The 72,089-nt window shown below is 35.3% G+C and overlaps 4 protein-coding genes across 7 annotated transcripts; 1 reads left to right on the top strand and 3 right to left on the bottom strand.

Annotated features, from left to right (window-relative positions):
- Positions 1 to 427: 427 nt before the first annotated feature.
- Positions 428 to 3,730, bottom strand: LOC143555721 (ras-related protein RAB1BV). Its single transcript, XM_077045226.1, has 7 exons — positions 3,672 to 3,730; positions 3,443 to 3,583; positions 1,096 to 1,168; positions 917 to 1,017; positions 759 to 824; positions 589 to 686; positions 428 to 493 (listed from the first exon to the last, which is right to left on the bottom strand). Exons 2-7 carry the CDS (start codon positions 3,513 to 3,515, stop codon positions 428 to 430), a joined length of 477 nt encoding a protein of 158 aa, XP_076901341.1. The 5' UTR covers positions 3,516 to 3,583; positions 3,672 to 3,730.
- Positions 3,731 to 32,259: 28,529 nt separating this feature from the next.
- Positions 32,260 to 34,469, top strand: LOC143555735 (putative protein kinase At2g41970). 3 transcript variants are annotated; one of them, XM_077045244.1, is made up of 8 exons: positions 32,260 to 32,425; positions 32,547 to 32,729; positions 32,808 to 33,058; positions 33,146 to 33,272; positions 33,355 to 33,613; positions 33,718 to 33,850; positions 33,943 to 34,029; positions 34,101 to 34,469. In XM_077045244.1, the coding sequence occupies exons 2-8, from the start codon at positions 32,624 to 32,626 to the stop codon at positions 34,224 to 34,226; spliced, it is 1,089 nt and encodes a 362-aa protein (XP_076901359.1). In that variant the 5' UTR covers positions 32,260 to 32,425; positions 32,547 to 32,623; the 3' UTR covers positions 34,227 to 34,469. The 3 variants fall into 3 exon arrangements, with proteins under 3 accessions (XP_076901359.1, XP_076901357.1, XP_076901358.1); XM_077045242.1 differs by having other exon boundaries at positions 32,547 to 33,058; XM_077045243.1 differs by lacking the exon at positions 32,260 to 32,425 and having other exon boundaries at positions 32,445 to 33,058.
- Positions 34,470 to 34,620: 151 nt separating this feature from the next.
- LOC143555734 (carbon catabolite repressor protein 4 homolog 1-like) lies at positions 34,621 to 37,959 on the bottom strand. Of its 2 annotated transcripts, none has more exons than XM_077045239.1 (10): positions 37,418 to 37,959; positions 36,487 to 37,291; positions 36,165 to 36,419; positions 35,986 to 36,072; positions 35,842 to 35,895; positions 35,648 to 35,739; positions 35,443 to 35,557; positions 35,223 to 35,358; positions 34,985 to 35,140; positions 34,621 to 34,918 (listed from the first exon to the last, which is right to left on the bottom strand). In XM_077045239.1, the coding sequence occupies exons 1-9, from the start codon at positions 37,573 to 37,575 to the stop codon at positions 34,995 to 34,997; spliced, it is 1,848 nt and encodes a 615-aa protein (XP_076901354.1). In that variant the 5' UTR covers positions 37,576 to 37,959; the 3' UTR covers positions 34,621 to 34,918; positions 34,985 to 34,994. The 2 variants fall into 2 exon arrangements, with proteins under 2 accessions (XP_076901354.1, XP_076901356.1); XM_077045241.1 differs by having other exon boundaries at positions 34,621 to 34,913.
- A 10,991-nt stretch (positions 37,960 to 48,950) lies between these two features.
- On the bottom strand, positions 48,951 to 55,272 carry LOC143555733 (putative UDP-N-acetylglucosamine--peptide N-acetylglucosaminyltransferase SPINDLY). Its single transcript, XM_077045238.1, has 18 exons — positions 55,054 to 55,272; positions 53,984 to 54,429; positions 53,751 to 53,912; positions 53,498 to 53,673; positions 53,331 to 53,406; positions 53,109 to 53,237; positions 52,833 to 52,952; positions 52,673 to 52,741; positions 52,512 to 52,593; positions 52,115 to 52,209; positions 51,250 to 51,314; positions 50,950 to 51,148; positions 50,671 to 50,865; positions 50,496 to 50,590; positions 50,273 to 50,408; positions 49,976 to 50,193; positions 49,759 to 49,886; positions 48,951 to 49,693 (listed from the first exon to the last, which is right to left on the bottom strand). The coding sequence occupies exons 2-18, from the start codon at positions 54,392 to 54,394 to the stop codon at positions 49,302 to 49,304; spliced, it is 2,748 nt and encodes a 915-aa protein (XP_076901353.1). The 5' UTR covers positions 54,395 to 54,429; positions 55,054 to 55,272; the 3' UTR covers positions 48,951 to 49,301.
- Positions 55,273 to 72,089: the final 16,817 nt, after the last annotated feature.

Genomic DNA, 72,089 nt, shown 5'->3' with positions numbered 1-72,089 from the left:
AACAAAGCCCACTCAACAACATCGCTGCCAAAGACCTCGACACTATCAACCTGACAGAGGTGGCACCGGGCGGAGAGGGCGAGTGGCAAGTTCTGGAGGCAATTTAGGCTTCCGGCGAACTCGGATATGGAGAAGGTAATGGCGCACCTTGAAGATGGCGTGTTGAAGATCAAGGTGCCTAAGTTGGCTCAGGTCAAGAAACAGCCCAAGGTTATTGATATTATGGAGCAAGGTACCACCTCAGGTGGTGAGGATATTAAACCAACCAAGGCTGCTGCTTGAGTTTAACTATAACATGTTTGTTGATCATGAATAATTTGTGGTTGTTTGTTTTTATGTTGCATTATAGAACGTGAATAATGATATGTGATTACTATCGTAATCCCAAATAAAAGTAACTAGAACATTAATATGTATGTGGATTTACTTACAGTTTCAAAAAACTTAATGCATATTCATCAGCAAGTGCTTGCCCCTTTGCGGTTGGTACAGCCTACAGTAAAATATGATAAAAAGTTTTTATCTTTTTAGTTTTCTTGGCAAATAAAAATCTTATTCGCATCATAAAAAAGAACAAATATGAAATACCCTTTTGCTTTCATCCATATCAGCCTTGTTCCCGACCAGGATCTTGTTAACATTATCAGAAGCATGTTGTTCAATGTTGCGAATCCAGTTTCTTATGTCTTATCAGGAAGCAAGATGAAATACATAAGTGGCGGTTTCGTAATATTAGGGTTGAGGGGAGGAAACCTTACTGTTGAAAGATGATTCATCTGTAACATCATACACCAGCAAAATGCCCATAGCTCCCCTGTAGTAAGCTGGAGTTTGGAGGGTAAAAGTGTAAATTACATGGCATTACGACAAGAAATAAGAAAAAATAACAACTAAAAAGAACATTTAGAAACTTTACCGGTTGTGATTGTTCGGAACCGTTCCTGACCAGCTGTATCCCAGATTTGGAGTTTGATACGCTTGCCATCAAGTTCAATGGTTCTTATCTTAAAATCAATACTGTATCACAAGCTTAGTATATAAAATGTTACAAAAAATAAAACAACTGTTCGTGTAGTAGTTATGAAGTTAACTCACCCAATGGTAGTGATAAAACTAGTAGTGAAAGAACCATCAGAAAAACGCAAAAGAAGGCAACTCTTCCCGACACCTGCCAATGAAGGAAAGAATTGGAAATATTCACATGTGATGCAAATAATGATACCTAAGCTCAGGTGTTTATATTATCATGCAGTGTCACATCAAAGCTACAAAAATTTGTTCCAAAAAATGAAGAATAAGAGTGACTATAACAATTTTCCCAATGTTCTCAGAAGTCAGATGGTAGAATACAGTCCATATGAAGCATATTATAGAATTTATGTATAACATAGGCATGGAAAACGATATCAGGGAATTATGGCAAAATTAACGAAACTCTAGTACAAATTGCTATAATAAAAAAATGGACTTCATTTATTAAAGGTTGAAATTATTCTTACTTTCCACATGTAGTTAGGATTGTTTGTAATTTTGTATCAAGTACATGTGATGGTTGGTAACTTGGTATTTATAGTGATAATATAAATGGTGTGGTCCACATACTTTATAGATAATGTTGGGGTAAAAAAAAAGATAAGAGTCAACAAAAACAATCTTTATTATAGTGGGGTCTTTGATCTACATTTTATAAGAAAATAATGAAAAAAATAGAAAGAAAATAAATCCTTCATCAGGATACATAATTGCAAGAAAAGGAAAGGATAAGTGAGAAAAGGACAGACATTAAAAAAATTCTAAAAAATAACATTCAGAAATTATGAAATATACCAATTATAGATCTCAACTGTTATCACCATCAAGTCATCAACAATCATTAACAGTTGAAAGTTACCACCTTGATGAACAGAATGTTAACATCTCAATCGTTATTGTTTGTTGATGGTAAACGATTTGAACAAAATTGAAAGACAAAAAATGTGCCATTAATATGATTTTAAGATGATCAATCTGTAACTATGTATTTCCAAGTGTGTAACATAAAGAAATGTAAAGATACGTTGCCATTATATTTACTTTGCTTCCTATGATATGCCAAGGGGTATCAGAGTCAAAAAGAATCTTCAAACATCATGCTTACATTAACTGACAGCTCCATAAGGACCATAACCCACTGGCTTTCATGACAAACCCTAACGACCTTGCACTCTATATGCATTACTTCTTCATAACACTTATTTCTCCCAAGGTATTCTAACCAGTTTTATAAAAAGAGAAGAATAACATTTTCACTATGCGAACCCAAGCAATATTGAAAAATATCCCTTGCGATAAGTTATGAGAGTAAAGAAACTAGCTTTCTCCCTTGTAGTTATTGAGATGGCCAAATTACTAAGAGAAAAAAATACAATTTATAAAGCAAGTATTATACTTTCGGGTAAAATTATATTCGTTTGTTTGGTAGGACTAACATGGACAACTCAGGTAACTATCATCAATGCAATTATTTCCAGCAATTATTTGGTTATTATTTAGAATAACATTATTGTTTTCTTAATCTAGTATGTCCAAGATTCCACAACGTATAAAGTCTTACAATATATTAATGTTATCTATCAAACCTATCGTCATAATTAGAAAACTTCATGACTATTTTGTGTGATTTTCATGGCCAACAACGTAATGCCCCGTCCTCTATTGTAGTTCTTGCTAAACCCCTCAATTACATCTCTCGAACACATTACGCATCCGTGGGCTCTAAATTATTACTTCACACAACATCATATTAGGAGTGTTCCAACTAATTCAAAAGTTCAATGAAAGTATCTATAGACTTAATCTGAACTTTAAATTCACGTAAAGTGCATTTTTAACATGGAAACTGTTCCCCATATATTGCCTTTCATATATACTACTGTACGTGTTCGTGACAACTGCGTCAAACCAAACCAACAATGTTATATTTATTATAATACATCCTACGGCCTGTGTCTCTACATCTCTTGCAAAACCAGCAGCATTAGCAAGAAACTGTCTACAACGCACTCTCTCACAGACGCACATCATGCATAACAACATACCAATTGGAAAACTAAGTTTACAGTAGATTTCCCGCCACAAACGCGACATCAACAATCATCAAGCAACTGCTTTTGACCCAACAAGCTGATTTTACAGCTAATAAAAACACTAGTGAACTCAACATTAGCATATTACACAAACAACAATTCAATGATCAAGACAACAAACAATCCAAAGAACGCGCCATCTTATAAAAAAAACGCACCAAATCGACCTAGATCCGTACAAATACCACATTCAAAATACCTAAAATCATTAAATCCACCACAATCACAAGCTACCAATTTCATTAGCATACAAATTGCAACCACATAAACTATTCACATATGAAACTAAACCGGTTAATAAATTAACGTAAACTTACCGCTATCGCCGATCAAAAGAAGCTTAATAAGGTAATCATAATCTGCTCGTGCCCTGACAGGTGGAGCGGCCATCGTATAATAATCAAATTAAAGTCAAACAAAAATAGCCCTAAAAATCGAGTGTGCGCACACTTATATATCTGTTGACCCAACAAATTCACAAATTAGTAACGAAATTTGAATCAATTAATTAAATGAAAAGCATATACGTTATTAACGGATACATACCGAATCAGAAATCGATCCGCCTAAATAAAGTTTGAGCTAAGGAGTGATACGAGTAGTATTTACAAGTGGCTCTGTTTTCCGGTCGATGAAGGAAAAATGAGGATGGATGAATCGATCCAAAGAAGAGAAGGTGTTGTTTGCTGGGTTGACGTTAACAAGATTAGATTAGTAAGTGGACACCTGTCGGTTTTTGTTTTTTAACGGAAACAAACCAAGTGACTGTCACCAAAGCTGGCAACTTCCGGCCCCACCCGAATATAATATGTATTTTTTTATAACAATGATTGTATTTAGGATGTTGTATTGTTTAAATCTACAGAGCTTTAGTGTCCCACTCTTGCTAAACTATGTTGTCGCTAACTTCAAAGTTTGGTTTTGGCGTTTCCCCGGGTGATGTGGGCTCAAGTATTGAAGACCGGGCTATTATTTATTTGGAGGCTCAAGATCGCGCAGCAAAAGGTGGCCCACGAAAACGGGCATAACTTGGCCTACGAAGCTCCGTTTCAGGCCTATTACCAGTCAAATCGAAGCTTGAGACGAGGAGCACATTGTGGCAAACAGCCCACGGCGGTTTGGCCCTTGTCTGAAGCCCTGAAACGACTCCTAAATAAAGTTATGGGTCATTTTATGTTTTTTTTGTCAGCTTTTATGTTTTTGTTTTTGGGTTTGTGTTTGGCCCATGGCCCATTTCATATTTGAAACTCTATTTATATTATGTTGATGTAATCTGAATGGTCAGAATTGAATTTGATAATAATTTCTTTTTTTCTCTTCATTTTCTCCTAGACCTTTGGGTGAGATTTGGAAGTTTTGTGAAGTTCTTCACGGTTATTCTTAGAATCAACGTGAATCGATCTTCGTTATCGTTTCACCGCTGCATCACCGGGAAACCATACCATCAACTGTCATCACGAGAGCAGAAATCTCTAACGTAACACACGGTGTGACGAAAACTCGGGTGGACGCAGAGTTTGAACTGACAACCTTTACACAATGCCTAGTTTAAATCTTTCATTGTCAATATCCACTAAAAGTTATATAAGTGGGATTCATGGACTTATGTTAATAAACGGGGAAAATTCCTTAGGGCAAGGTCGTTATGCGAAGGTTCGCATAGTGAAAATGGTATTCTTCTCTTTTCTAAAACTTGAAATTCGTTTTTGTAAATGTTTATTTTTGGAATTTTATCTAATAAAAGAGTTTAAAAATATGAATAATCAATCATTGTAAAAGCATGTTTGCATGCCTATAAAAGCACAAATATATAAACATTATGCTTATAAAAGGGAGGATACATGCATGCTTATAAAAGGAAAGATTCTGCTCAAACTGAATATCCCCACCAGGCTGTTATGTGAATGTGATCACTTTTATTTATTTTCCCTTTCTGATGAGAATAAAAGTGTTGGTTGTACATCTTTTTTTGGTATTTGATAGTTTTAGTTTAATAAAAGAAAAAAGAAAAAAGAAAAAAAATTGACCTTTTTATTAGGTTTGATCGGGTTTTTTGAAAACCGGGCGGCATAATTTAATCTACGCAAACAACATGGAGGCCGGTCCAACTCGATTTTAAAGGCGTTGGTTATAGTTCTTAGGATAATTTTATATGAATCGTGCAAACACTTGTATATTAAAATATTTTGATGGGATATATGCAATCTCGATCAGATGATTTAGAAAATGAAATGTGAGTATGCAAATTCTTATTTTTTTTTTGTTAAGTGACCCAAAATAGAATAGACCAAAGAAAGTTTTTATATATATTGATCCATTGCATCCTTATTAAGGAGCGACACAACTCTTTACGAAACAATGTTTACATTTGGATAGTAACACGATTAGCAGGAACCAATGCTTGGGGCACTGACCAAGTAAACAATTTTTGGTTGATATAGGGATCAAATGGTACGATTTTTATAAAAAAACAGAGACCATTTTATTGAAGCAAGTATTCATCTCCGGTAGATTAAAGAAGGGAAGTATTAAGGTCACGACACTTGTAACTGTTTCACGCCCCATGATCAAATGGCATGAACTCAACCAATTACTTTGTCACACGGTTGCAAATAAATACGACCTCCAATGTTGGCAGTTATTTTTGCTATTGGACCGTATAGTTTGGTGTTTTCCACAATTGCGTGCATATACACCGTCTCTTTAGTACTCTCTCTGCAACCTAAATCTCCCACCTTTGTACTCTCTCTGCAACATCATCCGCCTTCTCTATCACCAACCCTTGTAGGACAGAATTAGGTTCTCTCCGCACCTCAAACCCTATATGTCCTAACTATGATATTGAATTTGCAACTGTCGCATTGTTATTTACGACTTCGTAAGATAAGTAGTTATTGCATTTTATAGTAATTATGTGTCGCTAAATTGCTTATTTTGTTACTCTTTAGTATATTATGATCAGTTGGTCTTAACTTAAGCACTATTAAGACAGATTTGTTTCGACATTCATAGCTAATTACGTGGCGTTTGTTTACCTTTTTAGGAAAAGAGAAACATAGATAATTAGGTTGGCATAAAACTTTTAGAAGATTGGTCTTTTCTAAAACTAAGTACAGTACGCTTATTACAATATGAATGTTAAGCACAATTATATAAACATTTTAAGGATTTTGGATGTGAACTTTGATAAGAAAGTATTGGTATCGGTAGAGTAGTAATGTTTGTGAACAATGTTAGCATTAATGATAGTTTTTGGTATGCGCAGAGTAATATTGTTTTTAAACTATGATGAGAAATTGATGGATGGGTTTTATGATGTATATGGGATTGCTTCTAACATAAAATCATTTATGATAATGTTGATTACAAAGTAGTTTAGTGGACAAAAGAATTCATACGGAACTACAACATCTTGAGGAAAGAGTTTCAAATATTTCACTGGAATGTCAGGCTTCAAAGATGAGCGAGATTATTAGTAGGTTGATTCATGATGATATTGTTGTTGCCCAAATGGTTGGTCCTGTTAGTCATGCAGATGAAATGTTGAAGTGGACTATTTGAATTTATGAACACTCTAAAAGTCATTGCAGTTCATCTTGATTCTATTGATTGTGGACTATCCTATTATAGGGCATTGCACTGCTCTTTAAGGTTTAAGATTAATGCATTATATATTTAAGATTTAGGTTTCTTTTGTATTATAAGTTATTTTACTGGTGTGTCTATGTTTCCTTCTGTTCAAAATTGGTCCGCCCCCGCCGCGAAGCGCGGGTGTAAAATCCTAGTTAATCTTAATTTAACAATAAACACTAATATAGTTTATATAATTTAGTATGAGTTTCTGTTGGGTCGCGTTTAACTCGTTTGGTGGCTCTTGTTTGATGTTGTAACTTCAGATGTTTGGGCCTCTTCAGTGTCTAGCTAGAGGGTTTTATCTTTGTGTCTTAATATATGTTATCTTTATGTTGTTTAAAAAAAACGATCAATTATGCCCGATATTTGTATGTCTTAACTTTTAAGCCCATCTTTAAAAAAATTAGGCCCAATTTTGAAATGTCTAATGATTTATGATTTATTTAAGCGCATATTTTTAATTTTGAACCTTATAATAATAATAATAATAATAATAATAATAATAATAATAATAATGGGCCAGAGTAATGGAATTAGTGAATTACGATTTACGTACAACGGGTAGCACAACTGCACAAGCCATGAACAGCCCATGCAAACTCTTATGATTTCTGACTGTCGACGATCATCATCACTCCGGCAACGTCGTCTGATTTTTGATCGCTTGCGGCTTGACACAGTGACAGGGCCGGCTTCGAAAAGATAAAAAAAATTTTGGGCCAAAGGCGAACTTTTTTTTTAGCCTTAAGTAAAAGAAATATTTTGTTGGGTTTAAACAATTTAATTATAAATGGGCTTATTTGATTATAATTTAAGTTGTGTAAAAAAACTTCTGTATAAAAGTAAGCTTAAAATTGTCTCAAATAAGATTAGAACCCACAACCTTTTGGTTAGATGCATACCCCTTTACCATTAGACCAAGCTAGTGGTTATGTAATTGTGTTGAAACATTGATTATACACATGTTTTTGATAAAAATATATATAATTTTTTTTTGAAAAAAAAAATTCAGGCCTAGCGGAGTGTCGGGCCTGTGGCCGTCGACCACCCTGCCATGCCTCAAAGACGGCCCTGCACAGTGACTCCTCGCCCCCGAAACCACAGCCAAGGGAACGGGCTTGGCAGAATCAGCGGGAAAGAAGACCCTGTTGAGCTTGACTCTAGTCCGACTTTGTGAAATGACTTGAGAGGTGGACCGGGCTCGCTCGACATCAACGTTCCAGGTTTCTTTACAGAATGGGTCGACGTTAACGGGCTTTGAGCACTCTAATTTCTTCAAAGTAACAACGCCGGAGGCACGACCAGGCCAACTAAGGCTAGGAGCGCATCGCCGACAGAATGGACGAGTAAACCGGTGCACACCTGAAGGCGGACCGGCTCTCGCGACGTCGCCGGTAGCGAACTGTCCACGTCGCCACGATGCTAACACATTTTATATGATTAAAACTCCTAGAAAACAACATTAGTTATATTTATATTGTATTTTCATTTTGGATTTATAATGATATTTCATGTACTTTTTTCAATTATGTGAAGTTAGTTTAATTATCCTCTTTTAAATAAGAGCCAATCAAATCAAATCTGAACTTAATAAAAAAGAAAAAAAGTTAAATATAGTCAACCAACCTCAAAAGTATAAAAGTAGCTCGATGAATTATGAGTCCGCATTTAGAAATAAGATGTGCTTGCTGTTTGCAATTTATCATTCAAAATTTTCAACAGTCCATGCATTTCAAATTTGTTCACATGTTTCACGTAGTAATATTTGGCATAAGGGAAAAATCTATGAATTGAGAAAGTTTGTGTTATTCTTATGATATGACGTGGTGTACCTTGGAAGCTTCCAGATCGCGTAACTCACCGTATAAAAAAAAAGGAATAGTCCAGAAATCCCCAACACTATCTCTATCTATGTATCCATATAACCCCAACAATCCTTTTATCAACCAACAAGCTGAAATCCATAGATCACACAGTCGCAGTAATATTACTCACATACATACATTCATTCAAACAACCAAAAATAGACGAGCATTCTCTTCGTTTTAACAGCATTCAAAAACAGACGCTCTAGTCCCAGACCACCTCTATGGGACATTATTCCATCCGAGCCATTAGCTGACCCATTCAAGATCCTCGAACAAAGCCCACTCAACAACATCGCTGCCAAAGACCTCGACACTATCAACCTGACAGAGGTGGCACCGGGCGGAGAGGGCGAGTGGCAAGTTCTGGAGGCAATTTAGGCTTCCGGCGAACTCGGATATGGAGAAGGTAATGGCGCACCTTGAAGATGGCGTGTTGAAGATCAAGGTGCCTAAGTTGGCTCAGGTCAAGAAACAGCCCAAGGTTATTGATATTATGGAGCAAGGTACCACCTCAGGTGGTGAGGATATTAAACCAACCAAGGCTCCTGCTTGAGTTTAACCGAAACAATATATATAACATCGGTGTCATGTTGGTTGATGAATTTGTGGTTGTTCTTATTTGCATTATAGAACGTGAATAATAATATGTGTTTATCGTAATCCAAAGTAAATGTACTAGTTATTATTGAAATAAACTAAAAGACTTTGCAATAAACATTTAGTGTTTTGCGTACCTTATTTGTTATTGTTACTAACATATGTGCCTACACGTTATCACGGGTTTATCCAAATTATCCTCATGTATTGGTTTGTAGTACTGTCTGATATGGTGTGTAATGGTTTATCAGTTCGAACATGAGCAACTAAATATTAGGGATGAATGTAATGAGAAAAAATTAAGGCGATATTGTGGTGAATGTAAGTTGGAACGGACTTGTTTGGTATATGGATAGATATTCCGTATTTTATAAAGATGAATAAGTAGTACAGCGGCCCTTTCTTTTTTGCATTTTTCATTTAATTAATTGTTGAATTGTCGTGTTTAGAACCATTACCCCGATGTGATGCAGTGTAACATTGTATGACAATATGTTCGGATCATAATGTTATGAAAGGTTGGTGATATAAATTTTCCTTTCGATATCATATTTTTCATTTTGTTAACTATCGAATGTAATAGTAAATGTACAAGTTATTATTGAAATAAACTGAAAGATTTTGTAATAAACATTTAGTCTTTTGCTTACCTTATTTGTTATTGTTATTATTATGAATTTTGGGTCAAAACGTGTAAAACACGGTGATACATGCACATGTTTGAATCTTCAATTTTATTTCATTTTCATTTAAGATTTATTGATCAGAACAAGATTCATAGTGATACATGAGCGTTCTAGTCGTTAAATTTTTAAAAAAATTTTATGTTGAATGTTTATGAAGGACTTATATATACAAGTAATTATCTAGTCATTTTATTAATATTGATTCCTCACTACGAATTCTCATTTATATAATTTTATTTTTCGTCATGATTATTCTCTTATATTTTAATTTCATATTGTAAATTTATTACACAAATTTGCTCATCTTGTTTTCCCACAACAATTTTTGTTACATAATTTCGTCTATTAGGATTTCTTAAATTTCATTTTATTTTTTTACATTTTGAATACTCATGACAACTTTCATTATACAATTTTGGTGCATTATTGTTTATCACAACAACAATATTAATCATACAATTTCAATCATTTTAAATTTTCTCATACCAATTTTATGTAGATTTCTCAAGTAATTCTCATTGTATAATTTTTAATCGCCTTTGATTTTCTCAAACAAATTTTCATAAAAAAAATCAATTTTGATGACAATCTTGTTTATCTTGATTCCTCGTTTCACTAAATCGTCTATTTTAAATTCTCATGGTCGTTTTCAATACACAATATTATATAATCCTTACGGTAAAATTCTCGTTACGAAATTTTGTTCTCATTACAGTTTTTATTATTTATCTCGATAAATCATAACAAATTTCACTACACCATATACTTAATTTTGATCCCTCATAGTAAACTTTATTCCCATAGAGATTTTATGTTGATTTTCTCATAACAATTTCGTTTTTATTTCTCATAGTAAACTTCAATATACAATTTTGTTCATATTCTTTAGTTCTTACGATAATTTCTCCTACTTAATTTTATTCAATTCAAGGACTATTTACATTAAAAGGATTCGTTTAATCCAAAATCTCTTATAAAAATGTTTAAGATAAGGCAAGCACGACCCGACATTTTCATAGAAATAGTTATTCTAGTGGGATTCGATGAAGCAAGGAAATTGTGGTGGTTTAGTAACTTTTTTCTCATTGTTCCTATAAAACCCCGTGCTTTAAAATGTTATTGATACCTCATATATATATATATATATATATTCCGTTCGCTATTACCTTTATGTCAAAATCTTCACGTTGTGATTGAAACGCAAACAATCTAGTGTGATTCACAAAAAGTTTACTGTTTCGCATGAAAATTTCAGTTTGTAATTTGGTTCATGAAATTTCATAAATGTTTTAACCTTTTCAATTTCAATTTAGTGGTTTATAAATTATGATACATTCCATTTCAAACTTAAAGTTAGTCAAAATCCCTTTAAAAACGCAACCGCAAGTCCCCGACATCCTCACTCAAACTATCACCACAATCAACCCATCGTTACCACAATTACCAGCGCTACAACTCCCTCCTTCCACTATCATATCTTCACACGTAATCGATTTTTCCCCAACCTCGAAGAGAAACGAAAATTAACTAACCAAAGTTATGCCCTCACAACTCAAACTTCATGCAAATCCAAGATGTACAAAACCAACCCAACAAAGAGCCCGAAACCCGACACTTTTACCCTATGTGACACCTACCAATTTCACTATCCTACCACTATGAAACGCCGACAAGCACATAAACTCATTTCTGGAAGACACACCAACCAAAATTTACCAACCTATGACTTCACCCTTTGACCCATATTATGTCGAATCACAAACCATGTTATCGTACCATTTCCACCCAACCTTCAATTTTAATACCACAGTAGTCATCCGAACCATATTCTCAAAATGCATATACGAACCGTATCCAAGCCAAGCTAGTCAATCTCAAATTACCCAATCTATCAAGCTCAAACAAACCCCACAATTACCAAACCCAAGTAAACCTAGTTACATAAGACACACGAGAACCCACTCATTCCTCAAAAGGTATGTAAGGCCCCGGTCCCGATGCCCTACATTAGCGTTGGATTTACTCATAAACACAGTTCTAAATATCAGAGTTAATTAAAACTTTCGCGGAATAAACAAAAATTCAACATTCATTACAAAACATTCATAACTTGTCTTTAAAACATAACTTAAAACATGTCTTTAAGTTCAAACATTAACAGCTGAGTCTTCATATGCCAGTTTCTTTATTCATCCGTCATGTGTCCCCCTTCAAGTCAGTTGTCTCATCCTACTCACCTGCGTGGATACTAAAAGTCAGCTACGCTGAGTGAGTTCTAGATAATCAGGAAACATATAATACATTCACATATTTATATATACGTATCCGTGGGTATATATTGCATACTTATCCTGTTATCTTTCTTTCATTCGTACATGCATACTTTCTTTCTGACTTTCATACTTTCATACATTCATGATGCATGCATAACTATCTTTACCATCTCAGATATTTTTAGGGCCTGGTCTCTTCCTTCTCTATCTCATATATTATTAGGGTATGGTCCATTCCTTCTCTATCTCAGATATTATTAGGGTCTGGTCCCTTCTATCTAATCAACCACTCCTACACTTCTTCATATATACATTCTATTATATACATTCATATATATTCTTACTCATTCATACATCAATCGTGCATCTTATATAAGACACACCTTTCATGGCGATACGTGCGATATCTGAAGATCGTTCACGTACTGACAGGCATACATTCATAACATTCATACATACTATCACATCAATCATCATAGCATACACTTACCATTTAAGGTAAGTGTATTAACACTCACATTGAGTATGCACACAGCCCTGAAAACATAATAAGGAAATGGGCTAGAAACTCACATGAGTCCTTTTACGTTCACCGTTAATGGTTATTCCTTTCTTTAGCTGTGCGCGACTAAGTGTATAACAATTACACGAATCAATTAACTATCACTATTCATATCGCATTTCTAGTTTAATTATAACCCTCAACGAACGGCGTCCGGGGGAAGCACCCCTGGCAGCAGGGTTCTAGGGGCGGCAGCCCCTAGCAGGGTCCAAGGGACAGAGCCCCTAGCTGGGGTCGAGCTGTCTTAAAACATTTTTCATTAGAAATTCTAATATATTATTTTATTTTCTAATTCATAAAGTTCGAGGGCTTCTTTGTAATTAAGTCATTTTATTCTAAGTCTAGGGACCTTTCTGCCATTCCTTCAAAGTCTAATTCGTTATTCTACCCTTTAACGAATGAGGTTCATTCGTTACTTCTTAACAAATGGATCTTTATAACAAAAATTGGTCTTTATAACGAACTGGACTTTATAATGAACTGGCATTTTTAACGAACTGGCCTTTATAACTAACTGGCCTTTATAACAAACTAGCCTTAACGAATGATCATAATGAACTGCTGCTAATTTGTTATTTCTCCTTAACGAATGGGCATAACGAATTGCTGTTAATTCGTTATTATTCCTTAACGAATGAGCATAACGAATTGTTATTATTCGTTATTCTTCCGTTAACGAATTAGGGTTAGGTCAAAGACATTTGATATAATGCTAAATATATATGTTTCCCTTGTTTATTTTATTTAATATTTTAATTGTTTTTGTTCGTTTTTAGTCGAGATTTGTATACTACTCACGTTTTTGTGTGTCATAGGTTCCGGGAGTTGATCGTGATTAAAAAGGGCGAAAAACGAGCTAAAACGAGCCGAAACGGAGATCCGGAATGCATCAGGAAGGAACCGGACAGAGAACCGGTCAGACCTGGCCGGTCTGACCGGCCCCCATGGAAGAGCACGCCGCGCCGCGTGAAGGCAGAAGGCCAAATGCCCTTAGCGCGGAGCCTAGGGGCTGTTGTTGGGTTTTTAATTTGTTTTTGCTTATTTTCGGGCCTTATTTTGGTTATTTAAACACATTTAACTTAAACCTGACATAACCTGAAAGCCACCATACGATTTTGGGAGTTCTTGGAGCTATCTTATGAGTCTTGTGGTGATTTTGAAGGCAAGAGAACATCCGGTGAAGAGCTAAACGTTTAAGATCGAAGAATACGGGTTTTATCGCCTTTAATCTTTCTTTCTTCATTATTTCACCATGTTTTCATTATTATTTGTTTTGTTTGATTTAGACTTTAAGATGCTAGGCTAGACTTCATGTCTGCCTAGGTTTGATGAACATGTTTGAGACTTGATTCTTGCTTTGGATAATGTTTTGATTATGATTTTGTTGATTTAATAGTAAAAGACTTGATCTTGTTTTCATGATGCATATGAGTATTTGTTATCTTGATTGATTATTAACTATTGCTTCACATAGATCTTTTATCTCTTGATTGTGTTCTTTAGATTTAGGGTTTATGTTTAATCAATTACTTGGTGTTTTGATTATTATGGTTGAATGGGCCCATTAGATCATAAAAGCTTGTTGATTGTTGGTTAGGGTTTTAAATGTTTTGCTAAATTCCAATAGCTGTAAGGTGAGGAGTTGTTCATGTGTCTTGGTCAATTGCATGCTAGGATAGTTAATGACAATATTCTTGCTTATTGTGTTGATCCATGTTCATGATGTCATGTTAGCTTATCAAGTTATCTAGAGTTTAGTGTTTCGTAAGATTGCTTGCTTTAGATTACTATTAATTAACTCTATTTGATAAATTTACGGAAATCAATAATACTGATTGCTTAATAATCTAATAATTGTTCTTTGGGATTTTATTTGATTCAGTCAAAGGTCCTTAGGGTTTTGTTAGATGAATATGCTTAGAAATCAGTTTCCATAATCATGTTATTTGTCCATTGCTTGATGATTGTTGATGCATGGGATTCTTACCTAGGTAGATTCCTTCTCTTGTTGGTTTCGATCTTGTGTTTGATTGCTTGTTTCTCATTTACTTGTTTATTTGTTTTCTTAGTTTAATCTTAGTTTAATATTAGTTTAAAAATCCCCCATAAAACATTAATAATAAATAGTTGTGTCGTAAGTTGAGTCTAATTAGTTAATTAACGTAATTTATAGAGTCCTGTGGGTTCGATATTCCGGACTTACTTAGCTTAGTACAATTGACCGGTTCACTTGCCGGTGTTTTGTTTAGTTGAGTCTTAGGTCTAGTTTTTATTACTTGTTTAATTTAGTTAATATTTAATTGACAGTTTTGAGCACATCAATATTCTCTGACATTCCCTACTGTTCCGACGCCGCCTTTCCGACGCTGTCATTGCCGGAAAAGCGGGATCTCGCCGGAAAAGCGAGATCTCGCTTGTTTCACCACCGTTTTTCACCATTTTTCGTCCCGTTCGATCCAGATCTGAGCTAGGTTGACCCCTAAGCTCATATTTTGGTCGGTTTATACCCAATTCCATCCGGATCGTGTGACTTTAACGGTATAGTGTGTCGGCTCATCGTTTCGCGACTAGATCTAGCGGGTTTAGATCCATACAATATCATACTATCATTACCCCAGGTCTTGATCGGTTCTTTCTCATGGTTTTGGTTAGAGAAAGAGAGAAACTATAGATAGAGATTAAGTGTGTGAATTGGGTGGTGTATGGAATGGATGCGAATGAATGAATTAATTGTTAATTATGATATTTATATCATGGGTCATGGGCTTAAGCCCATGGTCTTTTCTTCCTTCCTTTATAATCCAAGTCCAATACCCGTATCTATTTAACCCAACACTAGCCCGACTCATAATAACTCATATTTTATTTTATTAACCGAAACAAGAAAACGGGATGTTACAAGGTACCCAACCATCCACCATTAAAGCCTAAACCTCTACATACACACGCAAGCCTCATTTCCCGTATTGAATATATATATATACATATATCGGGGATAGTTCAGGAGAGAAATGATATTAATACAAGAAATGCGAGAAATGAATATGAGCCACTAGTTTTATTTTAAGTTTTAAAAAGCTTAAAGATAAATTAAGAAAGTATAAATGTATTATCTCTTTGCAACTAATGAAACTAATAAACCATAATAATTATCGGTTCAACTAATATAACTAATCAAATTACTATAATTTAAAAATATTAATAATTCATTTATTTTTATAACTTATTTTTTGTCTCTTGAATTTTTATCCTACACAAGTACAATTTATTCATACGTTAAAATTTCTTTCTATCCAAAACTAATTTCTTCCCAGTCAATATATTAATATTCATCAACACTTAGTTACATTGTGATAAATAATACAAACATCATTTTACATGTGTTTGCATTAAATATCAACAAAAAAAGATACAACCTACACAAAAACATATAGCCTATACTTTTTCTAAGAATAAGAAAACATATAACCTACACACAAAATTCATCATCAATAAAATACACACGCACACGAAAACAAATAACCTGCACATGAAAAATATATAACGTACACACAAAAATTTTATCCTACACAAATACAATTTATTAATACATTAAAATTCTTTATATTTAAAACCAATTGCTTCCAACTCAACTTAGCAATATCTATCAACACGTAGTTACATTGTGATGAATAATACAAAAAACTATCTTACACATGTTTGCATTAAATGTGAAATATACAACCTACACAAAAACATATAAACCACACTTGTTCTAAGAATAAAAAAACATATAACCTACACACGTGTAGGATATGTGTATCTTTGTGTAGTTTATATAATTGTTGATGTCGAATTAAATATGTAAGTTGTATGTTTTTTTGTATGTTGTACGTTTTTATTGCTCAAAACAAGTGCAGGTTATATAATTGTGTGTAGGTTGTATATTTATTGTTTATATTTAATGGAAACATTTGTTTGATATTTTTTTATTATTATTTATGACAATAGTTTTTTTGATATGTCAATTAAAAAAAATATTATGTTTTGATATTTATTGTTAAAAATTATGCGTTGATATATGTTAATAAATTGGGTGGAAAGAAATTGGTTTTTTAATATAAAGAACTAGTATTATATGAATAAATTGTATTTTTGTTGGATAAAATGAAGATGATGTAAATAAATTATAAAACTAAATTAGTGTTTTTATCTTTTTAATTATTATAGTTAAATTAAGTAGATATATTAATTAGAAAGATATTTATTATGATTATATTAGTTGTATTAATTGAAGAGAGAATGCATTTATTGTTGAATTTACATCTTTTATATATATATAAGTAATGTATTTATAGAGACACCTCCTACACCCTCAACCTTTGTTTTCAATATAATGAGTTACGCTTATTCATAATGTTTTTTCCTTTATAAATCCTTTTCATTTAAAACTGATATTGTCATAACTACTTTACACACTCGAAATTTAATAATAGTTTGTTTTAAAAATTATTCAATAACTATTTTACGTGTTTCGCTGTATCGCATTGCCGCAATGCTTATGCTTATTACATTTATTAAAAAGGGATCATAAATGTAATAAGCATAAGCATTGCGGCAATGCGATATAGCGAAACACGTAAAATAGTTATTGAATAGTTTTTTAAACAAAATCTATTATTAAATTTCGAGTGTGTAAGACAATATCAGTTTTAAATGAAAAGGATTTATAAAGGAAAAACATTATGAATAAGCGTAACTCATTATCTTGAAAACAAAGGTTGAGGGTGTAGGAGGAGTCTCTATAAATACATTACTTATATGTGTGTGTGTGTGTGTGTGTGTGTGTGTGTGTGTTTAAATTTAGGATAGAAATGATATTACTGCGAGAAATACGATAAATGAATATGAATCACTAGTTTTATTTTAGTTTTTAAAAGCTTAATGATAAATAAAAAAGATGTAAATCAACAATAAATGCACTCTCTTTTCAATTAATACAACTAATATAATCATAATAAATATCTTTCTAATTAATATATCTACTTAGGGGCTGTTTGGTAGCTTCTGAATGGTCATTAAGAGGCTACATCTAAATAGAATCATTAAGAGGTTTACCAAGGAAAAAGTAGAAGAATACGACTTGTGATGGTTTACCATTCAGATGTTACCTCTTAACCATTCAAACTTGATGTCACTTCTTAACCATTCAGTTTCTTTAACTATTAAGAGGTAGCCTCTGACTGGTCATTAAGAGACTACCAAACAACCCCTTAAAGTGATTATACCATAATGACTTATACTCACGAAGTTTAAATTCGAACATTGTTTCAAAATTTAATTAATAACAGTTTACAAATTTTATTATTTCGCATTGCCTCATTGTTCCTTTTCTTCTTACCAATTATTTATTTTTTTTATTTTTTTATTTGGGATGTTTTCACAACAACTTTATATACTCGATATTTAGAATGAATTTTGTTTATTCTGGATTATTCAATAACAATTTATATGTTTCATTTCCTCACATTACCGCGTGTCTCATTCCTTTTACGGTTTATTTCAATAAAAGCAATGTCATCATAACGGTCTTATATACTCAAAATTTTCGTTTAAGGATTTAACCATCAAGATTTACTTGATTGCAATTTATGAGTTTCTCTAATTACGCGTTACCGCGATGCTCAATTATTATATTTCGTTTGTTGGATGGATATAATCCCTTTACTCGAAATTTTGTTTGGATTTTATTTTTCAAGAATATACCATACGCGATTTACATGCTTTCTCATTATTCCGTGTCTCAATTTTGTTATGACGTTTCTTTTTAGTTTAAAGAGATATTTCTATGACAACTTTATGTACTCGAGATTTCATTTTTGGTGTTTTGATTATTCATGTCTGGATTCAAATTATTCGATAACAGTTTGTGGGTTTATCATACACTACTTCAAACCTCAATTTCATTTCATTTTAAATGATATTTCTATCACGCCTGTATTGTTCATTTTTAACGATATTTTATGCATTTTTCCGCATGATCTTATTTACGCAATTAACGGCCTACGCATAGCTGTCCACCAACTTTGGCACTATTGGCAACCATTTCTATAATCATGATCATATGAAATGTTTCACAATAGAAGTCGTATGCGCATTTTATCACTTCGATGTTTTGTTAAGTTAAACAATTGTTATTTCGTGTTTGATATATGATTATGCTACCCTATAAAACTAGGGGTGTTCGCGGTCCCGTTTTCGCGTTTTTAGGTCAAACCGTAAACCAAACCGTTAGTAACAGTTTTTATATTGTAAACCAAAACCAAAAACATTGAATTTTAAACCGAACCCAACAAAACCATTAGTAACGGTTTGGGGTCTTGTTTGGTTTCACGGTTTAGGCTTGTTGTACTTTTATACAATTTGTCCGAAGTAAAATATATGATATATAAGTACATCGTTCAAGAATTTGAATTTAAGTTGTTAAACACAAACTTGTGATAAAGTTGTCAAGAAACAAGCATATAATACAAGCTGCCCAAATTTATAAAAATACGTAGAAGACATGACTAAAATATTGATTATTAAACCCTTTTTTTATTTACTTTGGTGCTATGTTTTACTATACTATGATACTATGTTTATTTGAAACTTTAATTTAATTATGCCTAATAGTATAATTGTATACCCATATCATATAATTCCTAATATATATATATAATTAAATCATACGGTCCGGTCCGGTTTTACACGGTTGATTTTCGGAATAAACCGTAAACCACACCGTTCATTGTGGTTTCACTTTTTTGAAACCAACCAACCAAAAGTTAAGAAAAAAAACCAACAGTGAAACCAAACCGATGACCGATTTGAGCGGTTTCATGGTTTCGAACCGAACCGTGAACACCCCTACATAAAGCTCACCACATCCTTATGATATTTAATCTTATTTCACACAATCATATCCTCAAATGCTTATAACCTCAAGGTTATTTCACATATGAAACTCATCGTACGATGTTATTGCTAATTGTATCGTTGTTTATCTCGACATCAAGTTTCACTTATCGGATTTCTCATTTTCACTTACCGGGGTTCTCATTATAAAGGTTTCACTTATCGATTTTATAGTAATTTAGTGTCTCGACTTACAACCATAGATTTTTTTATTATATCTTGATGACCTTCGACTTTAAGTCTCATTTCATATTGTTTACCCTATAACTTTATCTATTCGACCAACTATATTTAGCCAAATTTTTATTTTAATCCTGAGTCATATCATGTGACTCATTATTTTTTTCTTATATATATTGTTTCAATTATTTACCTCATTTTCCTACATATTTAAAAATTCAACCTCAAAATTTTCAACCGTCTATTATTTATTATCAATTCTGGTAGAAGTCGACAATTTTGTTTATGTTTCTAAAATTTAATATTTCAAAATAAATATGTATTTTAAACCACACAACGGAACGAACCATGTGAACCATACGACAATTTAAATAATTATGGATGCACACTTAATGTAACAGCCCAGCTACCACCGCACCATAATATTGTTCCCTATGGCCTGGACGTACCACCATCGCCTCAAGGATTTGCTTTTGGTTGCCTAGGTGACCCATCCTCATACTACTCCCACCTGAACATGCTTAACTATGGCATTCTCCTCTCATCCACTACCATTAAGCGCCCAAAACGCGTTATGATGGGGAAGGTATCCACCTTCTTATAAAGAAGGCTTAGTTCTCCTTCCCAACCGATGTGGGATGTCACACTTAATTATCAAAATCCTCGTATGGAAGCCATAGTAAGTGCAGTTGTGTGCCTTAACTCGGACCCCGAGGATGATTTTAGAAAAACGATATAAATGTGAGATGATAAGGGCATGGTGGATAGGCCGCTGGTACATCCTACATATAAGTGTCTTTTTTATGTTCTCATTTATGACGTTTTTCGAGTCATTCAAGGTATGATGTTATTCTTTTTTTCTTAAAATTTTCTTACTATTTCCTTACTAAAATGACATCCGGTAGTGATTTTCTCTTTTTCTTAAGCTTATTTTAATTTCGAGACGAAATTCCTAAAAGTTGTGGTGTGACACTCGTCATTTTCAAAACCCGAAAACCCGACTTGTTTTAAACTTTGTTCTACTTCGGATCCTTTAAAAGAATGCTCTTCATGTTAAAATAATGTCCCATACTTGTTATGTTGTTTTAACATTTTTAACGTTGTTCAATTCGTTTAGTCTAAGCTCAATACAAAGCCAAACCAAAGTGCAAGGACCATTTTCATCAAAACCCAAACTTTTCCCCAACGTCTAAATCATATTTTATTTAACTAAATATTTTTAATTGATTTATTATTTTATTTAATTTATTTTAAAGACCAACCAACCACATTGAATGAAAAAGTGGTTGTAAGATAGTTTAATGTCCAACCACTCATGGAAACTTATCCCCTTCGTCATGCCTATAAATACCAACACTTCTCAACATTTTTCCAATTGTTCATCACGTCCTTTCTCTCTAATTTTTGGATTTGTGGAAGCAAATTAAAGTGTCCTTGCCTTAGTTGACTTTAAAAGTCAAACAGAGCAATTGCTTGCTTTTAAATCCAATTTGAGTAATGTATTGGGATGTTTTTAGTTTGTATCAGTCTTATATATATGTTTCATTGTTTCCCTTCTTCAAACTTGGTTGATTAAGGTGTTTATTTCATCCTAAGGAACGTCTGTGCTTATTAAAGGCTAGTTTGACTGGATTTGAGATTTTTTCTCGTTTAAAGTTTCTGATTTATATTTTAATTTTTTTGTTGGTTATTTAACCATGAGGATTTGTGTAATAAGATGTTAAACATGTACTAACATCACACAATGAGTGGAATAATTGTTTTTCATCAAAAACCATTTCAAAACATCAAGAACATAGGTTCTAATGGTGTATCAATTCTGGACATAATTTGGTCATCACAGATTGAACCATTACTTAGTCATAAAGAACTAGAATGGTGCAAGAAAAAATCCTATGATGAACTTCATTGAGTTGTGGTTTCAATAGTTATTTAACTTCATTATAGATCATCCGTATGCCTTCACAATCACTGTTTTAATTTTAGTGCGCAGAACTGTACCAATTGAGAAAACCAGTTTCAGCCTGTCTCGGGTCATAAATTGGGGATGGTATCTAAATTAAAGATGTTCATAACACCCTAAATAAGTAGAATAAAGATTTTTATAATTTTTAGAAATTTATTTATATTTTTAAGTATTATTCAAATCAAGGACAGATTCTGTCCGAAGCTGATCAGAATCCTTTTGGTTGTTTTCACACCTTAGATGTGATATATTTTTGCTTGATCATTCTTGAAAAATATTTTGTAGTTATTTTTCTTGTTAAAGGGAGATTGGTACCGGACTTAGACTCAAACCAAGCCCCGGATTAATAAACCAAGCAACCCGCCTTAAACCGAATCACTCGTTTAAAAACACAAGTTGTGTTTCAAGCGACCAATTCTTGTATTTTCTTTCAAGTTTCTGTTTTATTTTAGTTTGTTGTTAGTTATCATGTTTTGGATATGTGGCAACCAACCTCGATCTCAAACCGAGTCATGGATCGAACCAAAACCGAACTTTCGCTTAAACTCAAGATTTTACATATAAAACCCCAATTTGAATTCAAGTTTAGTTTATTTTACTTTTATTCATGTCACACCCCAGACCACGGCCTATGCGTGCGACCCATATGTTGGTACCACATTTGTAAATAAATCAGAGTTAGCGGATTAAAGCGGAAATATATTGACATGGATTATAATATTTACTTAACAAAACACGGGATATAAAACTTCCCAGTTTAATGTTTACAAAATGTTACTTGTTTATACAAAAACCACCATTTGTATTTTAATATTTACAAAATGATCTGAGCCATCGGATAATAAAGCACTTCAAGCATTCCAAGCTCTTAATTTTGATTACCTGCAAAATGTTTAGAAATACATCAGCAACACATGTTGGTGAATAAACTGACGCATAAAATATTTTTCTTTACTTGATTACCCCTCGAGACATAACTTAGGTCCGGCCCATCGTGGCTTAAGAATATTCAAGTTATAAATCAAAACACAATTATAAACTTAAGTCACACACAAGACACCTCAGCAAACACCACAGCGTTCGAAATTACTTAGGTACCATATGTATACACATGATCACCCTCACTCGGACGTAACTTAGGTCTGGCCCATCGTGACGGAGGCTCATGACCAGGCGTGGCGCGGTGTGCCTACCGAATTTTTACCACATTTGTAAGGATCCAAACAAATGTACACGACAGCCTGAGGGCTAGCGATTACTTTTGTTTATAATATTTTTGATATACGTAATCTCATGTAATCATTTATTTGTTTGACTCGTTTAATACAAGTCTATAAAGTTGAGCGTATTCACCTTTTCTTGAAATGATCAGCTTCAATACACTGACCGGTTCTTTCCTTTCTTTGTCATCTCGCACCTATAGTACGAGTATAACCTTTTATTAGTAAAGGATCTTTAATCCGGCTTAAGACCTCTAGTCTCATTTTATAATCTTTACATCGATTATATTTTCTTTAATGAACCTTTAGTTCAAATCATCTTTTCTTTACTTTAAATCTTTAGTTTAAAAGTATCTTTGCTTTCTTTTCTTTTACAAGATAAACCTTTAATTTTACTTGTTTTAGTTTTCTTTAAAACACTACGTTTCTTCTCCTTAAGAAACGTATACTTTTCTTTTACTTATTATCTAAGAATAATAATCATAAACTTAAATAATAATTACAACAAAAAATCATATTATAATCACATTTCTTTCTTTTATATTCTTTGTTACATTTTCTTTTGTTATTTTTCGAGGTATCGAATATATCCTCGACTTATAGTTTTTAAGCTTTTTAATATTTTAATATTATTTTATTCGAGCATTATGTCAACCTTGCTTGGCTTATATTAACCCTAGAATCTTGAGCAGCACTTCAACGCTGTCAAGTTTTTTGAACTTCTTGATCAACACTTCTCTCGACACGCGAATCGAGGCATACCAAATCTTCGTAAACACATCGGAATGCATATCGAGGTGGACCGTCAGGTCATCTCAGTCTTCAATATAACATCGTCGGTACTTCAGAATATTGTTGGTTTAATGGCACTGAATACGAGGAAATCGGGCATGTTATACGAGGTGATCGAGGGCATGTTTCTCGAGGTTTAGAGAGATGTTTAGAGAGAGTGATGTATGAAATTTTAGTGTGAAGAGTGAAATGGCCGGAGCTTGCTATTTATAGGCATTTCTGGGGACCCATCGCGATACGCAATGGTCCCTTGGTCACCCGTCGCGTATCTCGACGTAGAGTGATGACCAGCCTTGTAGGCTTGCCACGTGGCGACACGTGGCAGTTTCGGTGCCACGTGGTGACACGTAGCGGACGGTGTGCCACGTGTGGACATGTGGCGGAGCACATCTCACGCTTTTTAGACCACGTCATCACAATACGCGATGACGTTAGGCCCTTGAGGCGTCGCGTATCGCTCCACCGCCCATTCTTGGGTTTGTAAATAGGCCCTTCACGATTCGCGATGGACTTGTCTTCTGATTTGTCGCGTATTGCGACGGGACAGGAAATCAGAATTTTACGTTTTGGTCCTTGGACTTTTGGAACTTGTTATTTTTTATTCGATATTTTCACGATGTTACATCCTCTCCACCTTGGAATAAATCTCTTCCTCGAGATTTGTTTCTTAGAATAAATGGGAATACTTTTTATTCATTTCGAATTCAAGTTCCCATGTATATTCGGGGCCTTTTCGCGAGTCCCACTTTACTTTGACTATTTTCGGTGTTCGTCACTTTATTTTCTTTGTTTTCGAATCTTCAATTTGGATTGGTCGTTCTATGAATTTTAAATTTTCATTTATTTCGACGTCTTTTAAAGTCATAGACAGAGATTAATTAGCTAGAAATTTACGCAAATTAGAGGCGTGGAATACATCATATCCCGTTCATTTCCACGGGTAGTCGCAAACGGTATGCGACGGTACCAATTCGTTCGAGTACCTCGAAGGGTCCAATGAATCGATGACTTAATTTCCTTTCTTACTGAAGCGAACAACGCCTTTCCATGGTGAAACTTTCAATAGAACTTTATCACCTATATTGAATTCTACAATCCTTCCTTGACTTGATTTATCTTGTCAGTAGTTTCTTGTATAATTTCAGGACCTGATAATTGTTTTCCTCCTATTTCTGCCTAACACACTGGGGTTCTCCACTTTTGTCCATAAAGTGCTTCAAATGGGGCAACGTTATTGCTTGTACGATAACTGCTATTATAGGTTAATTCTATTAATGGTAAATGGTCATCCCAGTTTCCGCCAAAATATATTACTAATGTTGTTAGCATGTCTTCCAATGCTTGTATGGTTCTATCAATTTGACCATCAGTCTGTGGATGGTATGTTGTGCTCAAACTTAACCTCGTTCCCATGGCTATTTGGAAGTTTTTCCAAAAATGAGAAGTGAAACGGTTATCTCGATCAGATATAATGGATAATGAAACTCTATGTAATGAGACAACTTTATCTACATACAGTTGAGCTCATTGTTCCATTTTAAAAGTTTCCTTCTTGTATAAAATGAGTTAATTTTGTTAATCTATCCACAATCCCCTAGATTGTGTCATTACCTCTTCTTGTTGCGGGTAAATTAGTAACAAAATCCATTGTTATTAGTTCTTATTTTCATTATGGCATTTCTAATTATTGAAGTAATCGTGATGGCTTTTGATGTTCAGTTTTAACTTGCCAACAAGTTAACATTTCAAAACGTAAGTAGTAATATCTTTTTTCATTCCTAGGCACCAATAGGTTTTCTTCAAATCTTGATACATTTTATCCTTTCCGAGATGTATTGTATATTTGGATTTATAACCTTCTTCTATAATCCTTTCTCTTAGATTTACTATGATTGGTACCCCCATTCGGAGAATTTCATCATTTCCTTTGACCAGTTGATCAATGGTACCATTCTTTTTCTCATCAGCAATGTTATTTTCTTCCATTGCTTGTTTCTGAGCATTTTTCACTTCATAAATTAAGTTGATATGGAGTTCTAACCTTATAGCTCGTACTCTTTTAGGTTTTCCATGCTCTTTTCTACTTAATGCATCGGCTACTACATTAGTCTAGCCTGCACGATACTGGGTTTCACAATCATAGTCGCTAAGAATTCCCATCCAACGTCTTTGCCTAATGTTGAGCTCCTTTTTCCCAAAATGTATTTTAAAATTTTATGATCTGTGAATACTAGTAAACTTACTGTCATACAGATAATGTCTCAAGATCTTTAGGATAAAAACTATTGCTCCAAATTCCAATTCATGTGTTGTGTAATTCTCTCCGTGCTTCTTGAGTTGTTTGGATTTATACGCAATAACTTTTTCATGTTGCATTAATATACATCTCAATCCTGATTTGGAAGCATCGCAACAAATTATGAAATCTTCAGTTCATTCTGGTAATGCAAGTATCGGGGCATTTTTTAACTTTTGCTTCAAAGTTACACACGCTTCTTCTTACTTGGGTCCCCATTCAAACTTGGCATTTTTACACGTTACTTTGTTAAGAATACTGCTATTCGGGAAAAATTTTGAATGAAGCGTCTATAATATCCTGCTAATCCTAAGAAACTTTAAATTTCTGTATGAGTTTTAAGAATTTTCCATTTAGTGATAGCTTATATTTTGGTAGGATCCACACGAATACCTTCATGGTTAATCAAGTGGCCTAAAAATTATACTTCTTGTAACCAAAATTCACACTTATAAAATTTAGCATAGAGCTTCTCTTTCTCAATAGTGTTAAGAGTATGGGTGTTCTTCGGATTCGTTTTTCAGGTTTCGGGTTTTTCGAGTCGGGTTCTTCAGGTTTCAAAGTTTTATATCTTGACCCGAAACCCAAACCGAATCCCTCATGGGTAATTCGGGTTCGGGTTTTTTTGGTTTGGGTTAATCAGGTTTCGAGTATCCTAGAAAATAAAGCAAAAAACAAAAAATTAATAAAAAAACTACAATGCTAAAACTAAAACAACATATTATTATTTACTCGTAAGCAAATAATCAAATAATAAAACAACATAACTTGATAAAACAATTCAAAACAAGAGTAAAACGAACTCGAACCATAATCATCTTCAATCGGATAGGATTTGGTTGTTTGATTACGGTTGCTATTGGTAATAAACGGAAAACATAAATTAACAATAAACAATCGATTAGGACCAGATTCTGATAGCGTTAATGGCTAAAAATAAGCCTATTATACCTAAATATAATTAATTTCAAAACTAAAAGTTTATTCGGGTTTACCCAAAACTTATAAATCAAACCCAAGAACCAACCCGAATTACTTCGATTTGGGTTTAGGTTAGACTTTTCTCGGGTTCAGGTTTTTTGGATCGGGTTAGTTCAGGTTCGCGCACGTGTTTTCTCAGGTTGGTTTTCAAGTTTCGGGTACAGGTGACAGCCCTAGTTAAGAGCGTATGAAGATGTTTGACATGATCATCACTACTTTCGAAATAACTAGATATATCGTCTATAAAAACGATTATAGATTTATCCAAATACGGTTTACATATCTGACTCATCATTACCATAAATGCAGTTGTTGCATCGGTTAAACCAAATGGCATAACTGTAAACTTGTAGTAACCATATCTCGTTCTGAAGGCAGTCTTAGGAATGTTTTCTTCTTGTACTTTTAGTTGATGGTATCCTGAGAGTCAATCTATTTTAGAAAAATACCGAGCTCCTTGAAGTTTATGAAACAGATCATCAATTCTTGGTAGTGGATACCGATTATTAACTGTGAACTTATTCAATTCTCGATGATCGATACACATACGCGTCGACCTATCTTTCTTTTTGACAAATAGCACTAGTGCTCCCCAAGGCAACGAGTTTGTCGTATAAATCCTTTTTTCAAGAAATTCGCCTAATTACTTTTTCAAATCTAACATTTCTGTTGGCGCTAATCGATACGGTGTTTTAGCAACTGGCGTTGTTCCGGGTTTCACATGAATTCTAAATTCTACTTCATGATTAGGCGATTTTTCAGGTAGATCTTCTAGGAATACGTCAGAGTACTCCGATAATACCGTAATTTCTTTTAGTTATGTTCCCTTGGTGCTAATGACTACATAAATCATATACACTACACCTTGCCATCAAAGCGTCACATTGCGCCCATCGCACTTTGCTTGAGCCCGTGCGCGTGTGCTTCGCACCCTCGCTAGGACCACTAAGAGTTTCTTGTCATATAAGAGTATTGTAATGTGAGCTCTCTTCATTATAAAGAGTTTACAAGTTTTGTAATCTAGCGATGTGAGATAGAAACTTACATTATTATTTATATCAAGGTGGAATGATTTCATTTTTTTCCTCCACTAATGTGGGATGAAAACTCTCATATTCTACTCTTTTTTACTATTTTATTTGATTATTTATTTATTTGTAAGTTGTTACATTTGTATAGAAAGGTATGTGGATATATTCGCTAGTTGGTTGATGATAATGTTTAGAACTATATTAGCGGGGAGACTCGTGCTCGAACTCTATGGACCAGGCTTGAAGTTTTATATGCTCAGAAGACCGGGAACAATAAGTTGTTTGATGCGCGTGTGTGGTGTGGTAAAATATAAAGGATGGGAGATTTAGCTTTCGCGCAATATCGTATTTTAAATTTATAAAAGTGATTTCTACTAAGACTAAACACACACAAAATAGGCAAGTGTACCTATCGTATATGTAGGATAGTATTAATAAGAACCAAGTATCGATCCGTGGACACAAATGTTTCTAATAATGAATCTTCGTTTTAGTTCAATCGGAGAGCTTTAATCATCATTTTGGGGTTGATTTTTGAACTTTTTATAAAATAGAAATACTTCTATATATATATATAATATATATATATAATATACATATATATATATATATATAATATGTAGGTGACAAGAAGAGAAATTCTAAATGAGTAATTCAATTATATGAAGGTTACCATATAAGATCAAGAATCCACTACATTCTTCCTTGATGATTAATAAGTAAACATGTGATACTTGCCCTAATAATATATGATAGAATAGCCCCTCATTTCTAAGTGAAAATATTCTGTGACGTAAAAGAAAGTAGCATGCGTATTTTCAAGTCCACCCTTGATTAATCTCATACTACCACGAGAATGTCAATTTAAGTAGGAAATTAGTTTAGTAAAGTAGAAAGATTAGGATTGAGTTCGATTTCTCAAATACCAATTCTAACAACTTCGGGTGGTTATAGTTTAGTCACGTAACCTCCCCTCGGTCGATTTAATTAGGTTATAATTACACATTCCATTAACATGTGATTTCTTTAACTAGCATGATAACCTAATCGTGTTAACAATGTTATTTCAGAATTATCAAAACTAGAGAAATAGATCATAACTTATATCTCATCATTTCTAAGTACAATATAAGGATCCATGTTTTATCTTGAATAAGTTATCAAGGTATTCTCTTTACCATTTCTAGTCTCCAAGAACATGAGTGAATCATGAATGATTGTTAATCATCAACCTTGATGTATTGAGTTAAAGTGAAAAAAACATTTTACATCAAAGGATAATTGCAAAATAACCATGTACTTTACCAAACTAAATCACATGTTCAGCATAATCATCAAGTAAAACAAAGCTTCTTCATAGAAATTAGATGGTAAATGGAGTTTAGCTCATAATGAGCATGGTTATGAACATTAAAAGAGATGAAGATAACAAACACATGATCAAACTAGAACAATCTAATCAAATGTGGATGAATCTTCCTTCTTCAATGGTGATGGATGATGATGATGATGATGATAGCCTCCAAACCTTCAAACTCTCCACAAGATCTTCAGTATGAGTGTAAAGTGGGTGTTTTTACAAGAGAAACCTGTATAGAAGTTTTCTTCAAGCACACTTGATGAATGCAACATGCTCCACTATTTATAGGCAGTTTAGGCACTCAGGCACGACCCCGTGCTCCATGAGGCACGCCCCCGTGTCCAGTTGTCCTCTCGTATTTAATGTTCTATCAGATCGTGCATGTTGACTCACTACGGGGGCGTGCTTCCTGAGGCACGGCCCCGTGTTTCTGGTGATCTGCTATATTTCTTTTGTCTTTTCTTAAAAGGTGACCACAGCTTCATGCCTTCTAAGGCACGGCCCCGTGCCCATCTGTCCAGTATTTTGTCTTTTCTTGCAGATTTTTGTCCTTTCTTGCATAGGAAAGCATGGGGGCGTGTCCAGGGAAGCATAGGGGCATGTTTTAGTGTTTTCTTGGGTTTTCTTTCATTTTTCTTTGGCTTTTCGTTCGTTTCTTCGTTTGAGGCTTGGGTTTACCTGAAAATACATATTAACATGATAAGTAGCTATTTGAGCTATATTATTTGATAGAAGTTGCCGTTTTTAGAGATTATTTGATGCTAAAAAGATGTATAGTTTTATATACATCATTGTTCTTGATTAAACGGTTGATAAACTTAAAATACCATGATAGAACTCATGTTACTGATCATTTGAATGCTTTTCATGATGTTATTAATCAGCTTGCAGGTATGGGTATTAAGTTTGAAGATGAGATACAAGGTTTATGGCTTCTTTGTACTTAACTGGATTCATAAGAGACTTTTAGGACATCATTGTCCAACTTCACAACAAATGGTATTATTACTATGGGATTGGCTAAAGGCAGTGAAGAGATATGGATTCAACCCGTGTCAGGTTAAATGAATGTTCTTCGGCCTTCAAGATAACGAAGGCACAACTTAATTTTTCATGGTTTCTCTATATCTGCCATGGAAGAGTGGGGGAATGGAGATGACTGCCAAGAGCTTCCTTTGATTCAAAGACACAAAAAGTATGGTGGAGGCCAAGAGTCCCTTCAAATAAGAGATGAAAACCCCTTATATAGGGAACCTCATGGCCACCATCACAAAACCCTAACCTTAGTGGGCCATGCCCGGTTAGGGGTTACCTCCACAAACCCCCGGCTCATTAGGCCTTGCTTAGTAGACAATAATAATATAATAAATACAATACATAATATAATAAGTAAATGTTGTACCTGGGGTCTAGGACCCTACCTCCACAAGTTCCCCAGTCAAGTGATGCTCCTAGGCATGTAAGCGGTTAGGTGGAGTTCTGGACTTATTAGGAGTGCTCAGAGGTGAAGATTAACGGTTTTTTCAACCTAGTGCCTCCCACATGTACCTTTTTGCATGTATGTATACTTTGTTCCGGGCTTATGCGATAGCAACAAACTTATATTTGTCTTCTGGTTTTAAGAGGTTATAAAACATGATGGCAACTTTGCATGAGAGCAACATGTTGCTTCGCGTCTTAATGGAGCTCAGTGCATGTTGCGGCTTGTGAGTTGTGGCATAATGATGCTTGCGACTATAGTGACTTACGAGCTACAAAAGTCTTTAATAATGAAAACCATAGGCTTAATTTGTATGGAGAAAATGTTGAGGTGAGTTTTGCATCAACAAAAATCGCCCAGCCCGACCTCAACATGTGGTCATATGACAAGTCTCCGCCTCCAAACGAGCTTGGCTATAAATAGGACCTCACATCCAAACGGTAAGGGTTCTTCTTCCACCCTCCATTACACCACGTTCTCTTTGTGCTCACATTTATGCAAAGAGAGACTTCGAAGAAGGAGATGATGACTCTTTGCTTAGCTCAGAGCATCTTTCTTCTAACCCATAATCCACAGCTTGTTTCCTGTCTCTTGTTCATAACTATCTAACCATCAACTATCTGTCGGACTCAGAGTCTCAGCGACGACCACCTGTGGAAGTACTCGTTTTGGTCCCGGTTGAAACTGTGTATCTTCACCCGTGAACATTCTACTTCTTTGTAACATATAACAACATATTTCTTATTTCAATGTGGCGCATTTCACATATTCATGAGCCGTTTGAGAGTTGCCTTCATGTTTTTAAGCAGATACAACTCCAACACTCCTTCCACCGAATGCATTAACTGAAGCAGAACGTGTTTTCAAGTTTCGATCAAGATTTATAAAACCAAATAGCTTTAACCTATATAATGCAATACATTGTTCCAATATGTGTTGTTCCGGACACACAAATCGGCCACGCTAGACTGTCCCAGGTAAACCAGTCTCACTCAGCGGCAAGCAAGACGATTGGCGTTTAGGATATGCTCTTTAATCAATTAAGCTACATGTCGGGGATGAAATATATTCTCAAAATACATAATTTATTCTTAATGCATGTTTGTATCATTAAATCACAAATGTTGTATTGAAAACATAATTAAACAAATAATCCAAACAAAGACAGACAGGATGGATGGATGACGGCACGTAGACGTAGACGTCCGCTTTTGGCGGGTAATAAAAATAGTCGAACCAGATATTGATCATCGTATCATATCATTTTGTCTCTGTTTTCCTCTGTTTTTAGGTTTCTGCAATTCGAAATCCGGCGAGTGTGAGGAGAGAGAAACAGGAAAAGAATCCATCAAACTTTTCTTGCTTTCTTTCTCTTCCAGCCTGCAATTCCTTGGATTCCTTTCAATTCTATTCTAATTGGCTTCAATTTGTGTTATGGGGTATCTTTATTCCATCTTTTCTTTCCAATTCTTTTGATTTTCGGTTATGCACACCAGGTGTTTGATCAAATGCCTCACCCGGGTTTGCCCTCTTTTTTTTTATTTATATGTTTGGTTGCAGAAATCTGATTGGGTGACACATTGATAAAAAAGAAAAAGATACAATCTTGCAAGCTTTCTGTGGCTTCCATTTTGAAAATGCGGTGCTGTTGTCCGAAGGGAATACAGGGCAAATCTGCCGATGGCGGTGCCAACGCAAACAATCATAAAACAGCGCCGCCTCGAGGACCCCTTTACGGTGGAGGTAAGATATTCATTATGGGTGTATGTATACTTGATCAATGCATAATTGCCATGAAACATAGTTATGATGATGATGTAGGCAGTATGCGAGAGCCGAGGATGGGTGGGGGTGCGAATGGGGCTCCTAAGAATACCTCGTCTGTCGACGCACAGTCGTTCACGTTAGATGAGCTAAACAAGATGACGAATAATTTTGGTTCGGAATCTTCGATTGGGGAAGGCACTTATTGTCGGGTGTTTTATGGAAAGCTAAACACGGGTGAAGAAGTAGTCATAAAGATGCTTGATACTAGTTCTTTATCAGGTTCTGAATCTGATTTCATAGATAAGGTGAAAATATCATCACTTTTTTTTTAAATTAGAGTGGTAATGTGTATCAGTTTGTAGTTTATATTGTTTAATTTTGTATGTATGCAGTTAGCCATGATTTCAAGACTTAAGAATGATTATTTTTCTCAACTACGTGGTTATTGCTTGGAGAATAAAAACCGAATCTTGGTGTATCAATATGCAACGATGGGTTGTTTGCATGAGTTATTTCACGGTAAGCACATCACAAACATACTTTTTATACATGATATATTCAAATTTGATGATGACAATAAACATGGATTTACGTTAATTAGGGAGAAAGGGCGGTGATGGAGTTTTAAACTGGGGGCAGAGAGTTAAAATTGCTTACGGTGCTGCAAGAGGCCTTGAATATTTACATGAAAAGGCTCAACCACCAATAGTCCATTGTGATATAAGGTCAAGCAATGTTCTTGTGTTTGATGATTATGAAACAAAAATAGCCGATTTCAGCTTGAGCAGTTTGTCTTCAGACAACGCAGCTCGGCTGCATTCAACAAGAGTGCTGGGAACTTTTGGTTACCATGCTCCTGAGTAAGTTTCATTGTTAAATAGTATTGGTTTTTCGGTTCACAATGTTGTGGTATATGACTATATACTGATTATATTTATCAAAACATTCATATGTTTTTACTCAGATATGCTATGACAGGACAGATAACTCAAAAGAGTGATGTCTACAGTTTTGGCGTCATTCTTTTAGAACTTTTAACAGGAAGGAAACCTGTGGATCACACATTGCCAAAAGGACAACAGTCTCTTGTTACATGGGTGTGTCTTGCATGCTACCTACCCCACACGCACACACACACACACGCGCATATATTGGTTATTATGTAACTAACTTGTAAGTTTGTTAACAGGCAACTCCAAGACTGAGTGAGGATAAAGTAAAGCAATGTGCTGATCCTAGATTAAACAATGATTTTCCACCAAAGGCACTTGCTAAGGTCCATATTATATTAAATTCTCCATTTATTCAAAAATTTAGATTAAATGACTAAAATGTGTTTATGATCAGATGGCAGCAGTTGCAGCACTGTGTGTCCAATACGAGGCAGATTTTCGGCCGAGTATGACAATAGTGGTGAAGGCATTGCAGCCCCTTTTGAACTCAAAGCCCGCAACCTCCGACTCTGAGTCTTGACCCAAGTCAAAAGTCAATGTTTGATCATCAAGCACGACAACTGTCCCCGAAGAACTACTATTAGATGGTAGATCATACCAAAATTGTCGGTTATACAAGATATGCTTGTACATATTCTTTTTACAAAGTGTACTCCCTGTCACTCCCCAGACAAGCACAATCGCTTGAGTAGAAGTGTATTTCAATTGAAATTTCTTTTGGGTGTAATTAAAGATCATGGGATAATCAAGAAACATAAAAACAGCAGTTGCAGCGTTGTTATCAAGCAATCTTAAATTTAATCCTTATAACATTAAATCACAAAGTTTGTTGTATAAGTGTTATAAAATCAATATCATTAACAATTTGTAACAGCAAGAACCAGAATGAAACAAGGGGAAGAATAAAACAAAAATGTCATTAAAACTTTTGTATTCAATCCAACCCAGGCTGTATGTAACTAATTTAAACAATAACAAACAAAAACTGTCGCATCTTTCATTCCTCTATTTCCCCACCATGAGAAAACTTCAAACCCATGGGTCATGACTAAGTCAAACTGCTGAAATTGTATTTCTATTTTAAAAAAAAAAAGATCGATAGCATGATACAGAGTAGTAGATCTTTGCACAAATTCCCTACAAAATCTACCTTTTTCACACATTCACTTACATTGGTTTCCCTTCACTTTTATCACCATTATTCAACCTGATCTGCAAATATTTAGATTAATACATGACAAGATAATTTTAATAACTATAAGCCCATAAGTTACTTGCCTAAAATGCGTTAACGTCTAGTGCGTGGCTTGCAACGAAATTCAGCTAAAAGTGCAATGTGGTCAGATGACCACTCAGGCGAAGGAAGTGCTGTATCTTTCCTCAAACTATCCTCATCCAAAAGCTCCAACAATGACTCCACAGTCAAACTATCGGCTGAAAACAAAAAACAAAACAAAAAAATGAGTATATTGATTTTGAATTATCAGTTGTGGTAAAAGATAGAATAAAAATATACCAGAATAGAATATGTAATCAAGAGTGCCAATGAAGTCTCGTGTGCAGTTCGTAAACAAGGGTTCGTTTGTATTTGGGTCCACTCTCTTTTTCTGTTGCTCGTAACCAATTCTAGCAAAAGACGAGTATGCGCTTACCTGAAATATATAAAACTAAGTTTAAGAAAGTGCAAATTTTTCATAAACAAATGGTCAACCAACAGTCAAAGAGGCATAGATTACTAAGGGGAGAGTGTGAGTCAGTTTGGTGGCGGGTTGCAGGATTCCAAGAGGATCTACAGCTAAATCCGGATGCATCGAGTCAACTTTTCCGATTGCTAGAAGTGCGTGTGGAGCACTGCAGATGTTTAAATATGTAGGCTTTATTAGAAATAATAAAGTAACAACAGTTTCTTTAGTTTTTTTAAATAAACGGTGCACCACTCACCTTCCTGGAACCGAATTGAAGTCACCACACACTAACATTGGAATATCTGCACTAGCTGCTATCTTTTCCAATCCTTTTAACAATGTGTGAACCTTCACAATTTGCCAATTTATAATAATAATAATGATAATAATAATAATAACAATCATGATGATAAGAGATTGTTTTTCTGTTTGTTTAGTTAAAGGTCAAACCTGCCACAGTTTCACGTCCTTTAGGTCGTGCTGTACGTTCACATGAGTATTTGCCTACACTCCAAACATTTTATTTTTATTAATCAAACACACAACCAAGATATACTAATTAACGTTAAAATGTTGTAATTCGTAATATCTTACGACACAAACAAGTTGCCGTTTCCCAAGATTATCAACACCTTGGTTACTGAACTTTGCTTCGAGAACAACAATTAAGGCGACATTATCCTAAACACCATGAGGTTATCATCATAAATCAAACATTTAGCCATATAAAAAAACATATTGAAACAAAAGATTAGTTAAATATCTAAAGCTACCTTGACCAGCCGATTTAAAGCTGTTTTCTTCTGGGCATTAGGAACCAAAGCATCAGTTAAAGATTGTGCAGCTTTATTAAACTCAACCTCATATTTTTTCACATGCGAAAATCTATCTCTGCAAAAAAACGTAGCGCATCCATCAATCGTCTGACTACCATTGAAAACCTCAGTAGTTCGCCTCTTGAATAAAGCTTGATATCCATGTTTGTCCAGCTCAGGTGCAAAGAATTCTTCAAAATGGTCACTTTGAACCTGAAATCAAACAAAACTCAAAGTCAAAGTCAAACTAGTACAGTCATACAAAAAAAGTCAAACCCACCTCTTGAAGACAAACAATGTCTGCAAGGTAACCAACGATTTCTCTCAACAAATTCTGCCTGCGATAAGGCCAAGAGAGGGCCCACGAAGGGCAATAGCCATACAAATCACTAGTGGCATACGAATCACATAACACATTATATGAAAGAACGGTAAAAGTGCCCGATGATGAATCCAAATGTCCTGCCACGTCAGCATTAGTGACTGAAATCAACCGTCTTGGACTCGGTGACGGAGCAGGAATCACACGAGACGTTAATATAGTGTTTGCTTGACCAACAGGCAACTTTGTCTCCGAATCCACCACAACACATTCAAACTTAAGAACATGTCCGATATCATCTGCTGTTGGCGTGTATATTTTAGAACGCCCGACTTCAAACCAAGTTTCACCACTGTTTCTTTGTGTAACTGCTGCAGGATATAACGGAGTTGCACCATTAACAACATTATTATTATTATTATTATTATTATTATTATTATTATTATTATTATTATTATTATTATTATTATTATTATTATTATTATTATTACCAACACTATTATTATTATTCATCCCAGAAGTCGTATTATTAAACCGTCCATAAATATCCTCCTCTTCATTTCCATTCTCATTCGCAGCACTTGCAGCACGCTCGTGTAAAACGCGATGGTGTTGCCACGCGTCAGAAAAACATTTGGGAGTGCAGTGGTAGCTTTTAGCAACAGGTATTTTCGCCTTAACACACCCTAAACACTGCAAAGTGGCTTGCTCGGATGGATGTACACTACAAATAGCAACCTTTTTATCACTCTGTATGCGATACCTGCAACAAAGGTTTAAACTTTAACAATATACCAACAATACTTAATCTTTAAACATAATGATACTAATTAGTAAACAATATGAATTGGCAATAAGTTGCAGCAGTAAGTAATAAGTAATAACTAACCACTTATATCTTAAAAAATGTCCTTCAATTGGTGAAGACTCAGGAACATCATCAGTGGAAACGGTCTTATCGGGATGTCGAACAAGCACATACGGCGAAAGCTCGCAGCCCACAATCGGAATATCGGACGGGAGGTGCACTCTGAGCACACTCAGCATGCTTTTTATTAATCACAACAACAACAACAACAAACCCTAATTCCAACGAACCCTAATTTATTTAAAGATGATGATGACAGTAAAATAACCAAGATGACGAATTCAGGAAAGATTACGTGGCGGACACCTGGCGAATCCGCCATTACGTAACGTTAACAGGCGCCAGCTTTTGATTATTAATATTATTATTTACGAAATCAAAAACCCTAATTTGAAACAACGCAGATTCGAAGATTGATTGAGAAGCTTCTGGAACAGAGAATTGGTGGGATTGAAGACGAAATTGAATGAATTGATTTGATTTGAAGAAGATGAATTATTAGGGTTTGAAATGGGATTTGATTGGGCGTCTTGTATTGTATTGTATTGTATTGTATTGGGGTTTTACAAATACACAGATAAGAAGACGACCTAATTATTTATTATTATTATTATTATTATTATTGTTATATTGCTATTACTATTGTACATTTTCCAATATTGGTTATGATTATTTAATTAAATAGTGAATTATTGATTACTCAACTTATTGTTTTTATGATGATTGATTTTTTAAGTTTTATATATATGCTTTTTTTTAATTTGGATGATTATAGCTGGTAAAGTTAAAGAGCAATAATTATGAATAATTATGTACACATGATAATGGAATATTTATATCAGGGATAATTCCCAAAATGATCCAAAACAAGAAAAAGAAAAAAAAAAGATCCAGTTTACGTCCACATTCCCAAATTAACTCATCAAATATGTACTGACTAGACGCTTTGGGAAAATAAACGACCATATTTTTAAACCAATCAAAAGCTTACATGTGTAAAGGTTCTGACACACCAGACGAGATTTTTAAAAATATCGTCTGTTCCGACCATATTTTTAACTTAATTCACTTTTTATAAAACAGTCTATCAAGACGGTTTTTTAATGTTTCTTATCTGGTCAGTCCATATTATTATTTTTCCTAACTTTATCTTCTTCATCTTTATCTTCTTCATCTTCTTCTTTAATTCTCCACATTATTTTTCCTAACCACCAACTCCACCCCCATCACCACCACAAACCACCGTCATAATCCCGATAATACCCTTCTTAACCTCCTCCGGCAAAGAAAAACCGTCGGTGGTGGAAGCTTCGTGTAGTTTAAACCGAGATGGGTTTATGGTGGGGTGGTGGTGGGGCTAGTGGAGGTAGTGGTGGTGGCGGGGTTGGGTGAAGGTTGTGGTGGTGGACGGTGGTGGTGGTGAGGGTGGGGGTATAACGGTCATTACGCCGTGAAATTGAACCGGGGTAAAGCTCCGACGAGTTGTTCGGTGGTGGAAACTTCGTGTAGTTTAAGATTGGTTTATGAATTTGTGAAGAATTAAAGAAGATGAAGAAGAAGATGAAGTTAGGAAAAAAAATATATGAACTGAGAAGATAAGAAACATTAAAAAAATCGTCTTGGTAGACTGTTTTATAAAAAGAGAATTAAGTTCAAAATATGGTCTGAACAGACGAGATTTTTAAAAATCTCGTCTGGTGTGTCAGAACCTTTACACATGTAAGCTTTTGATTGGTTTAAAAATATGGTCGTTTATTTTCCCAAAGCGTCTAATCAATACATATTTGATGGGTTAGTTTGGAAATGTGGACATAATTAAGATCTTTTTTATTTTCACTCTCTTGTTTTGGATATTTTGGGAATTCGCTATTTATATTATCTTGTCATGGAGGTGGTATATAAGACTGAAAAAATGAAAATCCCAATTACACGTAAGTCTTTTGAGTATTAAAAGCAAATTAAAGATTGTAAAAATATACTGAAGAGTTAATTATGAAATTGATTATAGGAGATATTAAGGTGAAGGGTATCCTTTTGTTTAAGTATAGGTCTAAATATAGTTATTTAAATTGGTTGAATTGGTATAAATTTGACTTCATGTAATCTTTTGTTTTTAGGGGCTGCCCTCCGGCTTGTGGAGACAACCCGTGGGTGTTTTTGTTTGATGACATTGTCTATAAAAGTACATAGTTCTAAAAAAATACTTGTGGTTTCTTTAATTACGAAACTTTAGTATCGTTTTTAAAATTATTGCAACCGAATACCTGACATTTCAAAACATGTCATTTTAGTATTATTATTTTTTTGTTTTCATATATGTGGTTTGTTCCATTTTCAATGAGATGACACATAGGCCACCCGTAGTGGGCGATTGCTTTTGACGAAAATTGAGCGAGTTGGGCAAGAACACCACCCCCCTCCCCTCGGGCGCACCACCCCCTCCCCCCCCCCCCCCCCCACCCCGGGCGATAAGGGGGGCGAGAACCTTTTGTCGCATATTTGTGTTGGAAAATAATAATAAAATATTAATAATACCGTTGGGAATGGTCAAATTTAAAAAAAAACAAATTTAATTTAAACAGTATATATACATATACCCTTATTCTCCAAACCCATATCTATTTCATACATACACATAACCAAATTCTTCAAAAATACAATAAAAATGAATAGTAGAAACAACACGAACCAACCGAAACACCCATCCCCTTCTTTCGAAACCCATGTCGTGAAACTCACCGCTACCATGAGAGAAACCATCAAACAACACGAAAAAATTGTCGTGGAACTCACCGCTACCATGAGAGAAACCAACAAACAACACGAAAAGATTGCCGCTATGTTTTGAGGGAAATAAGTAAAGGATACGAATCCCTCAAAACAGCCGGGTTACACGAAGAGGCTGCATTATTGCAACGACGACGAATTGAAAAAAAAATGCACAAATATTATGTATATTTTTTTTGGTTATTTATTTTTTTATGTTTCTTTTTTAATTTTAATGTATTTTTATTTAATTATTTAATTTAATGGGTTTTTTTTATTTTTTTAGTTTAATTATTAAAAGAAGATAATAAAAAACGGTGATGTGGTACTGGAAGGGGCTACAACAACATTACAACCAAAAACAAATTCCTACAATTTGTTGACTGGACGTCATGTGTCGTAATTCGCCCAATTTGTAGCCCCTCCACTACACATAGCTTTAGGCTATCAGGTGTGGGCTTCGATTTGCCGCCCAACATCTGATGCAGCTAGTGGCGCCGGCGGTAAACACTGTCCCATCCGTGTTGGTGCCGCCCGGCGGTAAACTTCTCGTGGAAATTTTACCGCTAAAAATGCCGCTCACCTATCCCCTTTAAAGTTTTTCTTTAATTTTTTTCCTTTGTTTTAAAAAAAATGTAAGAGAGTGAGAGATCTAGCAATAGATGGGTGTTATGTGTAGAGAGAGATAGAGAGGGGGGAGATGATGGAAAAGACGAAGGGTGTTTGGATAAGACGTAGAAGATTTGTAGTGTTTGGTAAAATTTAGGGTGCTTGTTTGTTTGTACATGATTAAAAATTTAGTATTTGTTATAATATTAGCCCTAATTATAACAATATTTCTGAAGTAATAATTGAACTTGAATATAATTAAGAAATAAGCAAGTAAAGAAATATGAGATTTGAAACTTCTACCGGATGCATTTCTTCATCATACACACATGGTATTTATAATATCAAGATAATTGTTCTATATACTATTAGAGGGAAGGGACAAGAGTTAATAATTAGTGACAATAATGAAAATGTGTCATACACAAAAAGTGTCGGTGTTCATAACACTCCCCCTTGGATGACACATTTTCAAAACTTCGGGGTCTTGAAGTACTGTCTCATTAAAAACCTTGCTAAAGAAAAACCCAATGGGAAAAAGCTTTAGCTAAGGGAAAAAGAGTGCAGTATATAGCTCCCCCTCAAATTGCAGGTCGTTACATTGTCCGTACATGGCGCATGCCAATATCATGAACATGTTTCCTGAATGTTGCTGTAGGAAGTGCTTTTGTGAAAAGATCAGCTGAGTTGTTGCTGGACTGGACATATCTCATCTCAACCTGATTGTATTTAATAAGGTCCCGAGTATACTCAAAGTATCTTGGTGGTATATGCTTTGTTCTGTCACTTTTGATATACCCTTCCTTCATTTGCAAGACACAAGCTGCATTATCTTCATAGATAGGAGTTGGAATTTGATCTTTCTCTAGTCCACAAGAAATCAATAAGTGTCGTGACATAGATCTTAACCATACACATTCTCTTGAAGCTTCATGCAGTTAAATGACTTCAGCATGATTTGAAGATGTTGCAATGAGTGTTTGTTTCTAAGAACGCCATGAAATCGCAGTTCCTTCATTCTTAAATACGTACCCAGTTTGAGATTTTGCTTTATGGGGATCAGATAAATAACCTGCATCTGCATAACCAACTAACCCTTCTTTTGAATCGTTAGGATAAAATAAACCTAAATCAGCAGTTCCTTTTAAATACCGAAAAATATGTTTAATGTCATTCCAATGTCTTTTAGTAGGGGATGAACTGAATCTTGCCAATAAATTAATTGCAAAAGAAATTCAGGTCTTGTACAGTTAGTAAGATACATAAGTGCCCCAATTGCACTGAGGTATGGTACTTCGGGACCAAGAATCTCTTCATTATCTTTGCAAGGACGAAATGGATCATTGTCAACATTGAGTGATCTAACAACCATTGGTGTGCTTAAAGGATTTGCTTTGTCCATATTGAAATGCTTTAAGAGTTTCTCAGTATAAGTTGACTGATGCACAAGTATCCCATTATGCATATGCTCAATTTGTAAACCAAGACAATATTTGGTTTTTCCAAGGTCTTTCATTTCAAATTCTTTCTTTAAAAGAGCAATTGCTTCATTAATTTCTTTTTGTGTCCCTATTAAATTTAGATTATCAACATACACAGCTATGATCACATATCATGATGTTGTCTTCTTAATGAAGACACATGGACAAATAAGATTATTTGTGTATCCTTTGCTTATCAAATAATCACTCAAACGATTGTACCACATCCTTCCATATTGTTTCAGTCCATACAAGGATCTTTGTAACTTGATGGAATACATTTCCTTAGGCTTTGAGCTTAATGCTTCGGGGAGTTTAAATCCTTCGGGAATTTTCATATAGATGTCACTGTCTGGTGATCCATACAAGTAAGCTGTGACAACATCCATAAGACGCATCTCTAAATTTAGAGGCTGCTAAGCTGATTAAATATCTAAACGTAATAGCATCCATAACAGGAGAATACGTTTCTTCATAGTCAATTCCTGGCCTCTGAGAAAAAACTTGAGCTACAAGTCTTGCTTTATATCTTGTAACTTCATTTTTCTCATTTCGTTTTCTCACAAAAACCCATTTATATCCTACAGGTTTCATTGACTTTGGTGTAATGACAATAGGTCCAAAAACCTTTCGATTATTTAGGGAATTTAATTCAGCTTGCATGGCATCTTTCCATTTGTTCCAATCTTGTCGATTTTTACAATCATCTACAAATTTTGGTTCAGGGTCATCATTTTCTTCCATGATATCACTTGCCACAGAATAAGAAAATATATCATCAAAATTTTCCATTTCATCTCGATTCCACATTATATGTGATTGACCATAGTTGATTGACAATTCTCTATTGGAATCATTTATTCTTTCCTGAGGGAAGGTTTCCTTAAGGTCATTATCCTTTTCAGAACCCTTTCTTTTTCGAGGATTTTTATCCTTTGAACTGATTGGCCTTCCACGTTTTAAACGTTTTTGGGATTCATGAGGTGCATTATTATGGTTTTGCTTGCTTGGAATCTCAACTCGAGCTGGAGCATTAGAAGCTGGTATATGAGATTTAGTGACCCTATTTATATCAGTAAATGCATCAGGTAACTGATTGGCAATTTCTTGTAGATGTATTATTTTTTGAACCTCTGTCTCACTTTGTTTTGATCTTGGGTCTAGGTGTAACAATGATGGCACACACCATGATATATATCTTTCTTGTTTTTTTCATTTCTCCCCCTAATGCTGGGAACATTGTCTCGTGAAAATGACAATCAGCAAAACATGCTGTAAATTACATCACCTGTTAAAGGTTCAAGGTATCTTATGATGGAAGACGTTTCATATCCAACATATATTCCCAACCTTCTTTGGGGATCCATTTTTGTGCGTTATGGTGGTGCAATAGGAACATACACAGCACAACCAAAAATTCTAAAGTGAGAGATATTTTGCTCATTTCTGGAAACAAGTTGTGTGGGAGAGTATTTATGATTTGCACTTGGTCTCACAAGAATTAATGACCCAACATGCATAATTGCATGACCCCAATCGAAACAGGGAGTTTTGTCCTCATTATTAATGGTCTAGCTATTAGCTGCAGGCGTTTGATCAACGACTCGGCTAAGCCATTTTGTGTGTGTACATGAGCAACAGAGTGTTCTACAACAATCCCCACAGACATGCAATAATCATCAAAAGCATGTGATGTAAATTCTCCCGCATTATCAAGCCTTACTTTCTTAATTGTATAATGAGAAAAATGTGCACGTAATTTGATAATTTGAGCAAGAAATTTTGCAAAAGCAACATTACGAGTCGATAATAAAGAGATATTAGACCATCTGCTTGATGCGTCTATTAAAACCATGAAGTATCTAAATGGTCCGCATGGTGGATGAATTGGTCCACATATGTCACCTAGAATTCTTTCAAGAAATATTGGTGTTTCTTTATCGACTTTTAATGGCGAATGCTTTGTAATTAATTTGCCAAGAGAACAAGATGTACATTGAGACATTTTATCTATTTTGTGGATCTTTTGATTTTTCAGTGGATGGCCATGTATATTTTCAATGATCCTTTTCATCATTGTGGATCCTGGATGGCCTAACCTGTCATGCCATAAATTTATGATACCATAATCACAACAATTTTCTTTGACTGCCGTATGTGCTTGAGGCACATTTATATATGTATAATGTAAACCAGAATGGAGCATTGGCAGTTTTTCCAATATCTTATCTTTGCTTATGATATGCAGATATTTTTCAATACTAACAGTCCTTGACTGAGTATCATATCCATTATGACATATGTTTTTGAAACTCAATAAATTTCTTGTTGATTTTGGGGAAAATAGAGCATTTTCTATTTTGAGTTCTATACCATTTGGTAATGCTAAATTAGCTTTTCCCACTCCTTTTATCAAGTTTGTAGGACCTGATATTGTATTGATGATCCCTTTTGTCGGTTTCAGTTTATGAAAATATTTTTTAGATCTAAGTATAGTATGCGTGGCTCCACTATCCGCTATACATGTATCTTCTTCATTTGTTTGATCTTGTGCTCCGGTGATTTTCATTTTAAATCTTGAAAGTATTAAGAAAAATAATAAGTGTATAACAAAGACATTATGATATTTTAATAAAAACTTTATTTAATTGAAAAACAAACATTACATGAAGGAAACTACATAACTAAAGATAATGAGAAGCACACTTAATTATTGCATATAATTATTCTTGTCAAAACAATATTTATTTCAGAGATCTACATCAAAATCTACAATGCTCAGATCAGCATTGAGATTATCAAAGTTATCAACATGGTTAACTTCTTTCTCTTTTCCTTTAAGAGAGGCTTGGTACAGTTCACATTGATGTGGGGCTGTGCGACAAGCCTTTGCCCAGTGGTTTGTACTTCCACATCTAAAACAGGGTGTGCCATTGTTCTCGGACCTACCAGCTTCATTCCATTTATTGTGGTGGTTGGAATTGGTATTGTGTGGGACATGATAATTATTGGCTCTCTGGTTACGACCACGGCCACGATCGTAAGAATTAGTGTTCCATTTGAATGAATGCTTGCGATCATTAAAATGTCTTTTGTCAAAATGACCACGGCCACGTCCATGGCCTCGTCCACGACCTTGTTCCCATTTATTACCAGAATTTTTATGTGAATTTTTGTGAGCAACATTTGCTTCTGGTATTGCTAATGACGAGATTGATGATTTTTTATCAATAATTCATTATTCTTTTCTGCTACAAGGAGAATTGCATTTAGTTCAGAGTATCTCCTAAAATTCTCCAATCGATAATGCGTTTGCAAGGTCATATTTGATGCATGAAATTTGGAGAAAGTTTTCTCCAACATATCTCCCTCGGTAACAGTTTGCCCACAAAATCGGAGCGTTGAGCATATTCTAAACAAGGCAGAGGTGTACTCATTTACTTTTTTAAAATCTTGGAACCTGAGATTGTTCCATTCATCTCTAGCAGTGGGAAGTAGAACTTCCCTTTGATGGTCAAATCTGCTTTTTAAATCATCCCACAAAATGCATGGATCCTCACAATTTGAATACTCAAATTGTAACATCTCATCAATGTTTTTGTGGAGGAAGACATCGGCTTTTGCCTTGTCTTGATCCCCGCAATTATTTCCCACTGTTATCGTATCCAAAACACCCATTGATTTGAGATGTCGTTTGACATGTGCCGTCCATGACATATAATTATCTCCGGTGATATTGATAGCCGAAAATTCAAGTTTTGCGATATTTGCCATTTTATTACTAAACACAAATAAGATAAATATTAGGATTACATACTTATTAAAATTGAAAGAAAATACAAAGGTAAAGCTATAAATAGATAAAGAAAAAAGAAAAGATTAAACTCTCTAGGTGGAAGATTACAAATTAAGAACAATAAGATTATCAGCATTATGGTAGTTAACATTAGAACTGGATGAATCATCTTGAAAGCTTTATCTTGGATAAACTTAAGAAGAAGAATGTTTGTTGTAAATGAAATGGAGTTGATAATTAGTTATTTATAGCGAAAATTTATAACCGTTTTACAACGGTTATATTACCGTTTTATAACGGTAACATTACCGTTTGTATGTGTGTGTGTATATTAATTATTTTAAAGTAAGATAATAAATAAGATATTAAATAAAGTTTATTTTATAAAATATAATTAGTATGCATAATAATAATAAGAATATAATTGTTAGTGTACATAAATCTAACTTCTAAATGAAATATTATTGTGAATATATAAATAAAAGTTAGAATAGTTATCAAATTTTAATAACAATGTATATACACATTACTGCTGTTACTTAGTATATGTATATGCATATATATATTTTTAATGTACATAATTAAAGAAGTGTTTATGATGCTTATGTGGATACCTCTGTGTCTATTACCTTTCTTGATTAGGATATAAGCTGCTCCGTGTTATAATATTAGCCCTAATTATAACAATATTTCTGAAGTAATAATTGAACTTGAATATAATTAAGAAATAAGCAAGTAAAGAAATATGAGATTTGAAACTTCTACTGGATGCATTTCTTCATCATACACACATGGTATTTATAATACCAAGATAACTGTTCTATATACTATTGGGGGGAGAGGACAAGAGTTAATAATTGGTGACAATAATGAAAATATGTCATACACAAAAACTGCGGTGTTCATAACAGTATTATATATGTTTTATATTAGTTATATTAATATATTAAAAATTAATGTTAGTTATTTTTGAAACACCAAAGTCTTTTTACACATAATATTATAATTTGTATATGATTATTTTATTTTTATATTAGTAATAATATTATTATTTTATTTGAAAAAAGAGAGAAGTGATGAATTGGTAAATTGGTAATAATTTCTTTAGTGTTGTGAAATTTAGTAGGGTGGAGTGGAGTATGATGTGATGTTGACATGGCATTGAAAATTGGGAAGCAAAATGGCATATACACCATTTAGTCTTACTCAAAAGTTGAGTACTAAAATGACATGTTTTTAAAATATCAATGTATTCAATTGCAATGAATTCAAAAATGAGACTAAAGTTATGTAATTAAACAAATCATGTGTATAAAAATGACACTTACTTTATATTGAATATCATATTTGCTATATAGAGCTGGTGTATAAAATTAAATTGCTAGACATCGATAAGTCTTTCATGTTTTCAAGTCTATAATTAAAAACAATACAATTCTATTAAAGATTTTTATGAAATTGACTCAGTTTTTCAATTAGTACTTATGTCATAAATATTTAAAGTACTCATTAACTTTTATATTTTCTAATAATCATTAGTTATATGACTGGGAAAGTTATTTAGAACATGTATATAATATAATTGTATACACTTCGAGTGAAGAAAATCAAATAACGATAGATGGCCAACTACAACTACAAATTGTCCATTGATAGACTGGATTTTTTTAATAGTATGACCAATGCTCTAATATAAATACAACACTTGATCATGCTTAACACTAATGTGAAAAGATTTAGGAGTACGTCTTACAAATTGTTCTTCGCTCTTTACACATATCATTATCAAGATGATATAATATACATGCATCATAAGAGGGTATTTTATTATTGTTTCACAAGGGGATGTCGTACTACCAAGCACGCCTTCGTGATCTTAAAACATGTGCACTGGCAAAGCCATATAAAGAGTAAGAGATAATATAACAACCGCCCTTAACAAAGCTGCATCTTGCATGTCGGTGAAAAAGCGTCCTACCATGGGTGACATCTCATTGTAGTCAAATCAAGAAACTCGGAACTCAACCTCTATCGCGAGCGAACTCGAGCGACCAACCTCTCAGGTGTTGGCATATCATCTAGCTATTCACATTGCACGCGTTTTAAGACCAAGAAATCGTCTTTGCTAAATGCGACAACCCCCTTGTAAAATAATTGTAAGAATATACTCTCTTGTTATGCATTCATTGATAAAACGCGACTCATATATAAAAAATTCAAAAACCACCAACAATTTTCATTTTTTAATGAGACTTTGTGTCGTTGATCTTTACCAACACAGCGAGGCGATGATAGATAAGAACAATTGTCAGAACAAAGAAAGATTATTCGATTTAAACAAATTGTCGATATTCACTAAAGCTCAACTATGTATCTTGGTTGCTCACTCTTAAAATTTAGTTACAAATCTAATTGATCTCACATATAAAGAAAATCAATTTTCACTCAAGTACAAACAAAAAAACATATCCTTCCAAATGTTTCTTATAATTAGATGATTTAACCCATTTTAACACAACATATGCAATCCAATGAGTAAAGGTACATAATGTCTTCTATAACATTTCAAAACAACAAAGTCAACCATATAATAATGTTGCACGGTAGTTGTGTGAAGAGACAGGTACAAAACCTGGTTCCGGACCCAACCCGGTCCTACCCGACCTGGAACCACACCCAGGCCTACCCAACTAGCGAGTACGAACCATGTTTCAGTTTCTCAAGGAAACCGTACTTTGACCCATAACCAACCCAGCCGCTAGAACTGGTTCCAACTGTACTTGGTCAAAAAGAAAAACCCGACCCGGCCAAAACCCAATAAACAGCTGGCAAACCTGGTCAAAAACCCGACCATACCCGGAAACGGTTCCTACCTGACCCGGTTTTTAATTTTTTGTTGACCAAACCCAGAACTTCGTTCCCAAAAAACCCGGTGTGCCCACCTCTATAGTATCTTTTTTCATTTTAAAATTGTCTAAACTCATTTGTATTCAATAAGTTAAATAAAACATTATCACCATTTGTCTCAATTTCCCAAGCAAAAAGCGACCAGAAACACAACATAATTCATCAATAATCATCATGTTTCACTGTTCTAACTTTCTACATTTAAGTAAATGGCAAACCAGCCAGCCAACAACACTCAAAATATGACACAAATAGCTTACGGCCTGCAAGGCAACACAAATTACAGAACATTCTACACTACTATAAAAATTGTGTATCTCAACATATACGCCTTTCTAACCCTACATCACTTTGACTGACCTGTGCTTGACGACTGGTTTGACCGACTCCCGCTTTCTTCACTTGTTAATAAACACGGAGGCCCTAAATTGAACCCGTTTTCCTTAACCGGCCCAAAAGGGTCATCTTTAGATAGCAAAGAAGTAAACTGTGGTGTATAATTCTGAAGTGTTTCCATGTGCTTTAAAGATGGAACTTTACCTTTACAGTATTCACGCCACATGTCGCGATAAGAGGACTCCAAACCAGTAATAAACTTGGATCCATTACACAAAGAGGATTTGGACATCTGGTTTCTTAAATTCATTCTGAGATTTGAAAGTGATGTAATATCAGAAGCCAATTGTATTGCCAGCTTAATATACTCATCTTCGCTTTTTGCAACCAGTCGTTCTAATCCTGAAATTTAAAGTTATATAATTAAAAATATACAATATTAAAATAATTAATTAAAAAAATCTTACCAACTGCAGTTAGAAGACTGACACCGACATTATGTGCGTGAACCGAACCACCCATGGTGACACATGGCACTCCCATGTAAAGAGATTCGCATGTGGTTGTAGTTCCTGCATATGGAAAGGTATCCAAGCTACAGAAATACACACAAAAAAGAATAAGCCTAATAGTATTATATCTTCAAACGTCTAAACTTAAAAATTTATAAAATGAAGGGTTTACCTAATGTCCATAAGAGAATATGCTTGCATATGATCATGATTGAATAAAATCAAAGGCACGAGATCCACGCGAAGTGATTCCAAACCTAACTGCTCCAATGTTGATAGAAATTTCTGTCTTACACTTTCACAGCAGAAAGGCTTACACTTCACAATAAGCCTAGAGTTTGGAACTGCACATAAAATTTTGGCCCAAACTTGCAGCACTTTTGGGGTTATCTGATACAAAGTAAAAAATTTCAATAGTAAAAAAAAGTCCATTAAAATAGGAAATTACAAAACTACCCTTCTTCCTTACCTTTGCTAAATTGTTGAAACTACCAAATTTGACAAAGCCATTGGAAAGAGCAGGTGCAGGTGATGTGGGCCCGGCCTCGGGAGACGGTGTATAGCAAAGAAAGCATCCTGGTAGACGAACAAGATCCTCAACATGCCTGTAAACAATGCAATGCTTCCACTGAGTTCAATATCCATAGTAATAATATATTATTTTCTAGAGAATATATCTAAAAAAACTGTACTTCTGCTTTGTATCAAGAGGGTCAGCCAAGGCGTCGGTAATTCGGTAGTCAATAGTAGGCAAACCAGTGGTATTCGGGTATCCAATCCACGTCACCTTAAGTGTATAAAGCCAGAATAATATAAGCAGCATGTTGAATTCAAAAGTAAATAATAATAAATTTATTAATTGATAACCTGAAGTGGTGCAGGGCGGCAAGCCATCATTCCCAGCTTATTATTAGCGGTATGACCGGTAAGTTCCACCAAAATATCAACTTTATCTTCTCGAACCATGCTTGCAACCTTCTTCTCATCAACTCCATAAATATCTCTCCATACGCCTCCTCTTTTCAAAACTATATCTCTGAACTTAAATGTTTTTGCATCTGCCTGCAACATTTTTAAATAGCATATATATATAGTGAATAAAATGAAATATTAGACGTGTGAATGGCATGTAGACAGACACTTTACCTTAACAACCGCCGAGTAAACAACCACCTTATAGTTAACATAGTCATGATAGAAAAGAGGTGCTTCAATGAAATAAGATACAGAATGTGTAAAATAATCAGGAGACACGTATCCAATAACAAGTGGTCTTTCTGGATCTTTTAAATTGCCCCACGAAGTATACTGAGGATGTAATCTCATAAACCGACAGCCCCAGTCCCTGTAATAAGTCATATAAGTTTCATACATATATAAGTATGTAATCTCAAACTAACAATATACAAAATATATACATTTAACATGTGTAATAGCTAAAAGAACCTGTGAGCTTCAAATAATTTAGAATCTGTTCCCTCGTTAATGTAGTTCATTGCGAGTAATCGGTTCTGCAACAAATAGTCAATGTGCAGAAATAAGAAAAATGTTAAAATAAGCTCAATCATGAGGTAAAGATTTATTAACTCTCTTCAACTATTAGTTCGCATGTCAGTATATACCAATTACCAAATTACAAGCTCCTCGTTTTTTTGTAAGCAAAAATTACCTAAGTAGCTGACTAATATCCGAAAATATGTGTGCAACAAAACAATTATTTTACTCTATGCAGTCAATCTAGGTGGCATATCGGTGGTATCTCGGTTATCGGTCCTTTTGTGAAATATCGGTCAGAATCTCAGTACCGATAACATCGGCGATATTGACCGATATTTCGCCGATAATTCACCGATATATCACCAATATTCCCGATATCAGTGTTTTTAAGTCTTAATTTTCAACTTTTAGCGTTTTATGTTGGTGGTTTGAGTCTTAATCAGTTCCTACTTGCTACAATTGTAAGTGTTTTGAACCTTGTAAAAGGATAATTTGTAAATAGTAGGAGAGTATACTGAATTGTTAGTGTTAAAGTGCTATATATACAATCTTTGCATGTTATTAAAATTACCGATATCCCACGATAGCACCTTTTCATTCAGATTTAACAAACACTACTTGCTGTTCATATGGTTAGTAATCTCTATTAACATCAAATGGTAATGAATCACGACTACACATTATGTCTCCATTTTGAGAGGTAAACAAAAAAAGTGCTTCCCATTCAGGTATCATGCTTTCTCCTTTTTAAGGCAATCCACGTGATTATCTAATAACTATAAACTAGAGAAGAAGTAAATGCATATAATGATACCTGGCCTGCGTTGCGAGAATCTGGGTCTATCGTAAGACACTGTTCGTACGCTTCAATTGCCAAAGTTATACTCCCAGCATCTCTGTATAAAACCCCTACACGTAACAATTAGCAACAAATGATCAATAACATATTACGCATCAAATGTAAGAATAAAAGAAAAATACTATAAAGAAACTGTAAGACAGCAGCTAGTAAACTTTTACTTTAAAGATGAACCTTGTTGAACAAAATCAAGGTGGCATATAGATAATAGAACTCGCTACAAGTCTAGAAACTTTATACATTTTACACTATCCAAATATGCAGTGATTTGCACACCTAATAAACGCTCAAAATAACTACAATCTGCTAAAAACGTTAATGATTACAGTGTATGATTATGCTAGAAACAAACCTAAGTTATTGTAAGCTTCTGCATAAGTAGGATTCGCCACAATTGCTTTCTCGATCATGCTAGCAGCAGCATCCATTTTACCCTATACATATTTATTTAAAATGCAATAAGTAACAGTAAAATTATATCGTCCTGTTAAATTCTGATGGATTCATTTATACCTGCACTGTGTAGACTACTCCAAGGTTGTTCAACGACTGAGAGAAATTAGGTTTAATTGACAAAGCCAACTTCAAAAGAAAACCAACAAAAATGTATTAGAATAAGTTCTACCTCTATTAATCATGAAACACAAATACTTGCAATGTTGAAATGAATAACCTGATAACACTCCACAGCTTTATCAAGGTTGTCTCGATCCTTATAAATAACTCCAAGATTATTGCATGCCTCCGCACAATGAGGATTAAAGTGGAAAGCAAGTTCATAGAACACAATTGCCTGCAAACAGAAGTGAGAGCTTACTACAATTTATAGAAATTAACACGATGGCGCTACATATGACTAAAAGTATACTATACAAAAGCTAATAAAAATGGATTAACAATATAATGATTAATGAAGCAAAAAGAACACAAAAACATCCATCAACTTTACCATTTCAAACTTAAGCATTTCCCCATATGCAACCCCAAGATTGTACATAGCATCTGCATAATGCCAGTTATAGTATAAAGCTTTTTTGTAATATGCCACACCTTGGTTAATATCTCCCTCCAATTTTACCTGAAAATATGTGAGTATTATACAATAACCATAAAAAATATAAATAAAACCATTAAATGTAACTAAGAAAACATGTGTACAAAATTGTATTACCTTTGTACCTAAATCTGTCAAAGCAATTGCCATATTATTCTTAGCAATCTCAAAGTTGGGTGACACAGCCAAACACCTGAAAAAATACAAGAAAACCATTCATAGAATATTAGCAAATATAAAATAATGGATGCCTCAATGATAAAAAATAAATAAACATTCATAACCTCTCATAACAAGCAATAGCCGATTCCAAATCTCCACGGTTTTTATAAATCACACCCATGTTACAATATGCTTCAGCATACATAGGCCTTTCCAATACAGCCTTCTCATAGCAATTAAGTGCTGTATCATATTGCATCATTTCAGAATAAACAACTCCGAGATTGTAATATGCAGGCTGCCAAAAAAACCAATAATAAACATTAAGAATACACTAAACAGAATGAAACCTTAAACAAAAGAAGATGAGCTTACAGCATAATGAGGGTCAATCTTGATAGCATCATAATAGTTCTGAATTCCCTCTTGTGTGTTGCCAGCAAGCTTTAAACTAGTTCCAATATCTGTAAGTACAATTGCCAGACATTCTGCTGCTGGTTTATATGATGGATCTGCTCCCAAAGCCTTGCGGTATGACTGCATATAACATCAAGATTTGTATAATGCTCTCTTAATTGATAATAGTATTAAGTACAACACAGCAATACCTCAGCAGCATCCACCAATCGGCCTTCATCTTTATACAATATACCACAATGAGTGAGAGCACAAGGGTTTTCGGGATCCAACTTAACAGCCTCAGAAAAGCTCTCAAATGCCTGCTTTCCCTTATTTTGCATCTGCAAACAAATTCCTTTGCCAATATGAGCCTCAACAATCCCATTATCTTTCTCTAGTATACTTTCATATATACCCAGAGCTTCCACAAACTTGTTTCTAGACCGTAAAACATTAGCATAACCAAGTGCATCTTTCTCCTCACAACTGTTTGTTACTGGACTGGTACACTTTGTCAAATTGCTAACAGTTAATGACGGTTCAACTGCTTTCAAATAACCATTATCTTTAACTTGACCCTTCTCTTTCTCCCCATCAACATCCTTCTCTGTCAATGTCATCTTGGTAAACCTAAAACCTAAGATTCCTAAACCAACTGCAACAAAATTAATTTTAATAATAATGTGGATTAGTGTATTGATCTATTTCCACAAAACCCTAACAGACAAATAAACGTAACAAACACGCATAGACTTAAAAAACCTAACCTCAAACAAAACGAATCAAGGATTTAGCATTACTTCCAATAACATAAAGTAAATTATAATAAACGTGATTCGAATTCATATCCGCTGTTTAATTATAATAAAAACACCACACACCAAAGTACAAAGTCAAAAACCTAGATACGTACTAAAAACAAAGATTGAAAAGTAGTGCTACAAATTGAAAAATTGATGGTAATGTGGATTAGCCTATTGGTCTATTTGTACAAAATATAAAAAGATACAAAAAAGTATCCGGTTGGCCCCTAAAACCTAAACACAAGCACAAAAAAGGTGTAGTGATCCACTCCAAAACCCTAACAGAGCACATGACAAATACTAGCCTCAAACAATACGGATCAAGCAGTAACGCAAAGTCAAATTACCAAATGAAGAAAACCTAAATTATTAGCATGATTCGAATTCAAAACCGCTATCTAATTATAACAAAATGCGAAACTCGAAAACCTAAATACGCATTCAAAACGGAGTCGTTTTGAAGAAGAATAGCTTACTTATGTTGGCGCTGATTGACTGACAGGGAGGCTTTGGTAGGGTTTTTGTGAGTGTCGATGAAGTTGAGAGTGTTAGTTCCGCCACAGTCACCGACACGGTGGTAGGATGACGGTGAGTGAACGGAGCGCCACCGCGGCGGCGGCGGCGGCGGTGGTGGTTTGTAGTCAAATGTTAGGTGTTGTGTTCCGTCTATGATTTTGCCCGCGTTCCACTGTAACCCTCTTGCCTGGATGGACCCAATAATAAATAAATATTAATAATTATCAAAATAATAATAATAATAATAATAATTATTATTATTATTATTATTATTATTATTATTATTGGATTTGACCCAGTGATAGAGCAATCATTTACTAGTGAGGGATGACTCTGGCTTGCTAGAGTTCGAGTCTGATCTCACCCGGTTTTACCGGCTTCTCGCTGTCGTGTCATTTGGCGGGCGTGGGGGTCGGGTTTTTCCGATGAATCCCTCAATAGGTGGACCGTTAAGGGCTCTGCAGTCCGGACTAGTGGCCGGCTCGGGCTACCTTTAGCCAATGGGGGCCGTGTACGAAGTACCCGGCGTTACTTAGTTGGCCGTTCAAAAAAAAAATATTATTATTATAGTTTTAGAAACTACTACTAAAGTAGTCCTTGGATTATACAAGATACACATTTCCTTTCCTTTCTTTCTATTCATTCAACAAAAAATAATAATGAACGTAAATATGTTAAGGAAAATATTTCCGTTCCTTTCTTTTCTATTCATTTCATCTTCCCTTTCTTTCCATTTTCCATTCAATTTCCTTCCTTCCTTCATTTCCTTCCATTTTAAAAAGAAAACCTCACTTTTATTTTTTTTTTCATTTTTTTATTCTTTTAAATGAAATTAAGAAACACTTTTTTTTCTTTCTTTTTCTTTTCTTCTTTAAATAAAACTCGAGAACAGAAGCCTCTCTTTCTTTTCTTCACTTTCCTTTCTTAAGTGGAACTCGAGAACATAGCGTTAGGGTGATGGTTTATTCAGTCGAAACCGAAAAACAAACTAAATTTGAATTCAATTTTTGGTTTGGTTTAAAAGTATCTAAATTTCCTTATGTTATGTTTTCTGTTTCGATTGAAAAATACTCACCAAACAAACTGAGGGACAAATCAATAAACACCCTATACATAGGTGTGTTTGAAGACAAGACCGAGCCAGAGCTATAAATGATTAAAACAAAAGAATAGAAACAAAGGATTCGAATTAGTTTTCAGTTTGATATTATATCTATATTATTTTAAAGTAAGGGGTCTCTCACATTTTATTATTTTTCTACTAATAGCATATTTTATGCATATGTTACATGTATATTATGCACCATAATTCTGACACGTTTTATAATTCGAGTTCAACGTTTATGCTACGTGTTATTTACTTACTTTATTTATCGATCGCTTCATTCTTCCAGTCACCTGTCTCTCACCTCTATTTCTCTCCCTAACACCGTGTTCCCGAGTTTAATAGATAAAAGAAAGGAAAGGGAATTAATAAAAGAAAAGAAAGAAATGGAAAGGAAAACATGGAAGTTACTATCGTGTTTCCGAGTTTGAAGGAGATAAAAAGAAACTAAAGCTTCCATGTGTTTCTAAATTGAAAGGAAAAGAAAGAAGACTTGCAATTTTACAACTATACCCATGTTTCTTATAAGTATTTAGTTATATTATGAGCTTCACGATGGCCTTTGTATTCTTTAACAACCCCTCATCTGTTTTTCAATCTTGCATCCAAAAATAAACAAACTTTCACAGCAAAATTATAATTCCTACTATGGTTAGTTTATGAGCCATAACACACAAAAAAATGGTGCAAATTAAGCTATGCTTCAATATTACATACGAGCCAAACATGGTATTAAGAATTCAAATTATAATTTAAATGAACCATATCCTAATTAAATAACTTCTAGTGCATATCTTATAATAATGATACTAATAGTTATCACCTAATAATATCATTTATATTAATAATCATATATATAATAACCCGAGTTGAATCGAAAGCAACATATATGTATGTCATTGATGCATATCGTTTGAAAGTCTCAATTCAGTGTCTAGAAAAAAAAAGGAAAAGACAAAAGAGTTATGCTTTGATCGGTAATCATAATCTCATTGAACTAATACTCACAAGAAAGGATTTGCAGGTGGTGGGCGATGTGCTTGAGGCTTCGGAGTAGGCGTTAATTTGATTACGAGTAAAAAAACAACGAAGACCTAAAATTAATAGGATGAGGTATTTTTGTAATTTGAGTTTGATTAATTTTGTTTCACTTTTTTTTCTCTCCAATTCTTTCTGATTTGAAAAGATTGAAATTGTGGTCAATTTTCCTTCCATATTAATCCCTTTCTTTTTGTTTCCCTCCTTCAAAAAACTTAGGAACACCCTTTTTCCTAACTAGGTTATTAACCCGTGTACGACACATGTGGACATTTAGAAATCGTCTAACAAACAAATATAATTGTACATTACATTGTAATTTGTAATATGTATTATGGGACAACAATATGATATATAGCTATGACGAAAATAAATGATTGTCAAACATAAAGTTAAACCAAAATAACATACAAAGTACAATATTTAGAAACACAATTAAAAGTTAAAAAAATTAAATTCATAAACTAAAAAGTGTGTGGTTAGTGTAAAGTAATGATTTGTGTCTACCATGAACTTCAGATTCATATTCAACCAAGAAATCTAGGAGGTGGTAAAGAAAAATGAACTAGGTCCAATTGACTACATATTTAACCAACATGAATTAAAAATTTGTTAGGAACATCACACCTTATAGTTGACAAATAATCTAGTTTGTTACTCATGGTTTTTGTGAGTATAAATTTGTTTTTATTGGTTAACAAATAGTAGATAACATGTTGAGTACAAATTATCTAAGTGATCACTATATTATTATAACTTCAATAAAATGTTTAATATTATTAATGATTTGGAAAATCATATACCATGGGTAAATGATCTAATTTTTAACAACAAAGAAGACAACAAAATGAAAGTGTTATATAAGTATATGTTTTGAAAAGTAAAAGAATTCAAAAATTAAGTCTAATAAATTCAAAAGACATTTACTTTATCAAAAACATGGTATGTTAAAGACTTATATTAACATATTACCTTAAAATATAAAATACCAAATTATGTAACAAACATAAATTCATACGGTATATAAAAAAAATCCAATAGCACAAATCAAACCAAATTGGAAACATGAGAAAAATGCCTTAGAAAGCAAAACACATTCAAACTAAAAGGAAAAAAAATCTTCAAACGTTGCACTTATTATGAGCCTCCAACGTCCATCATATATTAACCTTTGGGGTGTCAAACATCACTCATTCATCAACATTCATCGGGTTTGTTATTGTCCTTTAGACGTCATAACTATTAGAGCATTTTTGTCTATCGCTAGGTCTTGGATTGGTTAAACGAGCTATTATTGTTAGATATGTTGTAAGGAACGTATAAGCTGGTCAACGTATAAGCTTATACGGGTGTATAAGCTTATACGCCACACCCACTTATATGGTCCATAGTGTTTTAGCATAAATAGGAGACTTTCATGTCATATTTTGTATCCATCCATTTATTCATAATCCTAGAGAGTCATATCTTGTAATCTTGAGAGCTTTCATCTCCATATCAATAATAGAGAATGTTTGTGTGAATTGCATGTGTTTATCCCTTTGATTAGTGTTTCCGCCATTGATCATCGTAGAGTAAACATATCGTAACGTCGATCCTTAATACGCCCTTTCAAGTGGTATCAAAGCATAGGCTTGTGTTTGCTTCTGGATCAAACACATCAATTCGGTTCGTTTTTGAAAAATTCAAAGTCAAAGTAATACCCGTTTTAAATTCTTCAATTACTCACGTGTTTACGGTTCAAAATCAAATTGTTTCGGTGATTTGATTTGTTGATACATACTATTCATTTCTGCATGAGTGATTTTATCCGGTTCAAGTTGATAATCAAATTCAAGAAATGAAAAGTTTGTTACAGTCTGTCCAGAAGTATAGGTTTGTTAAATCCTCCGTATAACTTTTGTTTGGTAAGCTCCGTATAAGGATAGTCAAGAAGGGTGGCTGATCAATTTTACAAACTGAGTTATACGTTTTCATGTGGCCACGTTTTGATTGAGTATAGTCAAACAAGGATGGCTCACATGCTGAAGTTCTAATTGCCGCATAAGTTCTTTAATTTGTCAATCAATATGGGGCTATTAGTAACCATTTAAGTTGAAGGTCAAAGATGACGGCTTGATTGATAAAAATTGAAAATTGAATTACACGAGCTGCAGCATATTGTTACACTTACGATTCACCACATTTAGATTGAACAAATTCAATTACTCGTTTTTGCTTTTCCGCATAGGCTGATTGTGTGGTTTGAATTAACTTTGGACGTATAAGGTTGGCCGTATAAGTGGTAATTTCCGTATACGTTGGAAAGTTTGGGGCGTATAAGTCTTGTTTCATCTTCCGTATAAGTGTTAATTTTGCACGTATAAATCTCCTTGGTCGTATATGTTTTGATTTCCGGACGTATAAGTGACTAGATCTTTGTATAAAGGTTTGGGCGCATAACTCTTGGACGCATAAGGTTTTTTGAACGCATAAGCTGTTACACGCTTAATAGGTTATACATTGACTTGGGTATCCGCTTGGTTTTTGGACGCATAAGTAAGTTGGGTTATACGCTACATTTAGTTGTGGGCGTATAAACTGGTTTGACCATTTAAAGGATTTTACTGTTTTGAACGTGCTGATTTTCTAGATTTACGTGCAACTTTAAAGAAAATGGATCGTTCAAGTTCGCTTAACGAAGAAGAGGCTGTAACATCACGGAAATTTCGAGCCAAAAATATCAAAATTCTTAAGTCAAGGGACCAATTCTGTCAATTTCCAAACTCAAAGGTTAAAATTATAAATTCTGTTTTTCTGACCCATCGCGATACGCGATGGATCAGAAGAGAGGCCCATCGCGTAGCGCGATGGGTTGTCTGACATGTTTTGACACGTGTGCCACGTGGCAGACGGTGGCACAATGTGTCGCCACGTGTAAGTCCCGAATCTGGATCACTACAATTTGATATCAACTAAACGAGTATTGGTGCGGAATACCAACACTCGGTGATTCAAGAACACGAATAAGAACAGTAAAAGTAACACGGAATTGCTTCAAAACACACGTATATTATTGAATACGTCGGGTACTTAAGCACTTACAATGATCGATCACAATACTATGAATGAACAACCTTTAACCCTATACATAACATGACTATATATAGGCATAGCAACTAACTAAGCCGGCCCAAACAACCAAAAGCCCACCGAGAACACATAAGTGTTCTCGGCCTACACACAATTCCAAAACCCAAGCCCAAACATTACTATATTAAGTACAAACCACAAAACTAGGCCCAACAATCTCCCCCTTGGTTTGTAGCTTTATCTTTACTCTTGCTCCATGTAATCAATATCCGCATCCTTCAACCCTTCAGCCCAAAACTTGTTATTTATGATAGACGCTACCATGCTTGTGTATTCTTTAGCGGCTGTTTCAAAAATACCATCAGCAACAATCTGAAACGTGCTGAGCGTCTTGATATCCTTCTCATGGAAATTCAACAATTCCTTAGGATCAACAAAACGGTATTGACCTTTCCCTTTTTGTAGTTTGACAACAACTGTGGCAGTAAAAGAATCATAGAACCAGAATCTCATATTATCCAACGTACCATCGGGAATGGCATTTGGTACGGGAATGTAAGTAGCTTTCTTTGTGGGAGGCCACATTACATTCACCATTGTATTTCCTGTCCTCGGATCTTGAACGCCTTTAGCTTTCTTCAAAAATGACTCGGCAGTCTTTATATTTGGGAAGCCTCGATCAACTTGTCTTTTCAAAAATTCCCAAAAATCTGAGCCCCGCTTGTCATTTGATGGATTTGTAAATGGAGCATTTATTAAATCACTCAAATCAACTTTAGTCCAAGAACTAAAGTCTTTCATCTTTTTATAGTACTCCATTGTTCCTGACTTTCTCTTAACCCACCACATATTCTTATCTACGTCGAAACCCTAGGATAAAACTCCAGATCGATCCCCGTATTTATCAGAGAACCCCTTTTGAAGTGTAACAACATATCTCTCTGAGTGATCTGAAGATACAACATTCTGATCTGAGTTCTTCATTACCAGCAACTTCTTCTTTCCCTTTTCAAGTAGTTTCCTTTTAATTCTGTCATATTTTTCTTTTGTGACAGATGGTGCATCCAAGTATTGCTTTAGAGACTCTGATTCTTCTTGTCGACTAACACCAATGTTATCGTCTGGATGAACATCAGAATCTTTGTCTTGATCAGCAATGGGAGTTTGATATACCATATCTTCATTACTTTTGAACTCATCTCCAAATTTCTGAACGAGCTTTTGTTGGAGATCGAGATACATAGCTGTTAAACCTCCCATGCCAGACTGCAGCTCTTTAATCTTAAAATCTTTATCTGAGTTGCTAGCCTCAAGTTCCTGGATACAAACATCTTTAATTACTGAATCCTGCTCGAGTTCAAAGACTCGACGTTGTAAAGCCTGAATGTAAGGCCCCGTTCCCGGTAGCCCTACATTAGCGTCGGATTTACTCATAAACACAGTTCTACAAATTAGAGTTTATTAAAACTTTTGCGGAATATAAAACTTTAACCGTTTATTACAAAACATTAAATCTTTTCTTTGATACCATAACACAAAAAATTATATTTAAAACATCTTTTCTTCTTTCTTCAGATGCCAGCCGTTCAATCCATGCCATGTGTCATCCTCATGTAACTCTACAATCAGCTCACCTGCGTGCATACTAAAAGTCAGCTACGCTGAGTGAGTTCTAGTTTATCAAGAAACTTATCATACAACCACTACATGCATCATATACGTATTCGAAGACACATAGCCCACTATCTAACCTGCTCACCTTACCACTTACCCTCTTATTTACCCCTACCACTTAGCCACTTTAATAACGAATGACGTTATGCCACTTTAATAACGAAGTCACGTATAGGACCCTACCACGTACTACCGTCATGCCACTAACACTCTTACTAGACTCTTGCCACTTCTAACACACTCTACCTCTACTTGTCTACAACACACTTCATATCATTACATCATTTACATAATAAACAAGTCACATCATAGCATTCATACACACTAACAACCGCTTGGAAATCACTATCCTTGGCAATACGTGCAATATCCGAAGATCGTTCACGCACCGACAAGCATTATATAATAACTACCTCGTATGACTTCTATAGTATACACTTACCACTTAAGGTAAATGTATTCACACTTCACATCGAGTATGCACACAGCCCTGAAAACATAACAAGGACATGGGCCTAGAAACTCACCTGAACTCTACTTCCTTCTCCGATAATTGTCAACCTCTTTCTTTAATTGAGCTCGGCTAACTGTATATGAGTTATACGTATCAATTAACTATCACTACTCATATCGTATTTCTATCTTTTTATAACCCACAAAGAACGGGGGTCCGGGGGCAGCGCCCCTGGCAGCGGGGTCTAGGGGCGGCAGCCCCTAGCAGGGTCCAAGGGGTCGAGCCCCTGGCAGCCCCTAAAAAAATTTTATTTCTATTGACCGTCTTATCACATTTTTCACTACGATTTTAAATTATTATTTAATTCGCCCACTTGTTTGCTATAACGAATTAAGCCTAATTCGTTATCCCAACACTGCCTAGTTCGTTATCTTCCATAACGAATTGGACCTTATAGCGAACTGGTCTTTTAATGAGCTGAACCCTTAACGAACTGGGAGTTCATTCGTCAGTTCTTTCTTAACGAACTACTTAACGAATTGGAGTTAGTTCGTCATCTTTCTCCTTAACGAATTGGATACGAACTAAGGCTAGTTCGTTAAGCTTTCGTTAGCGAATCACCTTGACGAATTACTTCTAATTCGTTAACTCTAGTTCGTTAACTTCCCGTTAACGAATTAGGGTTAGGTCAGAGTGTCAGACTATTCTGACATCCTCGTACAAACATTCTCCGGCGCCGCCTTTCCGGCGCCGCCGTTGCTGGAATAACGGGATCTCGCCGGAAAAGCGAGATCTCGCTTATTTCACCACCATTTTCACCGTTTTTCGTTCCGTTCGATCCAGATCTGAGCTAGGGTGATCCCTAAGCTCATATTAGGTTCGGTTTATACCCGAACCCACCCGGATCTCGTGACTTTAACAGTTTAACAGTGTCGGCTCGTCGTTGCGTGACTAAATCTAATGGGTTTGGGTTCAAACAACATCATACTATCATTACCTCGGGTCGGAAACCGATTCTCCTTCTTCTTCTTCTTGGTTTCGGCTAGAGAGAGAGAGTAGGATGAGGGAGAGCTAAGTGTGTGTTTTGGGTGGTGTATGGAGTATGAGAAAATGAATGATAATTGGGTGATTAAGGCTTTTATAATTATGGATCATGGGCTTAAGCCCATGGTCTCATCCTTCTTTCCTTCATGACCCAAGTCGATAACCCATATCCATTAACCAACACTAGCCCGACCCATACTAGCTCCTACTCTATTTATTTATTTCTCCGCTTACCCGAGTAAACTTCCCCTCTACTATTAAGTAATATAATTAACATTATCTTAGAACTTTCGGAATGTTACACTGAACATCCACAGGAGCATTCTCAAGAACCACTCCTTTTCCCTTGTTCTGAAGATAATTTTTCTGCATAGCAAGGATTTGAGCAACCTTTTCTGAAACACCTGAACTTGACTGACCTTGATCAATTTGACCGGATGACCCAGAAGGAATATCTGCAGTATCAGTGTATGGAATATTTATTTCAAAATCAAAATCATCACCGAAATCGCCGGACAACAACTCCATAAATGATGGTTCGGTAGTAGATGAAACTGGTTCAGTTTGCGATTCTGTAGCATGCGATTCTGGTTGATCGGTGTGTTATTAAGGGCTGGTAGTTGATTCTGGTGCTGGTGCGAGTGTTGGTGTTGGTGTTACTATGGTTGTTTCGACTTCACTGTCCAACTCGCTCGATCTCGAATCATCCCTTTTTCATTTACGATGAATGAGATCAGCAGTTGGTTCTTCAACATAGACTTCCTCAGTGTTTTCAGTAACTGTCTGAGGGGGCTTCAGAGCAGTTGACTGAAATAGGACTTTAGCAGCTTCAAGGTCTTTTAATCTTTCATCATCTGTAAGAGTACTTGGCTGACGGTGCTCTTATTCATCTTCCTCATCATCGGAAATCTCAAATGTAGCAGCACGTGGTTGAGCGGGTGCCACATGTTCGTCAGCAACCTGAGTTACGATAGGCTCAGCTTCGCTCTCAGCAAAACGACCGAATTTTACCAGGGGTTTCAATCCCCTATAAACCACTTTGGCTCCTTTTCTTGACTGCTTCATTAACCCAAAGGAATTGGGTCCCATAGACTTCATATCCAAGGTCTCAACAGATTTAACCAAGTCGGTGTAATGAGAATCAAAAATCATCTGTAAAAACATTGGATACATCAAAAACATCTCCTTCTTATTTGCCCTTAGATTGCTCATCATTTCATTGAAAACGAACTTGGAATAGTTGTAATTCCAACCCATGATCAGAGCAGCAACGACAGACATTTGGGCGTGACTGATTTCATCTGAACCTCCCTTTCCACCTGAGACACATGTAAAAAACGTGTGCAGTAGGTATCTCCAGTAAGGATGAAACAACTTCTTGATTGCCGGTGGATAAGTGTCTTCATACCCCACTCTTGTAAGAACTTGTTGGTGCATTTTGTGACCGTCGCTATGCAATTCTGATCAGCGGAAACGAAGTACGAAGTTAGAATAACTTCGCTATAGGCGAAGTTATAACAACTTCGCCATAGGCGAAGTTGTAACAACTTCTGCCATAGGCGAAGTTAGAACAACTTCGCCATAGGCGAAGTTGTAACAACTTCGCCTACAGGCCCAAGCCCGTGAAGTTGTTTATATATATATATGTGTGTCTTGTTTAGGTTTGAGTATCCAGAAAATTAGAGTATTGTGTGTCCAGTTCAAGTAGCTAGAGAGAAACCGAGAGGGAGAGTCGTGTGGGACGGCCCGAGGTAGAGCTCACCTCGGGTCGGCCGTCATTTGTTTTCGTGTTCGATATGTAACGTGGTTTCGGTTATTATATAAATGATCTGTAGATGTGTTTATCCCATTCGTGTGTTTGTTCGTGTATGTGTTTGTGTCTAATCGTGTTCTTTGTCTTCTACACCAATAAACGAGTCTAGGAGGATTCCGCACTCCTAGACATCGTGCGGATCTCGTATCGATCGGCGAAGCCCCGGGGGGACCTACAATTGGTATCAGAGCCTTAGGCTCTTATGCTATGGTTCGAGATCTGCGTTTTGGTGTTTCTGGCACGTTTCTGATGTGTTTCTGGCCAAACAGCCGCCGCAGGCGAAGTTATGGGGTTCAGGCGAAGTTGTCGCTTAAATTTTAGGGTTTAGGCGAAGATATAAGGTTAAGCGAAGTTATTCACAACTTCGCCTACCTCACAAGTTCGCTTATCTCAGGCGAAGTTATCTGTCAGGCGAAGTTATGGACAGGCGAAGTTAAGGAGAGGCGAAGTTGACTTTTAGGCGAAGTTAAAAAAAAAAGAAAAAAAAAAAGAGTTTTCGTCTGTATGGCCAGGTGTACACGATTATTGTGAGACCGAAGACGTTGTTCCGTCAACGAGTGAAACTTGTTATCTCTTGGTCTCACGTGTGAACAAATACGTGTCAACTCTGGATATGGAGTTGAGGTTGTGAATGGGATATTGATTGAAACTGGATATTGACACATATTTGGGTGTTTGTGGGCAATGAAATTGTTGTTGTTCGAGGTTGACCAACTGAAGAAAATCAAATTGAACTGAAGGTTTTCGTCATTACTGGATTGCGGTCGGAGCATATTATTTATGTTATTTTCAAGGCGTTCGAGAATTGGATCCTGAAACGTGATGCTTATTTATTAAAGTAAAAATTCTGGAACAAGTTGGATTTAATCGGGAATTAAAGTGTTTATGTTCTTGATCGTTATCCCTGGTGATTGAAGATGCTTCGGATTAATTAATGGTCATGTGTGTTAGATTCTGTCAAGGTGGTTTTGTGACGAAATTGATCACTTGATGTTGAGTAGTTGAAGATTAAACCTTTTCGTATGCCGACGTGTTGGTGAAGTTGTGGAGGGAGCCCAACTTCACGTGTTGGTGAAGTCAGAAGGACTCACGTGATTGGTTGAGATGATCAATTAGGCACGGGGATGCATGCATTTCAAAGACCTCAATCTATATAGTCGGAGAAGCTTACACTGAAGGGGAGATCTGATATGGAAGACGCTGGGTGATTGGTAGATTTGTGAAGCTACACGACAGTTTCAGACACGGCTGGTTGAAGAGCAAACAGAAGATCATCAGTTAAGAGGGAGTCTGTTGGTGCATGTTTTGTAACAGATGATCTTTTGTGTTTGTTAGAATTGAGAGCAACGGTCAAAGGGGAGTCTGTTGGTGCATTTTGTGACCGTCGCTATGCAATTCTGATCAGCGGAAACGAAGTACGAAGTTAGAACAACTTCGCTATAGGCGAAGTTGTAACAACTTCTGCCATAGGCGAAGTTAGAACAACTTCGCCATAGGCGAAGTTGTAACAACTTCGCCTACAGGCCCAAGCCCGTGAAGTTGTTTATATATATATATGTGTCTTGTTTAGGTTTGAGTATCTAGAAAATTAGAGTATTGTGTGTCCAGTTCAAGTAGCTAGAGAGAAACCGAGAGGGAGAGTCGTGTGGGACGGCCCGAGGTAGAGCTCACCTCGGGTCGGCCGTCATTTGTTTTCGTGTTCGGTATGTAACGTGGTTTCGGTTATTATATAAATGATCTGCAGATGTGTTTATCCCATTCGTGTGTTTGTTCGTGTATGTGTTTGTGTCTAATCGTGTTCTTCGTCTTCTACACCAATAAACGAGTCTAGGAGGATTCCGCACTCCTAGACATCGTGCGGATCTCGTATCGATCGGCGAAGCCCCGGGGGGACCTACAGAACTTCAGTAACTTCAGCTACAGAGTACTCTGTTGGGTAGTCGGGTTGATCCCCAAACAAAAGTACCTCTCTGATAATGGCTTCAGTAACAATAACCGGCTCCGTCTGTATTTTGGAGTCGATTGAAATAACTCCATCTGCCCCTGAGAAATGATCTTTGCATTGTTCCAGAAATCAGTAACCATTTTCTTGCAAATGACAGGATTTTTCCGAAGAGCATGAGAAATCCTGCAAGTATTGAGTCCGACTATCATCGACTTGAATTCTTTGTGAGCCAATGGTGGATCATACAAGTGACCAGAAGTTAACGAGTTCTGATCGGCCATATCTGCACCAAACTTATCAAGTTAGATGATAGTAATTGACATTTGAACCATAATTTAAAATACACTTGGGTTATTAAGCATAGGAGGGCCCAAATAAAAACTTATGTGATAGTCCAAAATACACTGGAGTGGCCCAAAATCACACCACAGCAAAGGTATGGGCCCAAACAGCGATAATTGGGCCCAGCAGGAGGGATCTCGATCAAACAGGTGAGTTCTCGATCAACATAAGTTAATGAAAGTTAACCGAGAACAGAGGTTTTCGGTCAGCACATTTAACCGAGAACTGAGGAGTTCTCGGTCAAAAAGTGACCGAGAACGAGTTGTCTGTCAGAATAGGGGAGTTCTCGGTCAACGAAAGTCAAACCGAGAACTCTTTGCAAGCTGGGGACAGAGAACCCCTTTGGATTCCACCTAGGGATGCGTGTAATCATCTTTAATCCACCGAGATCCCTAAAAATCACCATTAAACCTGCAACATCTTGTTTAAAACATCAGCCGAAAACCCTAAAACAAAACCAATATTCCCATCAAAGCCCTAATAACTCATAAATCCAATTTCGAATTAAAGTCACCCATGAAATCAGTTCATGGTAACACTAAGATAGTCCTCAGTAGCAGATAAGACTCATTTGATCTTGTCCAGTACCTGCTAGTCAACAACGAACACTTTAAATTGTGATTAGTGAGGAATATTTTGATTTCGGCAAAGATGATTAAGTGAGATGATCTCGGCTGAGATGATTAGAGGGTTTGGGGTTTTAAAGAGTAATAAAAGAAAAGAAAATCTTGTAGGAGTACTTATACCAAGATCAGGCGGGCCGAAAACCCTTTAATGGGCTTAAAATAAGCCGAAAACCAAAAACAGCCCAACTAGGTTCATGACCCATTAGAAATGATCCAAATCTTTCAAAGCCCAAGTTTAAGAAAGCATAATTTATACAAACGTTTCGAGGAGAGTAATTTCGAAGAAAAACAATATTAGGCAAGGCAAAATAAAATAAAATAAGATAAAATAAAATTAAACTAAAACAAAGAAAAATAAATCCACACAAATAAGTCCACACAACAATGAAAGACAACTCCCATGTAATAGTACGTCGGGATCAGATTTCAGTTCTTAGTAAAACTACCGCCCTTTTATGAAAAGATCCGAACATTGAATCATATCGTTTAAGAGGCTGTCACAAGGATTCATGTTCAGCGTTATTATGACATTAAGAGACAGATTGATAACGTGTATCCCATACTTAGCATGATTTTTCATCGCATCAGTGATATGATTAAGGTTCATTTAGGCATAAAGCTTAGATGAACATCACTCATGGACCTGTGATGCCTCCTATCTCTTCTCAAAGCGTATTTGGCTTTCCCCAGATCACCCTAATTTGACTCCAACCCCCTCGTGCTTGATCAAAAGATTTTATACAAAGCAGTCTTAGTTTTTAAGGTTGAACTTTGGACTTAGTGCCAGTAAACTGACATGCCTTTCATTCGAGACATGACAGGACTTACTTGTGTGCCCCCATCTCTGTAGTTCTTGTTTGACCCTTTAAGCCTTTAAAATGAAATAACTTATAGAAATAAGTAACTGCAATCACAATTTTTTTTTGCTTCATTAACAATAATAGCTTAACGGTACAATATTTTTGGTGATCATGACACTAACGGGCTCGTGTATGACTGGGTAATTGTTTTTCTGCCTATCATTCGGAGAGATGTATCTGAAGACATGCACCTGTCTTCAAAATGACTCTCCACATTAAGTTTAGAAAATTTAGTTTATATCACTTTAACTTTTACGCATCGTGGAAAGTACCATACACATCAATGACTGTTCTAGAGCCTTTTAAGCTTAATAACTTCACCCGTTACGCACACAGAAACAATTTATCTATCACTTTCCAAAGGTTGGATCAATTTTCATTTGAAAATATTTTAAAGCTTCCAAAAAGCCGTTAACTGAATATTAATATCACTTCCCAAGGAGTTAAGAAAAACACACGTGTTAAGGATTCAGTCACCCCGGTCACTTTAAGCTTTCAGGTAAATGGCTATCCATTGTAACCACAAGTGGTTAACCGGACCAAACATGCATGAAAACACATATCCTTCCAGCTCAGAGTTACCGACATAATTTTTAAGTGAAAGAATACAAAACACAAAACTCATCATAATCGCCCCGGGTGCTTTCAGTCGTTAGGTAAATGGCTATCCTGTGAAACTACAAGTAGAACACCGGACCAACCATATACAAGTATATGTCCTTCAAACTTGAGCAACCGACATAATTTTAAGCGAAAATGAATCTTGAAAAGCTCAACAATTTTTTTTCTTTTTTTTTAAACAACGCACACATACTATTTTTGTCTTTTTGATTTTTCAACACACACACACTATTTTTGTCTTTTTGATATTTTTCTCCCCATAAATTTGTGCAAAAATAAACAAAAATGTACAAATTTATCCCCAAAAAGACTCAATCCTCGAAACGAAGCATTTTAAGAAAACTCACAAGCACATTAAATTTTGTTGTTTCGGCCGGTTTTGTAAATAAGTCCGTCACGTTATTATCGGTGTGGACCTGTTCAAGATGAATCAATTTTCGATCGAAACAGTCATGAATAAAATGAATTTTAATATCGATGTGCTTGGTTTTAGAATGTTGAACTGGGTTTTTCACAATAGCAATAGCCGCATCATTATCACAGAAAACGGGAGTGTCAAGAAATTCCAAACCGTAATCCAGCAAATGGTTTTGCATCCAGATAACCTGAGAGCAGCAAGCGGATGCGGCAACATACTCTGCTTCGGTGGTTGAGGTAGACACTGTTTGTTGTTTCTTACACTGCCATGAGATGAGACGATCTCCGAGAAACTGGCAACCGGCTGATGTGGACTTCCTGTCAATGTCATCTCCACCATAATTGCTATCAGCAAAAGCATAAAGATCAAATTCTAATTGTTTGGGATACCAAAGACCTAACTTCAGTTGTCCCTTCAGATATCTAAAAATACGTTTAACAGCAATTAAATGAGAGAGTTTAGGATTAGCCTGGAAGCGAGCACATTGGCAGACTGCAAAAATGATGTCAGGACGGCTAGCTGTGAGATACATCAGTGACCCGATCATCGATCGATAGTCTGTTTGATCTACGGGACTCCCTTCAGGATCAGATGACAATAGCGGTCTTTCTGCCATTGGAGTATTTGCACTCTTGAAGCTCAAACTTAGCCAGCATATCTTCCACATACTTTCCTTGATGTAACAAAATTCCTGTCGGACTTTGGCGAACCTGTAAACCCAGAAATGTTGTCATTTCACCCAACGAGCTCATCTCAAATCTTTTCTTCATAACACCCTCAAATTCTTTGCACAAATCAGCACTGGTGGAACCGAATATGATGTCATCAACATAAATCTGAACCAGAATCAAATCCTTTCCGACAGTTTTCTGGAACAAGGTTTGATCAATCGTCCCACGCTTATAACCATGATCAAGAAGATGTGCGGTTAATGTAGCATACCACGCCCGAGGAGCCTGATGTAGCCCATATAGTGCCTTGTCTAGTTTGTAAACATGATGTGGTTTCTTGAAATCAACGAACCCCGGTGGCTGATCAACATAAATCTCCTCTTTAACCTCACCATACAAAAATGTTGTTTTAACATCCATCTGATATACCGTGAACCCCATATACGATGCATATGCCAGAAAAATTCTAATTGCCTCAAGTCTAGCTACTAGGCATAGACTTCTGTGTAATCTAATCCTTCTACCTGGCGAAACCCGCGAACTACCAGTCGTACCTATTACGAACAATAACCCCGGTGTCATCTTGCTTGTTCCTAAACACCCATCTTGTATCAAGAGCTTTCTTTCCTTCCGGCAGTTTAACCAATCTCCATACCTTCAACTTGTCAAACTGATTTAGTTATTCATGCATAGCATCAACCCAACTAGCTTCTTGAAGGGCCATTTCAACATTCTTTGGCTCAATTTGAGATATGAAACAGGAAAACATACAACTGTTTATATGTCCGGTCTGACTTCTGGTGGACACACCTACTTCAATGGGACCTATGATGTTTTCAATCGGATGATTCTTTTGGGTTCTTGATGGAATTAGCAGATCAAAAACATCACTGTTAGGTTGAAGATTTGTTATGTTCTCCCCGGAATCAATAAGGGGGTTTTTCCATCCAGACGTTGCTGTACTGTGAGAGTACGAGGTGCCGGCAACGTATTCAATTGGAATGGCGTCGGGAAACAGTGTGCTCCCGAATATCTAACGAACGGAACTCTCCCCCTCAACATTTGCAGTATTCTCAGACGAGATTTGCGAACAATCAGTCCCTAAAAATTGTTTAGGTTGATTATCGGTTGTGGTCGAAGCACTAGTCGGCTCAATAACCTCATCATCCAATAACGGAGAAATATGAGACAGTGACTGAGAACTGTCTCATGTAACTTCCACTGTGGAACCACCTTGAGAGTCTATGTTGATTACTGGAAATACATTGAAGGGCTTGAAGAATTCATTGTAGTCGAATAACCAATCGGGACCG

This window comes from Bidens hawaiensis, unplaced genomic scaffold (assembly GCF_021521415.1).
Source record: "Bidens hawaiensis isolate Kalapana, Puna unplaced genomic scaffold, B.hawaiensis_p1.1 tig00018272_1, whole genome shotgun sequence".
NCBI classification, from domain to species: Eukaryota; Viridiplantae; Streptophyta; class Magnoliopsida; order Asterales; family Asteraceae; genus Bidens; species Bidens hawaiensis.
The sequence above is the reverse complement of the archived record's forward strand: the minus strand, read 5'-3'. Positions and strand labels throughout refer to the sequence as shown.

Coding starts and splice junctions, on each gene's coding strand:
- LOC143555735 (XM_077045242.1), top strand. CDS start 32,624: ATGCGGTGCTGTTGTCCGAAGGGAATACAGGGCAAATCTGCCGATGGC. Junction 33,851..33,942: donor AACAGTCTCTTGTTACATGG/GTGTGTCTTGCA, acceptor GTTTGTTAACAG/GCAACTCCAAGACTGAGTGA. Junction 34,030..34,100: donor CACCAAAGGCACTTGCTAAG/GTCCATATTATA, acceptor GTTTATGATCAG/ATGGCAGCAGTTGCAGCACT.
- LOC143555733 (XM_077045238.1), bottom strand. CDS start 54,394: ATGACATTGACAGAGAAGGATGTTGATGGGGAGAAAGAGAAGGGTCAA. Junction 52,210..52,511: donor AGAAGCTTACAATAACTTAG/GTTTGTTTCTAG, acceptor TGTTACGTGTAG/GGGTTTTATACAGAGATGCT. Junction 49,694..49,758: donor CAGTCTTCTAACTGCAGTTG/GTAAGATTTTTT, acceptor TTTAAATTTCAG/GATTAGAACGACTGGTTGCA.
- LOC143555734 (XM_077045239.1), bottom strand. CDS start 37,575: ATGCTGAGTGTGCTCAGAGTGCACCTCCCGTCCGATATTCCGATTGTG. Junction 35,558..35,647: donor TTCAATTCGGTTCCAGGAAG/GTGAGTGGTGCA, acceptor AAACATCTGCAG/TGCTCCACACGCACTTCTAG. Junction 35,141..35,222: donor TGATTACATATTCTATTCTG/GTATATTTTTAT, acceptor TTTTGTTTTCAG/CCGATAGTTTGACTGTGGAG.
- LOC143555721 (XM_077045226.1), bottom strand. CDS start 3,515: ATGGCCGCTCCACCTGTCAGGGCACGAGCAGATTATGATTACCTTATT. Junction 1,018..1,095: donor AGTTTTATCACTACCATTGG/GTGAGTTAACTT, acceptor CTTGTGATACAG/TATTGATTTTAAGATAAGAA. Junction 494..588: donor ATATGGATGAAAGCAAAAGG/GTATTTCATATT, acceptor ATTTTACTGTAG/GCTGTACCAACCGCAAAGGG.